This window comes from Hyperoodon ampullatus (assembly GCF_949752795.1).
Source record: "Hyperoodon ampullatus genome assembly, chromosome: 9".
Lineage (NCBI taxonomy): Eukaryota > Metazoa > Chordata > Mammalia > Artiodactyla > Ziphiidae > Hyperoodon > Hyperoodon ampullatus.
This window is the reverse complement of record NC_136922.1, coordinates 33217215-33289303: the sequence shown is the minus strand read 5'-3', so window position 1 is coordinate 33289303 and position 72089 is coordinate 33217215. Positions and strand designations below refer to the sequence as shown.

The window sequence follows — 72089 nt, the reverse complement described above, 5'->3', positions numbered from 1 at the left end:
ACAGTGAGAGGCCCACGTACTGCAAAAAAAAAAAAAAAAAAAAAATTTTTACCTTTAAACATTTTTTCTTTAAAGGAACGAGATAATTTCTAGACCCAGCAGAGAAAAAATGCTTAAATGTTTAGCCTACTTACCAAATAAACATCAGTAGCATGACTTTCCTTCATGTTAAAGAAGATTCTCTTAAAGAAAGAAATAACAATTTTTAAAGGGTGAAAACGTTTTAGGACCTCAGAAGCATTTTCCCCTCATATTTTTTCCTCCTCAGTTTTGGCTCTCTCATGGACCATTTGAGTTCAACAATTTTGGGCTAATTTTTATCTTGGCCTAATTTTTATGTAATTCTATTTTTTCCTCACATTATCCCATCAAGCGGATGGATTGTAAGAGGAGTAGAAATTATGATCTCGTGTGAATAAATAGTGTATATATATCCTTTGTAGTTGCATAAAACATTTCTGGAAGAATATGTAAGAAACTTGCTAACAGTGATTACCTCTGGGAAAAGAATTGGTGTCTGGATTAGGAGAAATACTTTATATACCATTTTGAACTGTTTGAATATCTTACCATGTACATGCATTACTTTGTTTTTTAATTTTAAAAAAATCAGGAAAATTAAGGATTAGGAAGCTTTTTTCAACTATAAACAGCAACATTATTGGAAAGTTTAATGATACTTATGATCAAGCTAGTTTTTCTAGATGCATTTTTGAAAAGCATTTTTTTAATATAAATTTGTTTACTTATTTATATATTTGTTTTTGGCTGTGTTGGGTCTTTGTTGCAGTGCACGGGCTTCTCATTGCCATGGCTTCTCTTGTTGCAGAGCACAGGATCTGGGCGTGCAGGCTTCAGTAGCTGTGGCACAGGGGCTCAGTAGTTGTGGCTTGTGGGCTCTAGAGCTCAGGCGCAGTAGTGGCGCACAGGCTCAGTTGCTCCGCGGCATGCGGGATCCTCCCAGACCAGGGCTTGAAACTGTGTCCCTTGCATTGCCAGGCAGATTCTTAACCACTGCGCCACCAGGGAAGCCCAAAAAGTATTTTTTTAAAACTAACAAATAACTCTTTATTCAAGATGCATCTTCTATAGACTTTTTTTTTAAGTAACAAAGAAGGGACTTTATAACTGGAAAAAAGTTTTTGAACAAATCTAGGCTGCTTTCTTCCACCTCCATTTACATTATTAAGGTATGCTCTTATTCCTTTATGGTATATTTCTTAACACTTTTTTATAAAATATGTTTATTATAATTTTGGAAATTTCCAACAAGGAAATTAAAATTATCAGTAATCTTCTCCCCGCTTCCCCCAAATAGTTTATGTAGAGGGACGAGGATTCACCAGCTGTTTCTAGAGTTTCTATTAGACTTCTCAGACATGTTTGGTTCTCCCTGTGTCCTCAGATTGAGGGAGTAATATCTTGTATATCTTATATATGGTTGATCCAAATACCCAGAGATCTGTCATGAGTTGAAGCATATGTGTCAGAGTTCTATGTTCCTTTCTCAAGCCTCAAAAATTACACAGCTAGCACTGCGAGAACAGTTTCCTAACACAGATCTGGCATTGAAGTCATTTTTTTAAGTGAAAATAAAAACTATTAAAATATATGCACTCCATGTGATTTTAGCATACATGCAAAGGGTTTAATCCTCAGGGGATCCAAATTCTCTGTTACAGTTTTTGAAGAACTGTATGACTCAAACTAACAGTTTTGGAACCCCAGCATTTAGAATAAAATCTACTCAAAGGGGTGTATGTTTGAAACCATCCTTGGTATAGAGGTGATAAATAGACCCTAAGTTCCTGCTTTGGTTGTAAGCTCTAAAGACTTTCCAATGTTTTTTTCAACTTACAGTTGACTCCTAGAGTTGTCCTACCCTGATGGAATGAACGCTGTGCTACCGTTAGGTTGGTTACAGGCTTACCAGGCTCCCTTGGGTCCCAGTTGAACTTCCCAATGTCCTGGAAGCTCTGGGTGCAGATTAAGGGCCCAGTGTTTCTAAATCTGCCTGACTATAAGGATCACCTGGGGTACTGATTAAATAATATATCCATTGGGCTAGGCCTGGGAATGTGTTTTTTTTTTACCAAGTGACCCATGAGATCCTTCAGGCAAGTTTGGGAAACTTGCCTAACCAACTACATTTAGGCTACTTAGTAATATGCAATTTGGGAGTTGTAATTGTTGGAAGTCTATTTTCTGTGCTCTCACACACACACACAAAAATGAGATCCAAAGTTGTCAGATAGTGCACTTGTCAAAAGTACAAATAGGTGCTATGAGTCCCTTAAAAGTGTGAGAAACTAGGGCTTCCCTGGTGGCACAGTGGTTGAGAGTCCGCCTGCCGATGCAGGGGACACGGGTTTGTGCCCCGGTCGGGGAAGATCCCACATGCCGCAGAGCGGCTAGGCCTGTGAGCCATGGCCGCTGAGCCTGCGCGTCCAGAGCCTGTGCTCTGCAACGGGAGAGGCCACAACAGTGAGAGGCCCACGTATCGCGCAAAAAAAAAAAAAAAAAAAAAAGTGTGAGAAACTAAAGCAAAGAAGTCCACGAAGTAGAAGTCAGCAGTATGCATGCATACTGGTATCGGAGTCCAAGGAGGCCAGGAACTCCTAGACAGGCCCTAAGGGGCAGCAGGGCTTCAGAAAATCAGAAACAGGTAACACTGAGGTGGTGGTGGCCAGGCATAAAGGTAGATTGAGTTTCAAGACCCTAAGAGAGAGTGGAAGGGAAAAGGCAACCACAAGGCACAAGAGCAAGTGCCACCATCTGGATTTATTCAGTGAGGCAAGAACCGAGTCTAGCAGAGTTGGTCGAACTGAAAGTACACCCAAAATAAGCACAAACAGCCTTCCTTCACAGCTTCTACAACAGCTGTCCCTTTTACCTAGGACTTAGAGCAAGAGACAGAATTGTATATAAGGTTTTATTACAAGTAAACTGATTTAACTAGGTTGATTATGTGATCACAGATTAGAAGGGGAGAAGTGTAACAGCTGAGAGCTGACTAGAAGGGGAGAGAGAAGCTGATATTAAAACTATTTAAAAGGCCTAACATGATTTAGCTACATAGTATTGTTCATAAGAGTAAAATAATTCAATCCAGTGTCCAACAACAGGAAATTGGTTAATGTGGTAGGTTCCCATATTGGAGTACTAAACAGCCTTTCTAAATGACCTAGAAGAATAGAGAATAAACTTGGAAAGTTTTCACTCTGTAGTCAATGGGCAAAACCTGTTATAAAACAGCATGTACAATGTGGTCCAGTTTGGGGGGAAAGTGTATATTCATGGGAGGAAAAAGCCTAAAATTAATAATAGCTCAGATTTGTTTGGTTTTTTTATTGTGGTTAAAAAAAAACCACATAACATTAAATTTACCATCTTAAACATTTTTAAGTTCAGCGGCATTAAGTTACATTCACATTGTTGTACAACAGGTCTCTGGAACTATTTCATCTTGCCAAACTGAAACTGTATACCCACTAAACATTAATTCTCCCTCCCTCCTTTCTCTAGTGCTTGGCAATCACATTTCTACTTTCTGTTTCTAAGATTTGACTACTTTAGATACCTCATATAAGTAGAATCATACAGTAATTGTCCCTTTATGCTGGCTTATTTCACTTAGCATAACGTCCTTCAGGCTCATCCTTGTAGAATGTGATCGAATTTTCTTCTTTTTTTAAGTTTGCTTAATATTCCATTGTATGTATTGTATGAACCACATTTCAATTATCCATTCAGCTGTTAATGGAATTTGGGTTGCTTCTACCTCTTGGCTACTGTAAATAATGTTTTAATGAACATCTCTTAAAGATCCTGCTTTGAATTCTTTTGGATATATACCCAGAAATGGGTTTGCTGGATCATATGGCAGCTCTGTGTTTAGTTTTTTGAGAAACCGTTACACTGCCCTTCATAGGAGTTACACCATTTTACATTCCCAGCAGCAGGGTTTCAGTTTCTCCACATCCACCCCAACACTTAGTTTCTTGTTTTGATAGTGGACTTCCTAATAGGTGTGAGGTGATATCTCGTGATTTTGATTTGCATTTCTCTTATGATTAGTGCTGTTGAGTATCTTTTCATATGCTTGTTGGCCATTTGTATATCTTCTTTGGAGCACTATCTATCTATTGAACTCCTTTGCCCATTTTTTAATAGGGTTATTTGTTTTCTTGTTGAGTTTTAGAAATTCCCTATGTAGTCTGAATGTTAACCTTTTATCATACATATGATTTGCAAATATTTTCACCCATTCCATAGATTGCCTTTTCACACTGTGGATTGTTTCCTTTGACACACATAAGTTTTGAAGTTTGATATAGTCCCATTTGTCTATTTTTGCTTCTATTGTCTGTGTTTTTGGTATCACATTCAAGAAATCATTGCCAAATCCAATGTCCTGAAGCTTTTCTCCTATGTTTTCCTCTAGTAGTTTTATACTTTTAGGTCTTACATTTAGGTCTTTAACCTATTTTAATTTTGGTCCATGGTATAAGGTAAGTGTCCGACTTCATTCTTTTGCATGTAAATATACAGGTTTCCTAGTACCATTTGTTGAAAAGACTATCTTTCCCTATTTTGTAGTTTTGACATCTTTGCCAAAAATTATTTGGCTATATAGGCAAGGGTTTATTTCTAGGCTCTAGGCTCTGTTTTATTGGTCTGTATATCTGCCTTTATGCCAGTACCAGACTGTCTCAGTTGGTGTTGCACTGTAGCTGGTTTTGGAATAAGGAAATGTGAGGCCTCCAACTTTGATCTTTTTCAAGATTATTTTGGCTATTCAGGGTACCTTGAAATTTCGTATGAGTTTTAGGATTTTTTTTTCTACTCCTGCAAAAAAATGACATTGGGTTTTTGATATGAATTGCATTGAATCTTAACATTGCTTTATGTAGTATGCACATTTTACCAATATTAAGTCTCCCAAACCATAAGCACAGGATGTCTCCATTTATTTGTGTCTTCTTTGATTTCTTTTAGCAATGTTTTATAGTTTTCAGTGTACAAGTCTTTCACCTCCTTGGTTAAGCTTATTCCTATGTATTTTATCCATTTTGATGCCATAGTAAATGTGATTGTTTTCTTAATTTTCTTTTCACATTAGCCATTATTAGTGTATAGAAATACACCTGATTTTTGTGTGTTGATTTTGTATCCTGCTACTTTGCTGAAATTACTTATTAATTGTAACAGGGTTTTTGTGTGTGTGTGTGTGAAGTCTTTAGGGTTTTCTACATATACGATCATGGAATCTGTGAACAGAGATCATTTTACTTCTTCCTTTCCGAATTGGGTGCCTTTTATTTCTTTTTCTTGTCTAATTGCTCTGGCTAGGACACTCGGTACTAAGTTGAATACAAGTGGTGAGAGGGGGCATCTTTGCCTTGTTTCTTTTTTTTTTTAATGGACACTTTTAATCCTAATTGCTTTTTTTTAATTCATTTATTTAATTTTAATTTTTGGCTGCGTTGGGTCTTCATTGCTGCGCACGGGCTTTCTCTAGTTGCAACAAGTGGGGGCTACTCTTCGTTGCAGTGTGCAGGCTTCTCATTGTGGTGGCTTCTCGTTGCGGAGCATGGGCTCTAGGCATGCAGGCTTCAGTAGTTGTGGCACGTCAGCTCAGTAGTTGTGGCTCACAGGCTGTAGAGCACAGGCTCAGTAGTTGTGGCACACGGGCTTAGTTGCTCCATTTTGCCTTGTTTCTGACCTTAAAGGAAAAACTCAGTCTTTCGTGGTTGAATATGATGTTAGGTGTAGCCTTTTCATATATGGCTTTTATCATGTTGAGGTAGTTTCCTTCTTTTCCCAGTTTGTTGATTGTTTTTATCATGAAAAAGTGTTGACTTTGTCAAATGCTTTTTCTGCATCATTTGAGATGATCATATGGATTTTGTCCTTCATTTTGTTAATGTAGTGTATTATATTGACTGATTTTGTGTGTTGAACCGTCCTTACATTCCAGGTACAAATCCCACTCAATCATGTGTATTATCCTTTTAATGTGCCGTTGAATTCAGTTTACTAGTATTTTACTGAGGGTTTATGTATCATTATTCATCAGGAATATTTGTCTGTAGCTTTCTTGTGTCTTTTTCCGGTTTTGGTATCAGAATAATGCTGGCTTTGTACAATGAGTTTGGAAGTGTTCCCTCCTCTTCAGTTCTCTGGAAGGGTGTGAGAAGGATTGGTATTTTAATCATTTAATTGTTTGGTAAAACCCCTCAGTGAAGTTATCTTGTCCTGGTTGGGAGGCGTTTGATTACTGCTTCAATCTCCTTATTAGTTATAAGTCTGTTCAGATTCTTTATGATTTGCTTTTGGTAGGTTGTATGTTTCTAGGAATTAATCCATTTCTTCTAGGTTATCCAGTTTGTTGATATATAATTGTTCACAGTAGTCTTTTTTTTTTTTTTTCAGCTGCGCTGCACAGTTTGAAGGATCTTAGTTCCCCAACCAGAGATCAAACCCATGCCCTCTGCAGTGGAAGCACAGAGCCCTAACCACTGGACTGCCAGGGAATTCCCCACAGTAGTCTTTTATAATGCTTTTTTATTTCTGTGACATTAGTTATACTATCTACTCTTTCAATTCTAATTTTAGTTATTTGAATCTTCTAGCTCTTTTTCTTAGCTAATCTAGATAAGGGTTTGTTGATTTTGATGATCTTTTTAAAAGACCATGTCTTAGTCTGCTTGGGCTGCCAAAATAAAACATCATAGAATGGATGGCTTAAAAAACAGATATTTATTTCTCACAGTTTTGGAGCCTGAAAGTCCATGTCAGGGTGCCAGCATAGTCAGGTTCTGGTGAGAACCCTTTTCCTAGCTTGCAGATAGCTGCCTTCTTCTTGGGTGCGAAGGTGGCCTTTTGTCATGCGTGTGCCTGAAGAAATAGATTTCTCTCTCCCTCTTCTTACGAGGGCACTAGTCCCATCATGAGGTTCCCACCTTCATGACCTAATTTAAACCTAATTATCTCTCAAAGGCCCCACCTCCAAATACCATCACTTTGGTGGTCAGGGCTTCAACATATGAATTTAGGTGAGGGGACACAAACATTCAGTTGGTTTTATTGGTTTTATTGATAATACCAACTCTTGGATTTATTGATTTTTTCTATTGTTTTTCTATTCTTTATTTCATTTACCTCTCCTTTAATCTTTATTGTTTCTTTCCTTCTGCTAAATTTATGTTTAGTTTGTTCTTTTTCTATTTCTTCAAGGTATAAAATTAGATTATTGATTTGAGATCTTTCTTCTTTTTAATGCAAGCGTTTATCTCTATAAAGTTCCCTCTTATCACTGCTTTTGCTGCATCCCATAAGTTTTGGTATGTTGTATTTTTCACTTGTCTCTAAGTGTTTTCTAAATTCACTTGTGATTTATTCTTTGACCCATTTGTTGTTTAAGAGTATGTTGTTTAATTTCCACATACTTGTGTTTTTCCCTTCTGCTGTTGATTTCTAATTTCATTCCATTGTGGTCAGAGATACTTTGTATGATTTCAGTCTTCTTAAATTTGCTAAGACTTGTTTTGTGACCTAACATATGGACTACCTTGGAGAATGTCCATGTGCACTTGAGAAGAATGTGTATTCTGCTATTGTTGGGTGAAGTGTTCTGTATATGTTCGGTTCAATTATTCTATAGTGTTAAGTCCTCTGTTTTCTTATTGATCTTCTGTTTGGCTGTTCTATCCATAACTGAAAGTGGAATATTGAAGTATCCTACTATTATTGTGTTGCTGTCTTTTTCTCCCTTCAGTTCTGTCAATGTTTGCTTCATATATTTGGGAGTTCTAATGTTAAGTGCATGTATATTATAACTGTTATATCTTCCTGGTGAATTGACCCTGTTATCATCATGCAGTGTCCTTCTTTGTCTCATATGATAGTTTTGGTATTAAAGTCTATTTTATATAAGTATGGCCACCTCTGCTCTCTTTAGGTTCCTGTTTGCATGGAATATTTTTTCCATCCTTTCACTTTTAGCCTATGTGTGTCTTTAGATCTATAGCATGTCTCTGTAGACAGCATATTAGTTGGTTCTTGTTTTTTATCCATTCAACCAATCTGTGTCTTTTAATTGGTACATTTAATCCATTTACATATAAATTAATTATAGGCAGGAAAGGACTTATATTGTCATTTTGTTTTCTGTATATCTTATAAATTTTTTGTCCCTCTCTCCATCCTGCTGCCTTATTTTGCGTTTTGCTGATTTTTTGATAGTGACATATTTTGATTCCCTTCTCATTTCCCTTTTTGTATATTCTATAATTTCTCTGTGGTTATCACTGTAATTACATAAAATATTTTAAAGTTATAATAATATGTTTTAAACTGATAACAACTTTAATCACATATAAAAACTCTGCTCCTTTACAGTTCTGCCTCACCCACTTTATGTTATTGAGACATAAATTATCTCTTGTAACACTGCATATTTATTAACATAAATTTATAATTACTTTTCATGCTTGCTTTTGTTTTTTTAAAATCTGTATCAGATTTAAAAGTGATTTATGCACTTACATTACAATACTACATAATTCTAAATTTATCTATATGTTTACCTTTACCAAGGAGTTTTATATTTTTGTATGGTTTTTGTTGCTCTTTATCATCCTTCCGCTTTAACTTGAAGGACTCCCTTCAGTATTTCCTTTTTTTCTTCCTAGCCAGTTTGTTTTCTATTGACACCACAATGCTCAGGTCTCGACCATGTACTTTGATGGTGTTCACAACCATTACTTCCATTGCTGCTGCTTGATCTTCAGGCTCTCCTCACGCTTGTTGAGCTGGCAGTGCATAGTACATATTTTCCTGGGCTGCAGTTCCAGGGGTTTATACTTCTTGCCCTTGCAGAATTTCCTGGGGTTCTCTTTCTGAGTCTGGTTAATGGCAGCGAGAACACAGGCAATAGATTTGCAAACAACTCGAATCATATAGAGCTTGGATGCTGCACTGCCTGTCACTTTGGAGACATGCAGCTGGGACAGCTCCACTTTCAGGTCATCCATCTGTTTCAGCAGCTCCTCCTTCTTCTAGCCTGAAAGTCTCAAGACAATCTTGGCCATGGCTGCACAAGGATGCTTTAAAGTATGAAACAGATGAATGAAGACATCTTCTTTACCCAAAACCTTAGTTTATGTTAAAAATTATTGCAGGGCTTCCCTGGTGGCGCAGTGGTTGAGAGTCCGCCTGGCGATGCAGGGGACGCGGGTTTGTGCCCCGGTCCGGGAAGATCCCACATGCCGCGGAGCAGCTGGGCTCGTGAGCCATGGCCGCTGAGCCTGCACGTCCGGAGACTGCTCCGCAACTGGAGAGGCCACAACAGTGAGAGACCCGCGTACCGCAAAAAAAAGAATTATTGCAGAAGAAGAAACACAAGGGGTCTGACTTCAATAATACTCATCAAAGGTAAATTAATATAACAAAATACCACTTCATGACCATCAAATTGGCAAAAATCAAAGTCTTACAATAACAGTGTTAATGAAGATGTAACATTGTGGAGACTGGTGAGCTGCTGATAGGAGTGTGGATTGGTGCAAGCACTTCAGAGAGCCATTTGGCAATATCTAGTAACTTTGAAGATGATCATCCTCTACAACCTAGAAGTTTTACTCCTCTGCAAGGCCCTTGCTCCTCAAAGCGTGGTCCTAGGACCAACAACATCAACACCATCTGGAAACTATGCAGAATCTCAGGCCCCATCCCAAACCTACCAAAACTGAGTCTGCATTTTAACAAGATTCACCAGATGATTATATGCACATGAATATATGAGAAACTACTGCATGTGGGAAAAGGAGACGTATAAAACTTTAAATTGTATTGTTTGTAGTAGCAAAACATTGGAAACAACCAGAAGTCCATGCCCATGATAACAGATACACTTTGGTATAATGGGATACATCTGTACAACAACTTGAGTTACATGTATAAACAGCCAAAAAAGCACAGGTGCAGAATGATATGTATAATATACCACTGAAAGTACAAAGTACAAAACAATATTATATATTGTTGATGAATTTATAAACATAGTAAAGGAATAACAGCATGAGAATAATAAGCACCAAATTCAGAATAGAGTTTGTTCAGGGCGGGGAAAAAAAAGGATGAGATTTAGGAGGCATACACAGGGGGCTTTTTATCTGTGACTTTTTAAAAATTTAAACTTAATACGACAATAGTAAAATTTTATAGAGTGGGTGACGAGTACATAATTATTCATTATATTTTTTCTGTACTTTTCCATATACTTGAAATAAGTTTACAGATTTTTAAAGGTTTAATTTAGAAAAACAAAAAAAAGAATGCCTTCTTTCCCACCCTAAATTTTGTATTATCGAGTAGCTTTTAGATTTCTGAAGTGATCACTATGAATCAACTAGTTTTTCAAATTGTTTCCAAGTCTTGAATTAAATATTCCACTTTAATATTCCATTCATTCAAGTACTGAAGTACAAGGAGTAAAACTAGTCTAAAGAACAACTGACTGTGGATGTAGACCATGTTATTTTTGCTGCTAATGAAATGTTAAAGGTACACATTCAAATATTTGTGGAGCAAAATGGAAATTACATTTGATTCACTTATTTGGGTAAGAATATATGTTTGTCTCTCTACTTACACCAGACAAGGAAGATAATCTAGAATCAATATGATAACCTTGAGGCTCTTTTCTCAACCATATGTTATCAACCAACTGGAAGTCTAGTCTTGCTTCCTTGGTCATTTATAATGTAAACAGCATTTAGTCCTGTCAGCATTGAAGCTGAGAAATAGAGGAATTCTCTGCCACTGATATTTTTTTATCACAATGGTTGTCAAGCTTTTCCATTTGGAAACCTTCTATTGATTCTATATGATTTACATCTCCCCTACACCAAGAAAAAAAATCAAAAGAGGACATGACTTTACTGGAATTATCTATTAATTTAGAAGCTATTCAACTGAGGGACATTTACATAATTCAGTAGAGAAAACATACAGTACTGTGTAAGAAAAAGATTGCCTGGTTTATAGGAACTGTTGATCATCAATATTAAGGACCCACCAAATGCAAATGTTACACTAAGGATACAGTCCTAAGACTTATTGAGAAAGTTTGGAAACAGACTCTGAAGGATTATGGGAAGTTCTAAACAAAGTGGCAAGTCTATCAAGGAGCTCATCATCAAAGATGAAGATGGAGGAGAATAGAATCATATGCAAATTCAAACGGTAACATATATACAAAAGCACTGCAGTGAGTACATCAAAATGCTACAGAGTAAGGTTAATGGAGTCACGAGGAGCCATGGGCCTGTGGTAACTTCCCAGAGGAAATGAATTTTAATAGTTTTGAGAGGGAAGTGAAATCATAATGGGAAGGAGAAATAGCTCAAAGGGCCAGAAGTGAGCTTCTAAAGCGAGATAAGCTGAGCCTGGGAAGACTATATTCACTTTATGATATAGAGTTTGAAAAGATTATCTCTTTAGATGATCTAAATGTGAGCTTGGGCAGGTTAACTTTTCTAATCCTCTTATCTGTAGAATTGGTAACATTCACCACCCAGAGATTGTGTGATTAATAATGAATGTAACGGGCTTCCCTGGTGGTGCAGTGGTTGAGAGTCCACCTGCCAATGCAGGGGACACGGGTTCGTGCCCCGGTCCGGGAAGATCCCACATGCCGCGGAGCAGCTGGGCCCGTGAGCCATGGCCGCTGAGCCTGCGTGTCTGGAGCCTGTGCTCTGCAATGGGAGAGGCCACAACAGTGAGAGGCCCGCGCATCACACACACAAAAAAAGAATGTAATATGCTTAGGAGAGAAATTATATTCAGTAATTCCATTATTCACTAAAATAATGCTTGTTCACTATAGAGAATTCAGACCACATAGAAATACATAAAATGAAAATTATACTCCACGTTCCCATTAACATTGTCTTTAACATTTTTGTGTGCATTTCTTCAATCTTTATTCCTTTTACATACTAATAGTTATTATCATTATCGATGCTATCATACTATTTTGCATCTTGTCACTGAACAGAATGTCTTGAAGAACCTTCCATGTCAGTACATATAGATTTACCTCACTGTTTTCTGTTTTTTTAGATAAGTAGATCTATTAATATAGGATGCTTATGAAGGATAGAAGCAGGCAAGCAAGAGAGCTCTGCCCCGAGAACTAAGTGGTCTACACTTTTATAGTCAAAGGAAAAGTGGAGAGGGAGAAAAGACCACCTTCTTCCTCTTCCTTTGTAAAGTTATTGCAGGAAACTTGGGCACAAGAGGATGGTCATGTCCCAGGTGAGTCCCTGGGATGGGCCACCAAGTGAGGATCCTTGGCTTCACACAGGAAAGAATTCAAGAGTGAGCCATAATAAACTGAAAGCAGAGATAAACATTCCATGAGCAGAATGCAGTCTGTCCCAAAAGGCGAGAGTGGCCCCAGCAGAAACATGCTCCACATACAGGGTGTGGGCCATCTCAAAAGGCGAGAGCGGCTGACCTCACTGTTTTCAAAGTCCATATAGTATTCCACTGTGTGTCCATTGCTTAATTTACTTAACCAGGCCCCTATTTATGGGCCAACAATCCTTCACTAGGACATTCTAGAACATATATCTTTGCATTGTGGTAGTGTTTTGTAAGAAGCAAAAATGCTAAGTTGAAAGTATGAAAAGTTTTCATTTTAATAGAGTTTGTTAAATTGTTCTTTGAAAAGTCTTTTTGATTTATCCCTCCCCACTTTCCTCCCCACCATGTAGGTGCTGAAAACAGAAGACATAACCTATTCGTATTTCAAAGGATAATAGATGATGAATTTTTTGTCTTTGAAAATATACAGCAATAATAGCCATGAAGACTGGGAGACTGATCAGCAGTGTTTCCGTAAGTCCCTTCCAGTGAAGCCCCTGGACCAGTCTTGCATGGACATTGCCTCAGGTCTTATGTGCTTTTTTTCATCAAAACCAGAGATCCGGACTGATTCACTTTGTTATAAAGCAGAAACTAAAAAAAAAAACAAAAAAAAAAAAACAAAAAAAAAAACAGAGATCCGTATATATATAATACATCCATATGCATACATAATCAGATACATTGTTGCTATTATTATTTTGAACAGACTGATATTTGTTAGATCAATTAGCAGTAAGAAAAATAAAACTTTTATTTTACCTTCAAAAAAACAAAAAGGGCTTCCCTGGTGGCGCAGTGGTTGAGGGTCCGCCTGCCGATGCAGGGGACACGGGTTCGTGCCCCGGTCTGGGAAGATCCCACATGCCGCGGAGCATTCAGGCCCGTGAGCCATGGCCGCTGAGCCTGTGCATCCGGAGCCTGTGCTCCGCAGCGGGAGTGGCCACAACAGTGAGAGGCCCGCGTACCGCAAAAAAAAAAAAAAAAAAAAAAAAAAAAAAAAAAGAACAATCCAGAGACCCAGAGTGACAGGATTCCCAACTGCTCTGAAGATGCCATCTGCCCTGCAGACCAGTTTTTGTGCTTGACCAAACAGCAGAATCTCATCAAAACAGAAGGGAAAAAAAAAAATTCTTGGCAGAAAATACCACCTTAGGCAGCTCACTGGTGAGGGCAGAATTGGACAGGGATGGCTTTAAGAAACCCTAGCCTTCTAACTGGCCAAGCAGCTTCTCACAATCTGCTAAAGGAAGAGGAAAATGAAACTCTAGGGGAGAGAGAACTATCCCCAAGTGACTGAGGCACCTCCTGACCTCACATGCTTCCTTATCTAGCTTAGACCCCATGGCCCATCAGTCAATCACTCTTAAAGATACGTAACTGCAACTCTTCTGCACGCCCTTCCTCCAGGTACTTGCCTGGCCAACCTGAAACCCAGGGAGGCTGTCTCCTGTGACCAACACACCTGCAGGGCAGAGTGCTGCTACAGACAGCTGCGTTGTAAGTCATGATCTACGATCTCGGTGACACTGCCCAGAAATCCACACAGTTCCTCCAGGGGGTTCGGCACCTGTTCCCAACTAAGCCGTTCTCCACTGTCGCCTAATCTATCTTCTCTCTGAAAGAATGACCCCTCCTCATACTTCACAGAGAATTCAAAGCCATCCAAGAAGACATTGGTCATTCTCTTCTGCACTCCAAGTCCAGCCCTCACACATGTTATATGACACCACCAGTTATCCACTCCCCCTTCACCGGGTCTCCCATAAGTGTCACACATGCTGTAGCATCTCCCTGCTTGGGGGGTGGAGACACAAATGCAAAATGCTCTCCATCTCATCTTCTCGCCACCACTCCAGCTCTCTACTCCCTGTAAAAGCCATGTGTCTTTAAATGTTAGCTTCACTTGATGGCTCCCCTCCTCTGCCCAGTCTCTTCTCACTCTTCAACCCATTTTTCTCCCACCTGCCATTCATCTGAAACTGTCCTTGGTAAGGGCTCACTACCAGTTAGGCTTCTTTTCAGGCTCCCTTTTCATCTGACAACATTCCTGCCACAGCTCCAGACTCTACATCTTCTCTGAAAGTCAGTGAAGAAAAAAAGATTCCAAGCAAAATTCTCACAGCCTCTCTGGCTCTGCTCAGGGCTATGTGCCCATCCTGGATCAGTCATGGGATACACAGAGGCTCTTCTGATGTCCTGACCAAACTCTGATACAAAGGTCTCCTTTTTAATGGCTGCATAGTATTCCATTGCATGAATGTATCATTATTTATTTAACCTCTCCTTTGCTAATGGACATTTGGGTCTTTCTAGCAATTTACTAACATAAATAATACCAGGATGCACTTTCTTGGACCTTGCCCACCAACATACACACTCATACTCACACAGTTCTTTCTTCACCAAACTCATAGAGCTCATGACTGCCGAATTGTGCTTTTTGTGTTTTTGAGGATCTTTCCATCACACCACCAACATGTCACATTGTATGTTCCTGTGACCACTATGAGGAAGAGAAGGGGGGAGGGGACACTGGAGGCTGCAATGTCTAGACTTTGTCTTCATTGTCTTCAGTTCACTAAATGTAGTCCAACTGTCAAGAAAGGAGCTCTATGAAGTTTAACCTAAAATTAGAAGAAAAGAAAGCTTCAAATTTCTATGGAAGTCTCATTTGCCTTCTAATTTCTCTTGGTGACCTGGGGGTGCAGGGGGAGGCAACTTTCTCCTCATCTGTTCTGCCTTGTAGCCTCTGTTTCCACCATTCCAACAGTTCACAGGAACTGTTATAAACCTTGAAATTTCCCATTTCCCTTCTTTTGCTATTGTCTAAGAGCTGCTATGACCCAAGTTGCAGAGAGAGCCTCTACCACATTCTTCCAACCTCCATCCTCAAAGAAGTGACAGCAACCCCAGAACAATGCCTGACTTCTTAGCCCTTGTCTTGGTCCCCTGGTTTGTGGTACTGGCCTTGCCTGTCCCACAATGCCCTTATCCTGCCAACCCATCACTCTGAAGCTATAAATCAGCACTTCTGGTTAACTAAATGCAGCATCTCTCAGAATGTCATGTGTTCTTTTTGCTTCTGATGCCTGATTTTTAAAAAAATAATGTCTTTACTACCCTCTCTGGGCTAGCTTCAGTTTAGAAGTCCTAGAACTCAGCTCTAACACTATCCAGATCTGAAGTTAATACTTGATTACACTTCCTGTCTTTTTTTTTTTTTTTTTTTTTTTTTTTTGCAGTACGCGGGCCTCTCACTGTTGTGGCCTCTCCCATTGCAGAGCACAGGCTCTGGACGCGCAGGCTCAGCGGCCATGGCTCACGGACCCAGCCGCTCTGCAGCATGTGGGATCTTCCCGGACCGGGGCACGAGCCTGCGTCCACTGCATCGGCAGGCGGACTCTCAACCACTGTGCCACCAGGGAAGACCCTTCCTGTCCTTTTATTGTTGATAAATAAGCTTTCTCTTCCTTGACTTGCGGAAAATTTTTTTTGCATTTTTTTCTCTTGTGCCTTCACATGCTCAGTGCCATGACCAAACACCACCAACCCCATTCTCCCGTCCTCACAACAAAAGTCCTCTTCGCCCTCCTTCTCTCCCCATGCCCAGCAGGGAGTGAAAACACAGACTGAAAATATTCTCTCTCCTACCCCTTTCTGATGGGATCCCTGCCCCTCTCCATCAGCATCCACAACTCCACAGGGGTTCCCAGTGAAAATCCCAGCCCCCTTTGGAATACAGTCTTCCCTCAGGTCACATTTGCTGATATTTTATAAACAAAACTTTCTTTTACTGGCACTTAGTAAACTGAATGAACAAGTATCAGTACTACTCATAGGGACTTCGCTCGTGGTCCAGTGGCTAAGACTCCGTGCTCCCAATGCAGGGGGCCCAGGTTCAATCCCTGGTCAGGGAACTAGATCCCATATGGTGCAACCAAGAGTTCACATGCCACAACTAGAGACCCAGCACAACCAAATAAATAAATAAATATATATTTTAAAGTACTACTCATAAAATATAGAGAGAACTTACAACTGCCAGCGTTGTTTCTAAAGGGTGTTACAAACGCTGCACTACTGACATTAGTTAACACATTTGTTTTAAAGACTCAGTTTTATCAGAAGCTTCAAAACAGAATCAGGAATGGTGTACAAGATATAGTCCCTAATTGTGATTATTTTGGTTTTCCAAAGCCTAATTTTTTTTCTAGATCTGCATACATGAGTGACTCTTTATCCTGTGAAAGTAGCACTTTATCACTGTATAGCTCCCTAATTCCCATTTACTCACAAGATTTAGAAGAGAGGAGCTCAAAAGGAAAGTTATTCAACTTGAAACAAAATTTCTACTAAGAAAATAACTAAGCAGGCTTCCCTGGTGGTGCAGTGGTTAAGAATCCGCCTGCCAATGCAGGGGACATGGGTTCAAGCCGTGGATCAGGAAGATACCACGTGCTGCGGAGCAACTAAGCCCGTGCACCACAACTCCTGAGCCTGCGCTCTAGAGCCCGCGAGCCACAACTACTGAGCCCTCGTGCCACAATTACTGAAGCCCGCACGCCTAGATCCCGTGCTCTGAAACAAGAGAAGCCAGCGCAATGAGAAGCCTACGTACCGCAACAAAGAGTAACCCCTGCTCGTTGCAACTAGAGAAAGCCCATGTGCAGCAATGAAGACCCAACGCAGCCAAAACTAAATTAAAAAAGAAAGAAAGAAAATAAGAAAATAACTAAGGCTTGAAGCAGAAGAAGCCCCAGATGGCCTATTTCCATTACCTAATTAAGACGGTAAATCAAGGGACTGCCGTGGTGGTCCAGTGGTTAAGACTCCACACTTCTAATGTAGGGGACACAGGTTTGATCTCTGGTCGGGGAACTAAGTCCTACATGCTATGCAGCGTGGCCAAACAAAAAAGAAGGTGAATCAATATACGAATGTTTGCTGATTTGATTAATTTGGGGGGTGGTGAATTACATTTATGGTATTCAGTGTCTCAGTCTATAATAATGCACATATGTACATATGACTCTTTTTTTAATTTCCTTCCTTTTTAAAAATTTCTTTCTTTCTTTCTTATTTATTTATTTATTTTGGCTGCATCGGGTCTTACTTGTGGCACACGGGCTCTTTGTTGCGGTGCATGGGCTTCTCTCTAGTTGTGGCGTGGGATCCAGAGCACGTGAGCTCTATAGTTGAGGAACACGGGCTTAGTTGCCCCGAGGCATGTGGGATCTTGTTCCCGTACCAGGGATCAAACCCACGTCCTCTGCATTGGAAAGGGGATTCCTAACCACGGGACCACCAGGGAAGTCCCACATATGACTCTTTTTTTTTTTTTTTTTTTTTTTTTTTTCCTTTTTTTTTATAGTGTTTATTTTTTACTTGTTGACAGTTTGCTTTATCTATTTATTTATTTTTGGCTGTGTTGGGTCTTCGTTTCTGTGCGAGGGCTTTCTCTAGTTGTGGAGAGCGGGGGCCACTCTTCATCGCGGTGCGCGGGCCTCTCACTATCGCGGCCTCTCCTGTTGCGGAGCACAGGCTCCAGACGCGCAGGCTCAGCAATTTTGGCTCACGGGCCCAGTTGCTCCGCGGCATGCGGGATCTTCCCAGACCGGGGCACGAACCCGTGTCCCCTGCATCGGCAGGCAGACTCTCAACCGCTGCGCCACCAGGGAAGCCCCACATATGACTCTTTTAAAGGACAGATTCTCTGATCCCCCAGGTCCCACTGGAGCCAACACTTTTCTGCAGTCCTATGAGATCCAGGATTGTTTTCCTCTGGTTTGTCCCAGAGTGTGGCACGTCTACCTCTGGAGGTAACTGAGATGACTTTTGGAGGTATGTGAACACATTTTTAAATTTCAACCGGTTTCCAATATTTATTTTACAATAGATTACTTTTCTATAGCTACAGTAGATTATTTTTCTACAGATAGAAAAAACATAGCTAGTGTATCAAACTCCTGAATTCATGAGTACTATTGCTTAGGGTGAGATTAAAGTATCACTAGTAGATCCAAAGATAAATATTAAGTAAAAACTACAATAAAAAGTACACAGATATGACAAAAATCAGGAAGGTGGTACAAGGGTGACTGAGGTTGAGAAGACCCTGCTCTCTCTCTCATGCTGCCTGAAACATTATGGTGCTTCATCAGAATTCAATAATGTGATACCTGACCCTCATCCATCCGTTTTCCTGCAATATTTCAAATAGTCTGCCACAAGCAAGGTGAGTTAACTTAGTGGCTGGCTTTCTGTGCTTCCTGTTTCCTGCATAGCTGGTGCAGCAAAGCAGAATCCACCTGCTGAACTAACTGTGTTGAATTTGGGCATCAGAGAAGATGCCGGTCATTTATCTGCTCAGTGGCTAGTGAGTTCTTTTGGATTTGTTTTACTTTTGAGAAAGAAGAAGAGGAAGGTAATGATCTCCTCTCCAGGAGCCCTGGGCAGCTGACTCGGGGTCACAGGACTTGCTGACCTGGAGGCATTTCAACACCGGGCTCGGGCCCTTGCAGAGCAAATCCCATGACTCCAAGGGACTGCCCGCACTCACTGTTGTGCCAGAATGCCCCTGTGAATGATACTGCTCAAGTGAGTAGGTCCTGGAAAAATCTTCTTATGTTATAAGAATTTTATGGGAAGAAGGTGCTTGATCTTGTAGGATTTAATTTATTTTAACAATTGTTATTTATTTATTCAGGTATAACCTTATTCTAGAAAGGATATGAGATGACTTACAGAAATACTCACAGTAAGATAAAACTTTAAACAAGTAGATGAGGAAACTGGGGCAAAAGGAAAGTGAGAGCAGGAAAGATAAAATGGAGCCAAGAATGCGGACTGTCACCAACACGCATGCAGTGCGGGCTCCGCACTTTCTAGCGGTGGTGGCACAGGGGCCTCTAGGCTTCCTCACGGCGTGAAGGCAACAATGAGTGATGAACCCATAGTGACCCTGACTTTTTTCCTAAAAAGAGAACACAAACAGGGCTTCCCTGGCGGCGCAGTGGTTGAGAGTCTGCCTGCCAATGCAGGGGACACGGGTTCGTGCCCCGGTCCGGGAAGATCCCACATGCCGCGGAGCGGCTGGGCCCATGAGCCATGGCCGCCGAGGCTGCGCGTCCGGAGTCTGTGCTCCACAACGGGAGAGGCCACAACAGTGAGAGGCCCGCATACTGCAAAAAAAAAAAAAGAACACAAACAAACAGCTGCTCAGGACAAGGCTAACCATTCCCTGTGCTGAGATCAGAGGAGTTTCTAGTGTCCATGTGATGCCTTCAATAACATCCTCAGTAATGTCCCTAGGATGCACCATGGTGGCTTCACAGGGCTGTTAATACCAGGTCCTTAAGCAGAGGTGGACAACTGATTTTTGACAAATATCTGAAGGCAATTCAGTGGAGAAAGGGTAGTCGTTCAACAAACAGTGATGGAACAATTGGATATTCACATGCAAAGGATGAACTTTGAGCCATACCTCACATCATACATAAAAATTAATTCAAATGGACCATATTTTCATTTTAATATTTAATTTAATAGCTGTATTGAGGCAAAATAAATAGTATATTGCTCATATTTAACGTGCACAGTTAAATAACTTTGACACACATACATATCCAGGAAGAATGGAATTGCTGCTGAGGGAAGGCAGACTACATCATCAGTCAAGGTTCAGCTGCAGAGAACAGAATCCACTCTAGCAGAAAATTCCACTCTAGTTGAAGCAGAAAAAGACATTTCAGAGTATAAAATGATGTAGGGGATCATTACAAGGGCAAACAATAGAGGCTCTACCCTGAGCTTCTAGGAACAACTCTCAGTCTCATGACCAAGCCAGAGTCAGCAAGCTGCTTCTGCTAAACTAGGAAGCCACCCTGACTTCTGCAGGCCTCAGAGCTCTACCACTTCTGCTGCACTCCTCATTAGTAAAGAGATGCATGTGCCCTGCCTCTCCTCATAAAATCAGTTCCAAATTCAGGTCTTGCAACTGATTGTCGAAACCTAACTGACATCTGGAACTCTTGCTTCAAGAAAGTCTGGGCAATGTAGTTTTTAGCTTTCCAACCTCTGCAGTATTGGAAGGCGCTTTATTTATTTATTTATTTATTTATTTCATTTTTGGCTGCGTTGGGTCTTCGTTGCTGTGCGCGGGCTTCTCACTGCAGTGGCTTCTCTTGTTACATAGCACGGGCTCAGTAGTTGTGGCACGTGAGCTCTAGAGAGCAGGCTCAGTAGTTGTGGCGCACGGGCTTAGTTGCTCCGTGGCATGTGGGATCTTCCTGGAGCAGGGACGAACCCATGTCCCCTGCATTGGCAGGAAGATTCTTAACCACTGCGCCACCAGGGAAGCCCTGGAAGGTACTTTAGAAGGAGCTTGGGGTAGATGTGGGGCAAGCAAATTCACAATACCCATCACGCTGTGGAAGGAGTTGGTTTGGGGGACAAAATCAGGAGTTCAGTTTTGAGCACGGTAACTTTAAGGTATCTTTTAGATATAATAGTAGAGGTGTATAGTAGGCAGGGGAATAAAATGCTGCAGCATAATATAGTGGTACAAGCACAGATTCTGGGTCTTGGGTTGGGTTTGGGTCTGGGTCTTGAACCCAGTCTGCTGGTGTTCATATCATACCTATATTATTTATTAGCTGTGTGACATTGGAAAAGTTACTTAACATCTCTGTGCCTCAAATTTTATCACCTATAAAATGGGAATAGTAATAGCATTTGCCTAAGTAAGGTTGCTATGAAGACTTAAATGAGTTAAGTTTTGTAAAGTGTTTAAAACAGTACCTGTCACAAAAGAAGTGTGTTTGCTCTAGTAATAATTACTATTGTCTTAATTAATAATTATTGTTTAATTAATAATGCAGGTGGTCCTCCATATCATGGGTTCTGGGAAATAATGAATTTGTGCTATTTTAAGCCACTAAATGTGTTTTGTTACATAGCAACAGATAACAAATGCAGTGGCCTAAGTATGAAGTGATATTAAGGAATTATTAAGTTAGAACTGTTACAATTTGGAGTTACAAAACATGTTCTTTTTACCCTGGGGTGCTGCCTGCCTGCCTCTCCCAGAGAGCCTCAACCCCTGTGTTGGGCCCAGTGACGCTGCCTGGACAGTATGTGCTGACCAAGGCAGCCCAGCCCGATGCCACCCGCTCCTGTTCCATCCAGCCCCAGGCCCTGGTGGCTTCCACCCCTGCCTCTACCCTCTGACTGGGCTTTGCATGTTCCACTGACCCAGGGAGGTGGTGGGTGGAGGCGCCAGGCTTCAGCTGCCTTCTGGGGTAGAACACTAACCTGACCACGGCGGGCCTGCGGTGCTCACCCCAGTGAAAGCAATTCCAACTTTAAAAAAAAAAAGGTGATTTTTTTTAGTGATACATATGGAAATATGCAGGAAGTGTCTGGGACTTATTTTAAAATAATGGTAAAGAAATAAATAGATTAAAATATATGAAGAAAACACAGTAAAATGTTAGTAATTACTAGATCCAGGTGATGGATATACATGGGATCATTGTGCTATTCTGCTTTTAGATATGTCTGAAATTTTTCATATTAAAATGTAAATATACATACATATAGATGGGTGTGTATAGAGAGAGAATTCTGTCTTAAAGCCCCTTTCTCCTCTTTCTCCTTTATGTTGATGTTTCCTAATTGTCCCTTCCATTTGTCTCACGAGGGTATCCCCTTTGGGTGGACTGTATTTCTAAAAAGATGTCCCTATTAAAGCATACTTTTATAATCTTCTCCTCTTAAAAGTTGTATTAAGCCTGCAAACTCCAGCTCTGTGTGTCCTGCAGTCCAGTGTGAGCCCCCCCAGGGGGACAGCCACCTCCTCTCAGCAGGTCTGGTTGAGACCCTGGGGGCTGGAACGTCCTTGAACAATGGCCCTTATTTGCTGCCTTTCAGGGGGCCTGGCGTTCTCTCCTGGTGCCAACCCCAGCTGTCTTTTTCACCATTCTGAGCTCTCCTCCTCCGGCACCTCGGCCGAGCCTTAATTCTTTCTCAGAAGCCCGATTCCTTCGGCAGAAGCCATGTGTCCGCTCAGGCCCCATCTGACAGCTGTGGCCCCTGGCCTGGCCCTACAGACATTCAGTGTTCCCTTTCACAGGCCGTGGCGTGTTCCTGCCAGAAAAGTCCACTTCCTTTACGAGTCTCTTTTTCATGGTGTCGCTCTTTGTGGCCTTGAGTGTCATGCCAATTCCTTGCACACTTGATGAAAGGATTTGGGGGCAGAAAACTTGAATGAATGGGGTCTTTTTATTTTTGAACATCAGTAAACAGCACAAATCAGTTCAATGAGTTCAGACTCAGTTATTTCCATGCTTGGTGCAGTCTCTACCCAGCATTAAATCCCACTGAAAATGCCTCTTATTATCTCCAACTAATGAAGAATGTTGCTCTTTTTTCGTGGTTTGAACACACTCCAAAACACTGGCCTGAAAGATCAGTTGAACACTGGACGGCACTGAATACGAAAATCTTTAACTTTCCCTTTTCTACAGCTCACTGACATTCTAATCGTTTTCTTTCCTCTTCATTTATTCTGCTCACTGACAGTATTTTTATCTGTTTGGTAGTGTAAAATGCAACCATTTGTTTTTGAGACTAATGAAGACATGCCAGGATCCTTTCCATTGATTCAGTTACGAATAATATAATCAGAGATTAAGAGGTCCAGTTAACCTGTTAATTTGTCATAGTTGTACCTCCATCAAAACGGCCCCTTCTCACCTGTGTCATTCTCAATATCCAAACCCAGGAAGAACACTTCACAGTATATTGTGGCACCAGCAAAGAATATGACCCTCAATATTTTTTACTTAAAAATAATTGGTGGGGGCTTCTCTGGTGGCGCAGTGGTTGAGGGTCCGCCTGCCGACACAGGGGACACGGGCTCGTGCCCCGGTCCGGGAGGATCCCACATGCCGCGGAGCGGCTGGGCCCGTGAGCCATGGCCGCTGAGCGGGCGCGTCCGGAGCCTGTGCTCCGCAGCGGGAGAGGCCACAACAGTGAGAGGCCCGCGTACCACAAAAAAAAAAAAAAAAAAAAAAAAAAATGGTGGTATATGAATTTATTGAGAAATAAAACCACAGAACAAATATTCCTGAAAGAAGATTTTAAGGCAAAAAAATCTATATATTGTCCCCTGTAATACTGAATGCCCCCATATTTTTAAAAGGTTAAAGCTTTTATAGTTAAACCACTAATACCACGAGCATAAGTTAAGTGGTACCAGTGATATAGCTTCATCAGGTACTGATAACACCTAGTGAAACCCTCAGCCCAGCAAGAGGGTTCAGTGGCAGATTCCAGAACCAGACTGCAGGGGTTCAAGTCTCAGTTCTAGTACTTACTAACCGTGTGGCCTTGGGCAAATTACTTCACCTCTCAGTGCCTTAGTCCCCTCATGTGAAAAATCAGAACAATTAGAGTACCTATTGTCTCCCCTCCTCACCTTGGTGGGTTGTTGTGAGGATGTAAAACACTTAAATTACTGTCCAACATACGGAAAATAATCATTGTCATTGCCATTGTTGTTATCCTGGGTGCATGACCATTAACTCTCTCTGCTCTAGCCTCACAGCCCTACCAGAATGTTCTTCCTGCAGCGCTGCTGCCATCTTTTCTCACACTAGCCCACACTTGACAAAACCTCTGGCATTATTTCACTCATCAAGTGATCTGCCACTCCCCCTTGGGGGAAGTTTCATTTCTATGGCAGGATAAATCACCAGGCTTTCACTCAGAAGGCAGGAATGATCAGGAAACCCCAGGTCACAACATGAAACAGATCTGGTTTTTCAAGATCCTCATTAACTTAAAAAACTTAAAAAAAATGTTAACCTAGATGGAAAGTTGAGTTAATTTTACTCCTCTGTTTGAAGCACATTCTCATTAGTCTCCACATAAGTCTGTTCCCTTGTTTTATATTTTACTTATTCACTTTCCTCACTCCCATCTTCCCCCACCCCAGCATTCTATGTTTAAGGTGACTCTCTGTTTCGGGCTTTGTGAAAAGGCGGTGTGGCAGTGGTGAATGCATGTGTCTTTAAGTCACACATGTGTTATGTGTGATGTTCCCTCTACAGTCTTAAGGTCCACGCAGCTGTGAGGACTTCTAGGCTTCTCTTCTCCCTGATGCCCGGTACCCCAGAGCACCAATCCTTACATCTGACTCTCCTGGTCCCCAGGTGACAGACACCCAAGTTGCTCCTAAACATCCTCTACAACAAGCCAGGGAAAAGAGGGGTTCTCGGAAGATGGTCTTGGGAAATCTTGCTACTACGTGGATGAAAATAAAATTGGATCCCCACCTACCACTATGTATGAAGTGAACTCTAGATCAATTAAAGACCAATGTCCGAAAACTGAAACAATGGGCTTAATAGAAGTAGGTGTGGGTGACTATCTAAGTGACCTGGGGGAGTAGAGAACACCTTAAACTAAACCTCAAAAGCATGAAAGTCCTTGAACATTTCTTCCATTCACCTTGGTTTTCCAGTCCTCCCTCACCTCTTGGTCAGCCCTTCTCAATTGCCGAGAGGTTATCTTTTGTTTAAAAACAAAAGTGGAACAACAGAACTTTCAATTCGCCCTTCCTGTAAATCAGAGAGATGGTCTTTTTTCTAGGGTTTTCCTTCGTCCAGCTCAGGAGTCAGTAATCTATGGCCCATGAGCCAAGTCTAGCCTACCTCACAGTTTGGTACAGTGTGCTCAAAAAGGTTTTTACATTTTCAGATGGTTGAGGAAAAAACAGAAGAAGAATATTTTGTGACACTTGAACAACCTATGAAATGTCAGTGTCCATAAATAAAGTTCTGTTGGAACGCAGCCAAAATCACTTATTTCCATCTTGTCTACACCTGCTTTCTCACCACATCTGCAGGGCTGAGTAGTTGTGACAGAGACTGTACAACTCACAGAGTCTGAATTTTTTTTTTTTTTTTTCGCGGTAAGCAGGCCTCTCACTGCTGTGGCCTCTCCCGTTGCGGAGCACAGGCTCCGGACGCACAGGCTCAGCAGCCATGGCTCATGGGCCCAGCCGCTCCACGGCATGTGGGATCCTCCCGGACTGGGGCACGAACCCGTGTCCCCTGCATCGGCAGGCGGACTCTCAACCACTGCGCCACCAGGGAAGCCCACAGAGCCTGAATATTGACTCTCTGGCCCTTGACTGGAAAATGTCTGACAACTGGATTGCATGCCCCTTGAGGATGGGAGTCGTATCCAATAGGTCTTTTATTTCCGTGATGTCTTAGCACAGAGCCTTGCAGGTAACCAGTGCTATTTATAACACATAGGACTACTTTTGGCTTCAAGTAACAGTATACCCTACCGATAGGGTTTTTAATTCTAACGTAACAAGGAATCCAGAGATAGGGCTGGCACTGATTCAACAGCTCAAGGTCTCTTCCCCTGTCCCCTCAGGGTTGCAAGAGAATAGAGACAGCTCCTCAGAGAGTTTCTTCAAGTGACCATGTTCAAAGGCAGAAAACTGGCAGCAACAAGGGCAAAGAAATGACCTGGTATACCCTTCTCTTATAAGAGAAGAAAATATTCCCTGAGACACCCCCATCCCAGCAGACTTCCCCCCTTGGTATTAGCCAGAAGTGGATCATGTGCTCACTCAGGCCAGGGGCTGGATCCCCCTTCCTTGAGAGCTAGAGATCTCCACCCAAAACTCAAACGGCATCAGAGAATGAGGAATAAGGCATGGCTTTGGAGTAGGCAAAGAATAGCGTCTGCCTAAGTATTAACTAATGATGAGGCTGATTTTTGAACTTGGAAAGGCAACCCAAAAATTTGAACTATTTTTTTTCTGAGTGGAACCAAGCAATAGCTTGATTCCAACCTTCCCTATGATTGATAATTCATTTTAAAAGAGAATAAACTTTTCAAATAGTTTCAGATGGTTTTCAAACTGTAGAAGCACCAAAATTGACTGAGTAGCTTTTACAAGTTCTGCATGGTCTTTTCTAATGAAATTTAACGGTCCACAGTCAGGCCCCTCAGCTGCACAGAGTCACATGGTGGGAGACCATAAATTGAATAGCATCCCACAGCCTGCCCTCTTACAGTCAAAACTCTTATATGCATAATGGCTGGTCCATCAGGATCACGGGAGTGATCTTTCACAATGGTTAAACAAGCAATCAAACAGAACGATAGTAATGGCTTCCAACCAAAGCATGCTGCTGCGTGTAGGAAAGAAAGGCCAGGATGTGAACACACAGGTTCCAGAGAGATGTGAAGCCAATGCCCAGCATGTGATCTGGGCCCCTGTGATTCAGAGCCGCCGGCTCTGGCAGCCTGCCCCAACAGGTGGCCCCTTTGATTCTCCCGACTCACGTGTTTCACATTCTGTTTTTGAACCTCTGCACACTCAGTTCAGCAGATGAGCAAATGAAGACACAATCAAACAAGGACAAGTAATAGCAAGAAAAATAATATATCTTTTTTTTTTTTTTTGCGGTATGCGGGCCTCTCACTGTTGTGGCCTCTCCCGTTGCGGAGCACAGGCTCTGGATGTACAGGCTCAGCGACCATGGCTCACGGGCCCAGCCGCTCCGTGGCATGTGGGATCTTCCCGGACCGGGGCACGAACCCGTGTCCCCTGCATCGGCAGGCGGACTCTCAACCACTGCGCCACCAGGAAAGCCCCTACTATAACTTTTAAACCTAGAAATCTCGAAATGCCAGCTCTGTAAAGAGAGTGTTATGATGTGGTGGGTTTTATATACTTTTAGAAGATTTGGCTGCTCTTCTTCCTCAATATCAGTGTTTCCCAAATCTTTTTCAGTCTATGACTTTGTGGGATCTGTCCCCACACTCTTGTCCTATTCTGACAGTCCCACCTGCCTTTAAGACCCAGGCGTGAACATAATCCACACAGTCCTGCCCCACAAAAACTTGGGGGAAATAGGTGCAGGGGTAGAAATTACAAATTTATATGTAGCGAATGAAACACTTTGTTTCACAAAGGCAACTTCCTTGACCACTTCAGTGCATAGCCTTAACTTTGTAGATCAATGTTTCCTAATGCCAGAAGAAGGTAAGGAAGTGGTCAAAAGAACAACAACAAAACATATTTAAAAATTTAAACTTTAAAGCATTGACTCCTGCCATGAACCATAGTCTACCCAAACTTCTCCCAGAAATTCAAATACAGCTATGGAGTTGCTCTCTCTGCTTCAGTCAGACATTACACTTTTTATGACCTGTTGTCAATATTATCGGCACCCCCAATACACACACACACACACACACACACACACACACACACTCAAAAATTGTAATAGAATTTGCATTCTGTGGCGAATGGGTGAAAAGAAAGGGATCCGTGAGAATTGGTGTCAGCTTCCAACTCTATCCCCTTCTCCTGGGTCCCTGGGAGAAGCAGGGGGTGAGGCCTGTGATGCTGGGCCCTAAACCTGACCCCACTCACAGGTCTCGGCTCTGGAACAGAGCATGCAGCTGGGCACACTCTTCACTGAACTGGAGTTCTTTTGCATTTCCGTATTTAGTTCCAAGTATTGAGAAAACCCCTGTTTCATTTTCAGTCATTTCGTGTAAAGGATTAGTGAATAGATACCATTTAGCTCTAAAACTACATAAGCTTTAGAATTCACATGATTCATAAAAGAAAGATAAATAAATGTGCAAGAAAGTTTTTGTCCAAACCCACCAAATTAAGGAAATGCTGAAGATAGAGAGCAAGATGGAATGTAGCCTCTTTATAAAAACTGATCTGCTCTAACGAGAGAGATTGTGTTATTATGTGTGTGAGCTGAGGTTTGTTTCATTATAGTTATGTATGTCTTCAATGAAATCACATTCTAAACATTTTCAGAATTTTCCCATATATACTTAAATCAGAAGCTTGCTGCTTTTTATGTGAAGGAAACTTCAATTTGTTTTATAAATTTCATGTGAGAATTGCAATAGCCCTCTCTTATTGGCATAAGGCTTCCAAACCTCAATCAATAAGAATGGTCCAGAGCCTACTCTATGCCTTGCCCTGTGCTAAGTGTTTGTATATACTTACTTTTAAGTAATAGTCTCTTCAATTTAGTGACTAGAAAAGTGTTCAAAATTTATTAGAAGATGTGATGCAATAAAAAGGAAGTAGTATTACTTATGCAGTACTCAAAATGCAGAACCTGAATGTGAGCATGAGGAAGCATGAGACAACCCTAAAATGAGGGGCATTCTGTAAAACACTGGCCAACACTCTTCAAAAATATTAATGTCTTGAAAGATAAAGTAGGCTGAGGGAATGTTCCAGATTGAAGAAGACTAAAGACGGCTTCCTTGGTGGCGCAGTGGTTAAGAATCCGCCTGCCAATGCAGGGGACACGGGTTCGAGCCCTGGTCCGGGAAGATCCCACATGCCGCGGAGCAACTAAGCCTGTGTACCACAACTACCAAGCCTGCGCTCTAGAGCCCACGAGCCACAACTACTGAGCCCACGTGCCTAGAGCCCGTGCTCCGCAACAAGAGAAGCCACCGCAATGAGAAGTGCGTGCACCGCAACGAAGACCCAAGACAGCCAATAAATAAATAAATTTTCCTTTGGAAAAAAAAAAGAAAAGAATGCTGGAGACAGACAGTTGGGTGTAGGGAGTGGGCATTAAATCAATTATGTGTAATGGGAACTCGACCTCTCTGTTTCCTCTTCTTTATCTCCACTCCTGGGAAATAGGTCAGAGAAAACAGTACCAGATGTGCATTAAAACATCGTCCCTATTACACTCACTTTCCGTAGAAATCAGGCTTGACCCTCTGCCCTGGCTGTAGGGTGAGCATGTCACCCTCATAGCTCCCCTCCAGCTGTAGCCCCCAACCCCTGACTTGGTTGCCTGGAGCAACACGAACTCCAGGCCACTGCTCAACCCATGGGGAAGCTCTTCCTGTCCTTCTGGAGCTGCTCTGTGTGACACACCAGCCACTGGCACATGTGGCCAGTGAGCACTTGCAACGTGCTGGTCTAAATTGACACATGCTGTAAGTCTAAAATACACACTGGACTTCAAAGACTTTGCATGAAAAAAATATAAAATATCTGGGCTTCCCTGGTGGCACAGTGGTTGGGAGTCCCCCTGCCAATGCAGGGGACACGGGTTCATGCCCCAGTCCGAGAGGATCCCAAATGCCGCGGAGCGGCTGGGCCCGTGAGCCATGGCCGCTGAGCCTGCGCGTCCAGAGCCTGTGCTCTGCAATGGGAGAGGCCACAACACTGAGAGGCCCGCATACCGCAAAAAAATAAATAAATAAAATAAAATATCTCATTAATAATTTTACACATTGATTACATGCTGAAATGATGTTTTAGAGATATCGAGTTAAATGGAACATAGTCTTAAAAGAATTTCAACTGTTTCTCTTTAGTTTTTTAAAATGTGGCTGCCAGGAAATTTAAAGTTACACACATGGCTCACATTATGTTTGTACTGGACAGTGCTATCCAGCTGGGACTGAGCAGCCCCTTTCTTCGTGCTCTCAGTGTGCACCCTGACATGTTTCTACCGTAGCACCTGCACATGCTTCTTCACCTGGCTGCTAACTCCAACTGGACTGCCAGCGCCATAATGCTCGGTGCCTTTTTATCCTCAGTTTCTAGCATCGTGCCTGGCACACCTAACAAAGGGTGTCATGGAGTTAATCATTACTGTTCTTTTTTTTTTTTTTTGTAATCAGAGTGAAATTCACATAACATAATATGAACCATTTTTTATAGTAAATATTTTATACTTTATTTATTTATTTATTTAACATTTTTACTGGAGTATAATTGCTTTACAATGTTGTGTTAGTTTCTGCTTTATAACAAAGTGAATCAGCTGTACGTATACATATATCCCCATATCTCCTTCCTCTTGTGTCTCCCTCCCTCCCTTCCTATCCCACCCCTCTAGGTGGTCACAAAGCACCGAGCTGATCTCCCTGTGCTATGCGGCTGCTTCCCACTAGCTATCTATTTTACATTTGGTAGTGCATATATGTCCATGCCACTCATATGAACCATTTTAAAGTGAACAATTCAGTGGCATCTAGTACATTCACAATGTTTTCCAACCACCACCTCTATTTAGGTCCCAAACTTTTTCACCATGCCAAAATAAAACCCATACTCACCTCCCTATAGCCCCTGGCAATCACCAATCTGTTTTCTTTCTATGGATTTGCCTATTCTGGATATTTCATATAATAGAATCATACACCATGTGACTTTTTTGTCTGGTTTCTTTCACTTAGCAGATTGTTTTCCAGGTTCATCCACGTTGTAGCATGCATCTGTGCTTCACTCCTTTTTTTAAAAAGTGTTCCTTCTTCTATTCCTACCTGAATGCACTCTCCCCGTGCCTCCTCTGTGCTTATCCAGCTTAACTCATCACTCAAGAACTAAGTCATACTTTCCCCATAAAGATTCCTCTACATCCTCCATCTTCTCTGAACTCCTTTAGCTCTATCTACATTACTTAATTTAAATGCCACACACCAGTGATGTGTAGGATTGGTTTTTAAATAATCCAGCAGATAATGGTGTGGGGAGGGGGAGGAATAAGATAAGATTGGCCATATATTGATGATCATTGGAGCCAGTGATGCGTACATGGAAGTTGATTATGTCATTCTCTCTATATTGTGTATGTTTGAAAGTCTCCAGAATAAGAATTTCAAAAGGTGTTTCATACTATTACCTGTTCTATGAGTCTCATTCTCCCCATGAGATCCTATGCTCCTCTGAGGTCAGAGATTGTCATTCATGCCTTGGTTGATGATGGCTAGTATAGAAAGGCAGACCTCCACTGGTGAATTAAATTCTATCTGAGGTGTTAAAAATTTCATTGAGGGCTTCCCTGGTGGCGCAGTGGTTGAGAGTCCGCCTGCCGATGCAGGGGACGCGGGTTCGTGCCCCGGTCCGGGAAGATCCCACATACCGCAGAGCGGCTGGGCCCTTGAGCCATGGCCGCTGAGCCTGCGCATCCGGAGCCTGTGCTCTGCAGCGGGAGAGGCCGCAACAGTGAGAGGCCCGCGTACTGAAAAAAAAAAAAAAAAAATTTCATTGAGAAAAAGCTGAATTTAGACATGAGAATAAAGATCCAAGAGGGTATTCCAGCTTCAGTTTCCTGACCTTTCTTCTACAGTCAAAATCCCTTTTGATTTTTGCTCTAACTTCTTTCTTGGGCTTACAGTTGATCTCCCATGAATGAGCTCAATGCACTGGCTCCTGTGTTCTGAGACATGTCTGGATAATCCATAATTATCAAAAATCTGGAAGCCAGGTTTCCATTCAGATTTCTATTTTTGCCCCTCCCTTCTTTCTCTCTGCTTAGATCCTATTCTAGTTCTCTCTTGTGTCCCACTGATCTACGGGCACCAAAAGTAGAAAAGAAAGGCATCATTGCTTCCACATCCACTCATTAAACTTCCATGTCTTATTCTCCTTCTACACTAATAATTCAGAGAAAGTACTTTAATAACAAAACTAGGACTTAGTATGATAACCCACACTTTTCTACACCTACTGCTCTTTCTAATTTCAAATGGGCAACTCCTTAAGAAGAGTCTTGTCAAAAAACGTTTGCAGGACTTCCCTGGTGGCGCAGTGGTTGAGAGTCCGCCTCCCGATGCAGGGGATGTGGGTTCGTGCCCTGGTCTGGGAGGATCCCACATGCCACGGAGCGGCTGGGCCCGTGAGCTGTGGCCGCTGAGCCTGCGCGTCCAGAGCCTGTGCTCCGCAACGGGAGAGGCCACAACAGTGAGAGACGTTTGCAGCCAGCACCCCAAGAAGAAAACTCCTTTACCAGAGTCTAGTGTCCGATTCCTTCAGGTAGAAAATCAGGCTAAAAATACAACAGCTGTTGCCACTTTGTGATAGCAGAGGTGACCAGAAAATGATGCACTGACCTTTTCTCCTCTTTCCCTGAAAAACGAGGGAAAATATTTTCGTGGAAGAGTAATTTCAAAGCTTAGCAAACCTAGAAACCAGGGGGTTTAATTACTTATTCATGTGGGGAGCACCCAGACAGGAGAGGCTGAGGAACTGGACCCAAAACAGAAGTCTCTGCGTCATTTGTTAATGCTTAAATCTGAAAACTGTGACTCCGATTATAACACGTTAAAAAGCCCACATTAGGACAAAGCAGTCACATGGGCTCTCTCTCTCTCTGAACTGATTCCTTTATCTTCAGTTTATTCTTGCCTTCTGCTCTGCCAAATATCAAAAGCTTTGTTTCAACAAGTCATGTAACCTCTGAGAGTCACTTCCCATCACTGCTCTTATCACACACTCTTCTTATAAACAGAATTTTTTTGCTAAATCACCTGCTGTATAACTGTGATAGGCAGAATAATGGTGCCCCCAAAGATGTCCACATCCTAATCCCCGGAACCTGTGAAGGTGTCCTGTGGCAAGAGGGAATTAAAGGCTGCATATGGCATTAACGTTGCTAATCAACGGACTTTAAGGCAAGGAAATTAACCTGGATTATCCAGGTGAGCCCAATGCAATCACAAGGTCTTATAAGTGAGAGAGGGAGAAAGGAGAATCAGTGTCAGAGAGATTGTGCGTGAGAAAGACGTTCCCGGCCACGGCTGGCTTTGAAGATGGAAGCGGGCCCGAGCCAGGAGGAAATGCAGGGAGACCTCTAGAAGCTACAAAAGGTAAAAGAAACAGATGCTTCACTGGAGCTTCCCTGCTGCTGCTTTGATTTTAGCCCGCTGAGACCCATACCAGAAAGCAAGGTATTAGATTGGTGTAGTTTCAAGCCTCCAGGTTTCTGCAAATTCTGCTAACAGTGGCGATAGGGAATTTATCCAACAGCTATTTATGAGTTGGAGAGGAAAGGGCCTTCATTTTTATTATCTTGCTTAAAAACATCAGTTTGAACTAAAAAATTCCTAAAACTAGAGGGAACTCCCCCACTGCCTGCCATGACACCTGGGTGTGGCTGCCACCTGTCCCCCCACGAGCCTTCCTTGAGGTGGCTGCTACCTTTCTCCCAGCTCAGGGGCTACTCCTCAGGTTGGGACTGTGTCCGCACGAGGGGTGCCAGAACCCAGGCCGCTGAGAGGCCATTTAGGACGTTCTCAGAAGTTGACTATTTGCTCAACAGCATTTCCACCAGGATAATCCTGTGGATAATACCAGGTAATTGCGATGGTTCCCTTCTTTGAAGGAACTATTTCAAACCTTTTTCACAGTATAATTTTATTTTACAAGGAAAAAAAACAAGCTTGAAGATATTTCTTATCCAGAATAGCCCAGTATCTTGAAACCTACAAAGTACTTTATATGTTGTCAGCTGTTGGTTATCAAGGCACTGATTAGCCAATTTGAAGTGCTTTGAAATTAAGAATTTCTGGTGCCTTTGCCTCCATCCAGCTGCCTACGTTTTGCCTGTTGCCTTAGTTCATTGCTATCCCCTGTTGATGGGAGAGGGAAGGAGAGAAGACAAAAGTGAAGACTTGATCCTTGTGTCTGTCACCCTAAAAAAGATCTCGTTACATAAGAGTCTGCCACTTCCAGTTTTCTTAGAGACAGAAAGAGCTAATCTGGCCAAAAATAGAAGCCAGAACTAATCGTAAGCAACAGAGGGAAATCATACTTTGCAAAAATCAATAGTAAGTTTCCCCTACACTGAAGAGTTTTTAATTATAAAAGTTATTCATGTTTGTTGTAAAAAGAAAACAGAACTATATAGATTATTCACATTACATAAAACCAACAACTACTTCCATTATTCACTTACTCATCTGTATTTGAAAACAGTTTTGTTTCAGTTGTGCATATGTTCCCTTCCCTGTTTTTCGCTTCATATTTGCTTCAAAGGCTGTAAAAGCAGCTCTAAAGAGCTGTGTGTGGCCTTAGGGTAGGGAGTTTCACAGACTATTTTTCTTCTATTCCTCATTAGCACAACTGAAACATAAATCACTACCACAGATTTTCCCCTCACCCGACCAGGGCTTCTATATGTACCGAAAACGGTTATGTGGGTGTGACTTAGAGAACGATCACATTCGGTAAAGTCATGTTGCCACATTTTCTGCACATTCTGTAACCAGAAACGATTTGATAAGATGTATGTTCTAGGCAAGCTTGTTTTTACATTTAATGCTTGCTTTCTGTAACATGAAATAAATATGCTGTATGTTGAATGGTCCTGAGTGATACAACACAAATAAATGCTTTGAGAGCAGTTATCAAAAATGATGCAGGTGGTTCCAAAAGTTATATGGAATTGCACAGATATCCTAAATGCACTTTTGAGTAAATTTCTCAGCTACCGGAGATGGTGCAGCTGTTTCAGTCCCCTTTCGGCACAGCGTATGTTTTTATCCATGTATGTCATCCACCATTTCAAGTGATGGAAGAGATCGCTCCCCATCTTAGTTTCCTCTTGGGGGAAGGGGATGTACAAGCACTAGCCAGCACTGGGAAGAGCTGGTCATCTAAATTATGGCAAAAGCATAATTGTGACATTTCAACATGAGCTGGGTGAGTGAATCAGCAAAGGAGTCACAGCAAATTAATAATCAGTGAGGTTGGAGAAAAATGGTACAGATGAACCGGTTTGCAGGGCAGAACTTGAGACACAGATGTAGAGAACAAACGTGTGGACACCAAGGGGGGAAAGCAGCGGCAGGTGGGGATGATGGTGTGATGAACTGGGCGATTGGGACTGACATGTATACACTGATGTGTATAAAATTGATGACTGGGCTTCCCTGGTGGCTCAGTGGTTGAGAATCTGACTGCTAATGCAGGGGACATGGGTTCGAGCCCTGGTCTGGGAAGATCCCACATGACGCAGAGCAACTAGGCCCGTGAGCCACAACTACGGAGCCTGCGCGTCTGGAGCCTGTGCTCCACAACAACAGAGGCTTCGATAGTGAGAGGCCCGCGCACCGCAATGAAGAGTGGCCCCCGCTTGCCACAACTAGAGAAAGCCCTCGCACAGAAACGAAGACCCAACACAGCCAAAAATAAGTAAATTAAAAAAAAAATTGATGACTAATAAGAACCTGCTGTATAAAAAATAAAATTCAAAAGTTCAAAAAAAGAAACGAACAGAATGAATGAACAGAATCTAATTCAAAATATAAGGTAATAAAACATATTTCAAAAAATTTTAAAAATCAGTGAGGTTGGAGATAGAAATTTTATTTGGGGAAGGCTATCAAAACAGGGCCCATAGGAAAGTAAGTCCCTTTAAGTAGAAATATGGAATAACAACACTGAAATGGTGTGCGTCTGAAAAGTGAATAAATAGATACTAAGAGCAAGTGAGTCAGAAGCACATGAGTGGTTGAACTCCAGAGACCAGATCAAGCAGTGCTGCTTAATACCATCACATGATCTGCCCCGAGGCCCATATTTAATTAAAATAAGGAGTGGAGCACAGCAAAAACCAGAAGAACACCGTTGTTCTTAGCGGATGGAGCCAGAGGAGTTACAAGTTAAACCTTGATTGCCTGGATCTGTGAGAATTCAGCATGGAATGTCTCTACTGTTTCCTGGGATTTCTGCTTCTGGCTGCAAGACTGCCACTTGATGCTGCGAAACGTGAGTAACTGTCAATTTCTGTATTTTTAATCCATTCTCTGGCTGTTGTCTGAAGTGATGGGTTTGTCTGAAGTAACTTTGCTTGAGCCCAAAGTTGGACTTCAGGAAGCATTCACGCTCACTTGTTTTCTTCTTCTGAAAACCATTGGGGATGTTGAAAGTACGGCAGAATGCGTTCAGTCCCCATTCTTTGCTCCAGGCTCCTGAAGTGAAAGACATGCAGCCCCTCTGCTGTGGAGCTTTTTTCTATCAAAATTGCCACCCACTCTCTTAGAGACATTGGGAGAGAGTGGGGGGTGGTGGTGAAAGGCACAGTCTCTGGCTTGAGACCACAGCAACGCTACCCACTAAATTTTGTTTCGTTGCCATCTAACAGGAAAGAGCCTCAGATGAAATGGGGCCCAAAATCTGGAATCAGACTTTCTAATAATCCCAACCCAGAAGCTATTGTCAATCCTGCTGAGGGAATTCCCTGGTGATCCAGTGGTTTGGACTCTATGCTTTCACTGCAGAAGGGCCCAGCTTTGATTCCTGGTCAGGGAACTAAGATCCCACAAGCCGCTTGACCAAAAAAAAAAAAAAAAAATCCTGCTGATAGGTTTTCACAGACCTGCAGCAGTTTGCTGCCACTGTAGTGAGGATACTGAGAAAAGAGCTAAAGCCCTGGGTCTCTTTTCTAGTTAGAGTAGAGGCTGGGGACTTTTTAACAATGCTGATGCCCAGATCAGTGAGATCAGAATCTTTGGAGGTGGGGTTGGAGCATCCTTGTTTCAAAATCTCTTGTGATTGGAACGGAAGCCAGAGCTGCAAGCCACTGAGCTCACCGGCGGCCCACTTGTCCAGTCCAGGGGATGGGCGGTCATGGCAGCCCCTATCCTCCAGTGGAGTGGAAGAAGGGAGTGAATTAGACATCTCCCCGGAAGGTCCACTCCACCTCACTCCAGTAGAGTGACAACGTTCCCTGGAGGAAAAGTCCTGATTTTGCCAGACGACTCCAGGGGAGGGAGGTAGGCGCTGAGAAGGGACCCACCATGTGTGTTCACTGTGCTGGCCGCCTCACTTAAATCAGTCAGCTAGTCCTCACAGCCCCCTTTGTGGAGCAGATGGTCCTCCCACTCTTCAACGGGTGAGCACACGAGGAGCCCAGGTCCGGCTTTTCACCTGCTGGGCCCAGATCGAAGAGAGGAGGATCCTGGACACACGTGCACGCGTTCCTCTCACTCCTCCCAGCGGGAGAGAAAAGCCCTACAGCGAAGAGGTCCTTGCAGAGTGCGATGCCCGGCGGCGGCTGGGTGGAGTAGAAAGAGAGGGGGCCGCTGCAGGCTCGGGGTGGGGTGGGGTGGGGAGGAGGCGCTGAGGAGCGGGCGCTGGGCGCGCCGGGAGCCCGCGGTGCTGGGGTTCCGGGATGGGGACCTGGGCTGGGGGGAGGGGAGGAGAGTGTCGGGAGGCCAGTTGTGCCGCCAGCGCTGAGGCCGGTGACGGGGCAGGAAGAGGAGCCGCGACTTTGACCCGGGAGCCCAGACGCAGGGGCTGTGCCGGCGGGGGGCCGGGCCGGAGAGCGGCGGCCCGGGGTTTGTCACTCGTCTGGGCCGCACAGGGCCTCGCAACAGCCCGGGGAGGCCGGGCAGGCTGGCGCTGTTCCCCTGTCCCGGACAAGGGGGAGGGGCCACACGGCGGATACGAGGACGAGGAAGGCTTTCGTGGCAGCCGCTGTCCTCCCTGCCAGCCGTGGTGCTGGACCACGAGTGACTTAGCGCCCCTGAGCTTTCGCTTCTTTGTTTGCAAAACTGGGTAAGAGGGTTCTTGTGACACCAGCTACCAAGGGCCTGGAGTAGCAGTCGTACGTGGTGGCAACTGTCTTGTCTCCAAGTCCCCCCCACCCCCAGGCCAGACTCCCACAGAGGTCCGGGGGATGGAGGGACAGAGAGCTGACAGGTCAGTGGGAGGCCCCTGCACCTAATTCTAGCCTCCCATCCACCAGCACCCCCTTGCTCTGCTCAGCTAAGGCAGGTTAGCCTGAGGCTGGCTGGTAGTTTGAGAGGAGGCCCAACCTATTACCACATAACAAAACCTGCTGTGCCTGGCTTCACCTTGCCTTAAGGCGAAATATCCTGGCCGCAAAAAATAAGGATGGGTAGAATTTAGCAGTATATAAGACACCAAGGGATTCCTTGCCATTTTCCAGTCATAGCCGTGGTAAAAAGAGGAAGGGGAGGCTATTGACGGAGTAGCTCACAAGTGGCCAAGCCGCCATGTCTCTGCTAGTAGAGCAGGACGTCCGAAGGGTAGAGGGAACAGCCACAGGGGTGATGGGTGTGACTCCATTTACCTTCACATCTATTCCCCTCCCCACTTTCTTTTTTAAAGTCTTACTGTTGGGGGTTTTTGATTGTTTATTCTATTTTTTAATTCAACTTTTTATTTTGAGGTTATTGTAGATTCACATGCACTTTTAAGAAATAATACAAAGAGGTCCCCGCTATGTACCCTTTACACGGTTTCTCCCAATGGTAACATCTTGCAAAGTTGTAGTACAATGTGGCAACCAAGATACTGACATTGACATGGTCAAAATACAGAACAGTCACATCACCACAAAGATCCAAAGCCACTTCCCTTTCCCACTCCACCCAACCCCCAGCCCCTGGCAACCACTAATCCATTCTTTAGTTTTATAATTTTGTAACTTCAAGAATGTTAGAGAAATGGAATCATACAGTATGTAAGTTAGGGGAACTGGCTCTTTTTTACTCAACATAATTTATTGAGGTTGTTGTGTATATCAATAGCTAGTTCTTTATCACTGAGTGGTATACCGTACTACATGGATGTACCACAGTTTATCCATTCGCCCAATGAAAGATTTCTGGGTTGTTGCAGCTTGGGCTATTATGAGTAAAGCTGCTCTGAACATTAATGTACAGGTTTTTATGTGAACATAAGTTTCCATTTTTCTGGGACAAATGCCCATGAGTACAACTGCTTGGTTGCATAGTAATTGCATGTTTAGTTTTTACAAGAAACTGCCAAACTGTTTTCCAGAATGACAGTACCATTTCCACCAGCAGTGTATGAGTGATTCAGTTTCTCTACATCTTCACCTACATCTGACGTCATTTTTTAAAATAAATTTATTTATTCTACTTTTGGCTGCATCGGGTCTTCGTTAATGCGTGTGGGCTTTCTCTAGTTGGGGCGAGCAGGGGCTACTCTTCGTTGTGGTGGTCAGGCTTCTCATTGCGGTGGCTTCTCTTGCTGCAGAGCACAGGCTCTAGGCACGTGAGCTTCAGCAGTTGTGGTGCAGGGGCTCAGTAGCTGTGGCTCGTGGGCTTAGTTGCTCTGTGGCATATGGGATCTTCCAGGACCAGGGCTTGAACCCATGGCCCCTGCATTGGCAGGCGGATTCCTAACCACTGAGCCACCAGGGAAGCCCCTGATGTCAGTATTTTTAATTTTAGTCTTTCTGATAGGTATGCAGTGATATCTCATTGTGGTTTTAATGTGCATTTACTCACTGGCTAATGATATTGAACATCTTTTCATGTGTTACTTTGTCTTCTGTACATCCTCATCTGTGAAATGTCTGGTCAGGTCTTTTACCTGGATTATTTGATTTTTTAACACTGAGTTTTGAAAATCCTTTATATGTTCTAGATATTATTCCTTTTTTGGAAATGTGGTTTGCAAATATTTTTCTCCCTGTAATGTGCCTTTTTACCCTCTTCACATGGTATTTCACAGAGCAAAATTTTTTAATTTTAATGAGGTCCAGTTTATCAATTTCTCCCGTTATAGATTATGGTTTTGGTGTTAAGTCTAAGAATTCTTACCTACCTAGAACCTGAAGATTTTTCCTATGTTTTTTACTTTTTTACAGTGCCATGTGTTGAAAGGCTATCTTTTCTCCATTGGATTATATTTGCAAAAATCAGTAGGGCATATCTGTGAGTCTATTTCTGGGTTCTATAGTCTGTTCTATGGGCCTATGCATCTATTCCTTGTCACTCACCTTTTAAGTTTGTATTTTTCCTTGATTTTTGACATTTATTTTTTTTAATTTATTTTTATTTGTTTATTTATTTATTGGCTGTGCTGGGTCTTCGTTGCTGTGCACGGGCTTTCTCTAGTTGCGGCGAGAGGGGACTACTCTTCGTTGCAGTGCCCAGGCTTCTCATTGTGGTGGCTTCTCTTGTTGCGGAGCACGGGCTCTAGAACACGGGGGCTTCAGTAGATGCAGCACACGGGCTCTAGAGCACAGGCTCAGTAGTTGTGGCGCACGGGCTTAGCTGCTCTGCAGCATGTGATATCTTCCTGGACCAGGGCTCAAACCCGTGTCCCCTGCATTGGCAGGTGGATTCTTAACCACTGAGCCACCAGGGAAGCCCAGACTTTTAACATTTAAAATCAAAGGAGAAATCTGTGTTTGGATTATGTTTCTGGAAACACCGACATTCACTCAGGATCTGAGGAAGAGGAAGATGTCGGAAGAGTAGAAAAAACTGATCCTGGGACTCAAAGATGCCAGTCTTCATTTCTACTTGATTACAGATAACTCTGAGTGAATCGTATCACTTCTCTAGGCCTGAATTTCTTCGTCTATAAATGAAAGGATTTGAACGAACTACTCTTAGTTCTTTCTATATAGAACATTCTACCATTCCATGATTCAACATTCAACTGAATTTCCAATTATAATAAACATTTATTGATAAACATAGATTTCCTGCCCTCACTTTGTTCCTCTTTAGAAACAGATACTATCTCACAGTATCACAGGACATGTGTTTTTTTGCCTGATGTGAAGGCCCAGAGAAGAAACATGGCCTGAAATCCCACAGCCTGTTTCGTAGTGGGTTCTGTAACTTCCAGCTCAATGTTCTTTCCCACTCCATCTGCCTCCATTATAAGAAGGGAATTACATGCTTCCCCTTCCTCCTACCAACAAAGAGGAATAGAAGGCAGAGGCTAGTGGCATCCATTCAGTATGGCTTCTCTGAGTACCTTCTAAATACCACCCCTCATAGGAGGCCTCTTTCAGAATGCAAGAGAAAAGGCAGTGTTCCTGGCTCTGAGTCCATAGCCAGACCAAAATGCAAGACCATATGACTAGATGAGACAACAGTTTATAACAGTGTATGATTAGGGGCTGGCAAGGGTTATAGACAGTGGAGCTTTTGCCTGTGAGTAACAGATACTCAAATAGGTTGAGTAAGACATTTATTGTCTCAATCCACGCAAAGGTAGACAAGGCTGGAGGAAGAGCTCAACAACATCGTCAAGGCCTCTTTCTTTTCATGCATCTATTCTGACACCCTTGGTGTGCTGGCCCGCTTCCTCAGATTTTTTCCCCTCGTGGTTAAATATGGCTGTCACAGCCCAGGCATCACATCATTATACTACTGTCTCCAAAATCAATTCTCAGGAGGAAAAAATGGAGAATTTTTCCACTTTATTATTATTTTTTTTAATGATGGAGAAAAATGTTTCCCAGAAGCCTCCAGCAGATTTACACTCAGCTCCCGTCGGCCAGGACCTAATCATCAGTTCCTGCCCAAACTGTAAGGAAAGCTAGGAAAGTGATCCTCTAGAATTTTGAATCATTATGGTAAAAACTCTGCAACAAGAGAAAGAGGACAGGTGCAGGCAGGAACTGTCTGCTACAGTCCTCAAAGAAAGGACAGACAATGTGACCACCAGACTTATCAGGAAAGGCAAAAAGACAGACATCAAGATTGGAAAGAAGTTTAAAAACCCTGGAGCAACCACTAAAACAAAGGTATAGCTAATAAGCCAATAATGCAGATAAAATGGAATCCAAAAATAATCCCAATAAGTATAAGAAAAGAAGAAAAAAGGAACAAAGGGGCTTCCCTGGTGGCGCAGTGGTTGAGAGTCCGCCTGCCAATGCAGGGGACGCGGGTTCGTGCCCCGGTCCGGGAAGATCCCACATGCCGTGGAGCGTCTGGGCCCGTGAGCCATGGCCGCTGAGCCTGCACGTCCGGAGCCTGTGCTCCGCAACGGGAGAGGCCACAACAGTGAGAGGCCCGCGTACTGCAAAAAAAAAAAAAAAGGAATAAAGAACAGAATGGATAAATAGAAAACATAGACAAATCCCACAATATTGATAATTACATTAAATGTAAATTACCTAAACACTCCAAATAAAGAGTAAAAATTATTAGACTAGGTTTTTTTAAAAAACAACAATATGCTGTCTACAAGAAACCCACTTCAAATATAAAAATATTTATAGGTTAAAAGTAAAAGGATGGGGACTTTCCTGGTGGCACAGTGGTTAAGAACCCTCCTGCCAATGGAGGGTACATGGATTTGATCCCTGGTCTGGCAAGATTCCACATGCCACAGAGCAACTAAGCCGGTGCACCACAACTGCTGAGCCTGTGCTCTAGAGCTCGTGAGCCACAACTACTGAGCCCATGTGCCACAACTACTGAAGCCCACGCACCTAGGGCCTGTGCTTCGCAGCAAGAGAAGCCACCACAATGAGAAGCCTGCGCACCACAATGAAGAGTAGTCTCCACTCGCCACAAGTAGAGAAAGCCCGTGTGCAGCAATGAAGACCCAAGACAACCAAAAATAAATATTAATTAATTAATTTTTTAAAATTTTCTAATATGCAAAAAAAAATAAAAGGATGGAAAAAGATGTACCAGTTAAACACTAAGCACTAATATCAAAGTATTCTTCAGAACAAGGAATATTACCAAAGGAAAAAAAGTGAATTCCTAATGTTAAAAGGGTCAATTCATCAAGAAGACTTAACAATTTAAAATAGAGCTTCAAAATACATAAAGCAAATAATGCCAACTGAAAGACAAAGTTGGCAAATTGGCACATCCATAATTATAGTTGAAGATTTCAACATTCCTCTTTCAGTAATGAAATAACAAGCACACAGAAAATCAACAGGAACAGAGAAGTTGCCAAAGACAATATCAACCAGCTTGACATAAGTGACATTAAAAAAACACAATACCCCACAAGCTACACAACTGTATATGGAACGTTCACCAAGACAGACCATGTGCTGGGCCATAAAAACATTTGTTCAGCAATGGGCCCTCCAGTACTGGTACACGTCTCCTGGAACCTTGGAGGCATTCCTCAGCCTGGCACTCCTTGAGCCAAGTAAACCATTCAGAATGGAAAAAGATGAAAAACTGCTCTGAAGATCATTGGCATCAGTGTCTTTCCTAATGATAGTGTATCAAATCCAAATATTCAGAAGACATGTTCTGAGAAACCAAATGATGTCAAAGAAATACTGACATTCAAAATTTTTCCTTGATTCACTTAAAGTACGTAAAGAGAAAGGGTCTGAGTACTTGTAGTCAAGGTATTTCCAGTACGCATTTTTTTAAAAAGCACTTTCTATCTGCTTCACATATTGGAAATATTATGTATGTGCTTTCCAATCTTATGAAGTGAAAAGTTGCTCTAACCATTGTTAGATAATGCTAAATGAGAGATGAGGTAGAAAACATAATTTTTTTTTCAAATATTGTTATAGGCGTTCATGATGTGCTGATCAATGAAAGACCTTCTGGTTATATGCGGGAGCACAGGCAGTTAAATGGCTGGTCATCAGATGAAAATGACTGGAATGAAAAACTCTATCCAGTGTGGAAGAGGGGAGATTCGAGGTGGAAAAACTCTTGGAAAGGTAAATCAAAAGACTCAACCAAAACAACTGTAATTTCTTTTGTTTTTTTTAACTTAAAGTGTACAACATAGTGATTCAATTTTTTTAACTGAAGTATAGTTAATTTACAATGTTGTGTTAATTTCTGCTTGCAGCCAAGTGATTCTGATATATATATATGTATATGTTCATATGTATATATATGAAGACACACATTCTTTTTTCTAATATTCTTTTCCATTATGGTTTATCTCAGGATATTGAATATAGTTCTATAGTTCCCTGTGCTATACAGTAGGACCTTGTTGTTTATCCATTCTATATGTAACAGTTTGCATCTGCCGACCCCAAACTCCCAGTCCATTCCTCCCCACCTCTCCTCCCCCTTGGCAATAACAAGTCCGTTCTATATGTCTGTGAGTCTCTTTCTGTTTCGTAGATATGTTCGTGTCATATTTTAAATTCCACACATAAGAGCTATCATATGGTATTTGTCTTTCTCCTTCTGACTTACTTCACTTAGTATGATAATCTGTAGGTCCATCCATGTTACTGCAAATGGCATTATTTCATTCTTTTTTATGGCTGAGTAGTATAGTCTATTGTATATATGTACTACATCTTCTTTATCTATGCATCTGTTGATGGACATTTAGGTTGTTCCATGTGTTGGCTACTGTGAACAGTGCTACTGTGAACATAGGGGTTCATGTATCTTTTTGAATTATAATTTTGTCTGGCTATAGTCCCAGGAGTGGGATTGCTGGGTCATGTGGTAATTCTATTTTTAGTTTTTTGAGGAACTCCCATACTGTTTTCCATAGTAACTGTACCAATTTACATTCCCACTAACAGTGTAAGAGGGTTCCCTTTCCTCCACACCCTCTCCAGCATTTATTATTTCTGGACTTTTTGTTGATGTCCATTCTGACTAGTGTGAGTTGATACCTCATGGTAGTTTTGATTTGCATTTCTCTAATAATTAGCAATATTGAGCATCTTTTCATGTTCCTATTGGCCATCTGTATGTCATCTTTGGAGAAATGTCTATTTAGGTCTGCCCATTTTCCGATTGGGTTGTTTGATTTTTGTTGTTGAGTTGTATGAGCTGTTTGTATATTCTGGAAATTAATCCCTTATCAGTCACATTGTTTGCAAATATTTTCTCCCATTCCGCAGGCTGTCTTCTAATTTTGTTTATGGTTTCCTTTGCTGTGCAAAAGCTTGTAAGTTTGATTAGGTCCCATCTGCCAAACAGCTGTAATTTCTTATTTCAATTAGCCTTGTAGATTGCAGACTCTGAGATCACAGGGCTCATGGTGCTTCCATGAATGACAGTACACTAGTTACCAAGTGGGAGGCACCTGGATTTGGCAATCTTTCCTTTATCGCAACAATATCACTTTCTAAACTCCTCTCCCCCACCACACACACAGTAAAACCACCTTAGAAATTTACAATTGGTGCCTCTTGGAAGATTTTGAAGAGCAAGCAGTTTTGGCCTCAAACTTAAGTAACTGATGTGGGAATGGTCATCTTCAGAAGTTCTGAGACTCCAGGGCACTTTGACCATCTCGAAAGTGTGGTTTGTCAGAAAGTTAATATCTTTCTGTTCACATCAAAAGCCAATGAATCCTTCAGTCATTGGTTTTGAAATTGAAAGTTGCAAACCTTTAATACCTGTCTCCTCAATCCAATTAAATAGATTTTTAATTATTTTAAGGAAATGTTCTTTCTGTGGTTAGAGAATTCTTCAGTTGGTCTGACTTTTTAAGTTTGTCTTCTGGAATATTGTACTCTGACAGCAAAAGTGAAGAATCCTGCAACTAGTTTGTAAAGAGGCATAAGGATCCTCTGGTCCTTATTTGTAGATTTAACTTTACTTTTTTTGTTTATCAGTGAAAGGGAAAAGAGGTGTTTGATTGAGCTCCACTTTTCTATGCCCTAGGAGACCGTGTGCAGGCACTTCTGACCAGTGATGGACCAGCCCTGGTGGGCTCAACTATAACATTCGCAGTGAACCTGGTATTCCCTAGATGCCAACAGGAAGATGCCAGTGGCAACATAGTCTATGAGAAGAACTGCAGAAATGGTAAGGAATGTTAGTCACATTACAGGAACATGCTAGTTCTCCTAACTACTGGAGACCCTCCTCATAAACCTTAATGCTCACAGGTACTTCTATAAATGCAAGATGCTGCAGTTGTCCCTTGTCACCCCCTCCTCAAGTTGGATGACAAGGAATGTGAATATGTCCCTCCATCAACATCAGCCAAATCCATTTCGTCCAACTGGTGTCTCTCCGCTACTTGGAACTCTCCTCAGATCTACACTGTCAGGCTTGGCCTTTTTTTTTTTTTTGGCAGCCTTTTGCTGCATGTGGGATCTTAGTTCCCTGACCAGACATCGAACCCATGCCCCCCTGCATTGGGAGCTCGGAGTCTTAACCACTGGACCACCAGGGAAGTCCCTAGGCTTCGCCTTTTCTTAGTGCCCAGTTGATTGGACAGAGAATACCTTGTTGATTCTCAGATTTTGGTTTTGTTACTTGGACTTCTTCTGGCTACTCAAAGAATAGTCAATTTGTCAGATCTTTGTTAATCAGATAGGTTTCTGCTCACAAGAATTCCTTAAATTGTGTGCCTAGCACAAATGCTAAGATGTGTCTGTTTTGGTTTTGCTTTGCTCTTAGTTAAAGCAGATAAGCTCTTTGCCCATGTTAAAGAGCACAAATGATTACAAATCCATCAAGGGGGATTATCGTGTTAGAACTGTACAGCCTTAAAAACTCAGGTAATTACTGAGATTCCTCAGTCAGTAACAAGGCTAATAAGTGCAGTTATGATCTGATTTTATTACTTAGAACTTCTGTGAAGCAGTTGATGTGTTTATTTCTTATTAATTCATCATCTTCCTATGAAGAAAACAATGAATTCTGTGTAGAAAGAGTTTGATAATTAAAAAGTGTTGTTTATAATCGTCTGTAGCATTTTTTCTTTCCTTCTGAAAAAGTTAATTCTTATGAATGTTTCAAATGACAATCTAACCCTCTGAGCCCTTTTATATGAAAGAGTCCTTGTGACTTATGAAAAGTTATATAAAATATATATCACCACTAGAAGAAACTAGAATTTTTGAAGAAATGACTAATTCCAGGTGTAGGACAGGGAAAGTACCACGTGAACCAGGGACATCTTGTTGTCCCAGAAAACAAGGGTGTAATGGGGACATGTCACAGGGACACAGAAGGCAGCTTGGGGGGCTCCTACTGGCCATGTTTGGGACAATTTAAGAATAAAAAAAATAATGGCTATAGTAGATTGATAAATAAAAAGGCTCTTCATCAATGTCAGTGACATAAAAAAAACAAGAGGGTGAGGGGATTGTTCTAGATGAAAAAATATTGATCATGACTTGTTTACAATGGAAAACTGATGTTTTCCAAAACATACAGAAAAGTAGAAAGCAGGTACTTCGAGATTCAACAAATTTAACATTTTTTTCCTGTTTCCATCTATCTATCTATCTACCTATCTATGTATCTATCATCTATCTATCTATATTTCTAGGTATATTTCTTTTTTTTTGCTGAATCACTTGAAGAAACAAAATAGCCAAATGTATGATGTGACCCTTGACTAGACTGTGGTAGGCGTGGCGATGACGTGGTTACATAGGAGAATGTCCTTATTCTTTGGAGATGTGTGCTGAAATCTTTAGGAGAGGAGAGTCATGATGTCAAATGAATCAGGGGAAAAAAGCTACAGATAGAGTGTATCAAAGTAAAAAGCTACAGCATCGCTCAGTTTGGTTTGAATATGCTTGTGATTTGGAGACCCAATATGAAGATAAACATGTTAAGTGATAGCTCTAAATTTCCTGAAAAATTGCTTTATATAAAACTCATTGAAATATAACATGTAGGCAGAAAAATGCACAGGTCGTAAAGATACCATTAGATGAACTCTGAATATTAGGGTTTTAGTTGTCCAACCATATTTAAATGAGTTATGAAAAATATGAAAATGTGTTTAATTCAATGAAGAGCATTGAGTATTCTGAGTCAATCATGGCGTGTTCCTTTCTCTCTTTAGATACTGGTCCATCTCCTGACCCATATGTTTACAACTGGACAGCATGGACAGAAGACAGTGACTGGGGAAATGGCACTAGACAAGGCCATCACGGGAAGCCTTTCCCTCACCCCGCAAAATGGAATTTCGTCTATGTGTTCCACACACTTGGTTGGACTTTTACAAACCCCCTTAGCTTCTTCTTTACCTTTCCTTCAAATTTTAAATTTTTTCTCTTTCCATATTCTATAATTGAGAATTACAACACTGGGAGTTTAACAACAGTTACTCTTTTAACTTTCCTTGAATGGAAGGTGAGGGATAAAAGTTAAATCTTGGTTAGCCTTGCCATATCTCCAGGACACAGGTTCAGCTTTCATTTTTTAAGACAAAGCTACTCAATTTTTTTCCATCTAAAACAGTAATAAGAAAAATAATATTTATTTATTTGCATCGCACACGGATGTGCATTTGTTGATTTATTATTTAATTTTTTTATGTTTTTAAAATAATTTTAAGAATTTAACTTATGCTCTTTGTAGGAAATTTGGAAAATGCAGAAAAACGCAAATGAAAACTCAGTCATCATAATTCATACCAGATATTATCATTGTTAACATGATGGTGTTTTCTCTACTAGTATTTCTTTCTTTCTTTTTTCTTAGTATTTCTTGATTAAGATCATAAAATATATACATTTTGATCAATATCATGAGCATTGACTAAAATTCTTGCACGGCTTGTGGGATCTTAGTTCCTTGACCAGGTATCAAACCCAGGCCCCAGCAGTGAAAGCACCGAGTCCTAACCACTGGACCGCATGGGAGTTCTCTAAACTTTTTTATATACATTATTTTAATGACTGCATCTATTCTATTGAGTAAAAGTAAAATAATCTAACTACTCTTCTTCTTTGACATAGCCTACCCTCTTTTTTTTTAACCCCAAATGGTATCCACTTTGCTTTACTATTAGTGAAGTGATTTTTTTTTTAAGGAGGACTAAATTTAGGTTATTATTAGCAAAGCTGCTAAATTCTTAGTTAAAAATCTTACCAGGTGCCACCTGGCTCTGAGTATTGCAAATCTGCTACCAATCATGCAGACTCCAAATTTCTAAATGTTTGGTCTGTCTTCATGAATTACAGACAGCTTCTCTTTCTTCAGCTAACTTATTTATAAATCAAAATAACATATTAATAATACATGGTCCAGTTGAACCGAGTACAAAATATATAACAAATACTATGCTCGTCTATTTAAATCAGCTGATTTAAAGCTGACTTTTTTCAGTCCCTTCATGGCCCTGTCAGTTAATTCCCCAAGTGTCATGATTTCTTTGACCTGACAGTTTGCATGGAGTCACTTAGGCTCACTAACACTCCAGATTCTGTGTAGCCTAGTTAACATCCATTAACTTAACTAGTTAAGATGTCTTTGGGCTTCCCTGGTGGTGCAGTGGTTGAGGGTCCGCCTGCCGACGCAGGGGACACGGGTTCGTGCTCCGGTCTGGGAAAATCCCACATGCCGCGGAGCGGCTGGGCCCGTGAGCCATGTTCGCTGAGCCTGCGCGTCCGGAGACTGTGCTCCGCAGTGGGAGAGGCCACAACAGTGAGAGGCCCGCGTACCACCAAAAAAAATGTCTTTATTTAACATCAGTTTCCAGCCCAGAAACTGCTGTTTTCCTAACAAGACGGTTTTGAATTTCCATCTTCTGCTGAGGTCTCAGAGTTAACTAATATTTTTCCTCAGCTAAGTGCTGCCTCTGTGGTCGGTGCCAGAACTAACATTTCCTCACGTATCACTAATTCCAAGAGACACCTCTTCCCCCTATAACCTCTAACAGAACTGCCTCTTCATTTCAAGGTAAAGGGGGATCGCAAGCCTTTCCTGACACTTTATTTTTTATTTTTTGGGCTGCAACTCGCGGCGTGTGGGATCTTAGTTCCCTGACCAGGGATCGAACCCGTGGCCCCTGCAGTGGAAGCACAGAGTCTTAACCACTGGACCGACAGAGAAGTCCTCCCTTTCCTGACACCTTTGACCATGTGATGAACATGGTCTTTAAACATCTCCATCTCACAAGCATCCATCTTACAATACTTGTTTCAATGACACATCTGTGCCAGGTGCCTCAAAAGGATTAGAAAAATCCTTGAGCCCTGAAGGAGAGGAATTACTTTCACTAGCTAGCCAGTGGCAGTTAGATTTAGGTTAGAGCTGGAAAAAGAAAAAGAAGGACTCAAGGGCCCTAGAAATGTTAATGGAAGTACCCCGTTCCTTTTTATACCCACAATACCCTGTTTCTTTTTCATCACTTACTGCATTTTTATAAACAAATACTACTAGAAGGTGGAGGATTCTAGTTCTCTAAAAGAAAAAAAAAGTTACTTAACAATATAGCTGAACTACTAATATTGTTACAAAAATAAGGTAGATTTTTGGATATATTTTTAACTCCCTTGGACACCTACATTAAATGTATTTTCTGTGGGAAACATGTATTTCAAGTGCCAGATCACTTCCTTATAAAAATTATTTATTTGTAAACTAAGGACTAATGGCATTATCCCACTAAACAGCTCTTTTCATTTTAACCAACTATATACAATTACACTTATGTTTGTGAGATTGTTTTATAAGATTTTATATAAAAATGAGCACCACCTTCTTTTCTGAAGGAGCCAGGACTGCATACCCATCCTGTTTTTCCTTTCCCAGAACTATCTCTAAATGGCAGTTGTTATGCTTTAAGAAACATCAACTTTCTATAATGATCATATAATGTAGCCAATAACTAAACATTTCCATCCTCTCAAAGGTCAATATTTCCAGAAATCGGGACAGTGTTCAGTGAGAGTTTCTATAAACACAGCCAGTGTGACTCTTGGCCCTCAAATCATGGAAGTAACTGTCTATAGAAGACACCGACGGACATACGTTCCCATAGCAAAAGTGAAAGATGTGTATGTGGTAACAGGTGAGTGGAATGAACTCTAAATTAACTGAGCATGAGGCACTTAGTTTTGGTGATGTTAGTGGGTTAGAAAGAATTAGAGCCAAGTATTCTGGGTTAGGTTAAATGTCATCTGGACTCCTTCTCAACCTTATATATTTAATAATGTATTCCATCTATGTTTTCCAGAATAGCCTGGGAAAACTCTAGAAAACTTGTATAAGAAAAGGGAAAATGATGCTGAATTAACCCTAATTTTAATTTCTAAATTAAAAACATTAAAGTCATCCACTTAAAGTCAAGCAATGGTGACTTCCTTTCTTTCTTTTCTTTCTTTCTTTTTTTTTTTTTTTTTTTGGATATATCTTTTAGATCAGATTCCTGTATTTGTGACTATGTCCCAGAAGAACAATCGAAATTCATCTGATGAAACCTTCCTCAAGGACCTCCCCATTATGTTCGATGTCCTGATTCATGATCCCAGCCACTTCCTCAATGAATCTGCCATTTCCTACAAGTGGAACTTTGGGGATAATACTGGTCTGTTTGTTTCCAACAATCACACTTTGAACCACACCTATGTTCTCAATGGAACCTTCAGTCTCAACCTCACTGTGCAAGCTACAGTGCCTGGACCTTGTCCTTCACCTTCACCCAGACCTCCAAAAACCACCCCTTCTTCGGGTAAGTGTTTTCCAGGTCATTTTTGTTGTCAGGGTTCCTTAACACCTAGAAAAAAAATTCATCTGTGTTGTATAATTGGATCCTTAGTTAAAGAGACTGTGTAAAGACTCTGCAATGATTCCATTTTCTACCTGTTGATTTCCTTTAGCTACTTTATCACCATTTTTAGTTGTTAGAGTTTGGAAGAAAGGAGAATGTGTTTAAAGTCACTTGGTGACCTGTATACAGCTCCTTGACCTTCCTAATTCTCACTGGCCCTTGTTATGCGTACGGATGCTTTCCCCCTTCTAGCCTGTCACATTTCTGTTTGCCTCCCTTTTTTTTTAGTTAAGAAACACTGACCCCTTGTAAACATTCAGGCCATCCCACTGTCCTTCCTCCCCCTCCCACATTTCCTTCCCACTTCCATTCTCCTCCCCACCGTGCCCACATCCACCCCATGTCCCATGAAAACTCAGCCACCCTTAAATGTAGCTTACAGATAGGCTCGAAAAAGAATGCACCTTGAGAATATTTCTTGGTTGGCAGGCTGGAAAGATTCCAGACACTAAAATTATTCTAGATATAAGGCATAATTACTTAAATCCCACCTTCTAATAATAGTATATGAGGTCATTCAAGAAGTTCTTCAGAGTTTACTTTGTGAAGCATTAGCTTCCATCTGATTCTACACCCTACCCCACACCATTACTATCCTTCCCCACTCAGCCATGAGTACATCTTACCACCCTGGCATCCCGGGGATGGTAATAGACTGACATCCTCTCACTGGACACTAGAGGGCACCATCACCAAGTCCGGACAGAACACTCGATGATGATGTCCAGACTTGTTGCAATTGGTTTTTTTTTTTTTTTTTTTTTTTTGTGGTACGCGGGCCTCTCACTGTTGTGGCCTCTCCCATTGCGGAGCACAGGCTCCGGACGCGCAGGCTCAGCGGCCATGGCTCACGGGCCCAGCCGCTCCGCGGCATGTGGGATCTTCCCAGACCGGGGCACGAACCCGCTTCCCCTGCATCGGCAGGCGGACTCCCAACCACTGCGCCACCAGGGAAGCCCCTGCAATTGGTTTTTTTACCCACACCTGTTAGATATAAATAATAAACTGTTATTAATAAGAATATCTTGCTAAGTCAAGCATATCTAAAACAAGACACTATAAGTTATTACCTATTTTGATTAATTCTTTCTTGGAATGTTTTAAATTATAAAATTAATGCATGTCCCTTAAAAAAAATTCAAATAAAGAAATTTCAAATAAAAGTGAAAGTTCCTCTTCATGCTCTCCTCTTGAGAGTTAAACCCTGTTAAGGGTTGGTAGTGTTTCTTTCCGGATCTTTTTCTGTGTATTTACAAACATATTCTATAAATACATATAGGATTTGTGGTTTTGATTTTTAGGTAGATGGGTTCATGAAATATGTATGCTACAGTTTGCCTTTTTTCATTTAACAAACATCATAGACATCTTCCCATTATCAGTACATTTAAGTCTAACTCACTTTATTCAGTGGCTTATTTATTTAACCATTCTCTTACTGGTGGATAATTCAGTTAATCCTAATTCCAATTGTAAATATAACTGCATTGAACAACTCGAAACATATAGCTTTGTTCTGGTATTTCTATAGGAGAGTCAATTTATTTATCTACAGGAATTGGTCTTCCTGGGCTTCCCTGGTGGCACAGTGGTTGAGAGTCTGCCTGCCGATGCAGGGGACACGGGTTCGTGCCCCGGTCCAGGAAGATCCCACATGCCGTGGAGCGGCTGGGCCCGTGAGCCATGGCTGCTGAGCCTGCGCGTCCGGAGCCTGTGCTCCACAACAGGAGAGGCCACAACAGTGGGAGGCCCGCATACCGCAAAAAAAAAAAAAAAAAAGAATTGGTCTTCCTTACAAATAAGCAGACCAGGTGTAAAATTCAAAATAAATTACAGGTGCTTGTTACATCTGTCTAGAAATTCCTGAATGGTAAAAGTCTTAATGTTAGGTTATTTAATGTTAGTCTATCTTGAATTGCATTTTTATAAAGCTAGCTTATTTTTCTTAGAACATATTTGTATCATAACATGCAAAAAATATATATTTTAAGTCAATGAAAGAGTATTTTTAATTTGTTATTATTTTCTATAGATGAGACCATAAGCTATAAGGTAGCAATTTGTTAAATTTGTTGAATTAGTTAAATTTCATAGTGAAAGGAAGCTGCCTGGCTTTATCTAAAGGTGTTAGATCAACCATAATCAACCCCAAAATGCCTTAAAGCAACCGTGAGACTTAGGGAATGGAGGGATGGGAATACGTAATGGGCCCAAGGTGATGATAGGAGTCAGCCCATGACTTGAGAAAGGGGCTGGGGTACTTGTCCTCTGGAAGAAAGAACATTTTTCAGCTATGCAGAGCATATTAACAGGCTTGGATTATTGAGCACTGGATTATTATTTGACCAAAAATTATGTTGTCTCTGCTATAGTAAGTGGCTTCAAAATAAGTACAGCTATTAAATAGAAACCAAATGCAACCAAAGGAGTGAGACCGAAGCAGAGCTGAAGTGGTGATTCAGGAAGATAATTACATTATAGAGCAGACAGGTATGCACTAGTTTTAAGCCACAGAATTCTCCTCCCTTAGCTAACCCTGCCATTGATCATTTCTGTGTACAAATCTAAAAAGAAAAACCTTTGTAAGACTGATGCTCATCAGTGTAATATCATATATAATATGTATATATCATATATATATCATATCATGTAGAACTTTTCAACTTTCCCAAAGAATCAAAGGATCTCACACCATTCTCTGAGTAACAGGGACATAAATAGTGAATTAAGTAGGACGCTTACCTTCTTCCCCATCTGTCTGTTAAGTTGTTAGTTTTTCTCCATTAGCCCTTTAATCATACCTTGACTTTATATGTATAGATATAGATTTGACATTGTACATACCTCTGCAAAACTCCACATGCATTTTTATAAGCATTCTACCAAAGATAAAATCATGGACATTTATTAGTCATTTTTTATGAGAAGTTTTATTTTAAAAGATGGCAGGGTCATCATTCCATGCTCTAACTTGACAGCTAAATTTCACCTGTCAAGACCTTCAAAAGGAGTTTTCTAGGCAAGAGCCAGCCATCTTTAATACCCTTCACAAACATATCTTTTGCTTCGGAGCCCATCAGTTAAATCTCAGAATAGGAAGAATGATTGCCCTGTAACTTCCACAGGACCACCGTGAAACTCAGGGGACACAGCCAACCCTGCCATAGCCAAGCCTGCTGATAAACCACGGCATCTGAATCTGGCATGGCATCAGAACCTTTCTGGGTTTTACCCAAACAACATTTCCCAAAGTGTGTGCCATGGAGCACTCGTTTCTAGAGATGCTCTGAGAACTGCTCTGCGAAGGTCCCTCTGAGCAAAGGACCATCACAGGCACATTCATTCACCCACTAGAGACTCTGAGGAGCCCTGGAGGAGTCTCCCAATTGGCTTCATACTTACATATCCCTATGTTAGAGATGCAGCTCTTATGAAGCTTTGATTCCCCCCAAACTGGGTCCATTTTCATGTCTTTGGAAATTTGAGACAGTAATGCTTTATTTTCAGTATTATATTTTCTTTCCAGTCTTTTTATCTTGTTAATGGAACACCAACACCTTAATTAGAGGTTTTTAAATTGTAAGTAATAGGCTTCCCTGGTGGTGCAGTGGTTGAGAGTCCGCCTGCCGATGCAGGGGATATGGGTTTGTGCCCCGGTCCGGGAAGATCCCACATGCTGCAGAGTGGCTGGGCCCGTGAGCCATGGATGCTAAGCCTGCACGTCCGGAGCCTGTGCTCCGCAACAGGAGAGGCCACAACAGTGAGAGGCCTGCAAAAAAAAAAAAAAAAATTGTAACTAATAGAGCATTAAATTCTTTGCTCTAATCACACTCAAAGGGTTATTTTTCAACAACATCTTGTATTCACTCCTTTCCTTCCCCACACCTCTGCTCATCGTAGTGACTGTATGACTTCTAGAATGTCAACTTAGGAGCTATGAAACATTCAAACAGGGAAAGAATTGCATTTTTCCATGTTGTTTCCTTCTTATCATTTAAAATTATCCACCTTAACATTTAAAATTACATATCTTATTACATATCTATGTTATAGCACATCTGTATCTACATAGATGTATAGAAGTACATATTGGGATAAGGAAATGGATATTTATTAAGTACTTCCTATGTGGCAGACATGAGAAGCAAGTTTTATATACCTTATTTAAGTTTTATAGTTCAACTCTAGTAGGTCAGTAAGTATTGTCCCTATTTTACAGATGAGCAAATTGAGGAAAGAGAGGTTAAATGACATGCCCATGGTCTCAAACAGCTAAAAACAAGGGGCCTAGAATTTGAGCCCAGAATACCTTCCTCCAAAATTACAATATAATTTTATCTGTTGTAGCCTGCTTTATTTCATCATGATTGTTGTATTACACATTTTAATATGGCTTCCACCTTTCATATGCTATTTGTGCTTGAACAAGATACAGGATTATGTTTACTTACATAATTTAACAATTTTATAATGCCTTATAGCTCTCACATCTATATGAATTGTTACACATTTAGTTCAAATTTCTGCAGCAATTTAATAGTATAGAATTCTTGATATTTTTCTAAAGAGCAAGTAGACAAATGTTTAGATCTTTGGTAATATCATGTACATCTTTTACATTCTCAGCAAGTACCCTAAAATCTTGTTTTTCAGACTCTCCAGTACCTGCTGGTGACAATGCCCTGAAGCTGAGGGAGATTCCTGATAAAAACTGCCATATTAACAGATATGGCTACTTTAAAGCCACCATCACAATTGTAGGTAAGACCATGGAGGAAAGCTGTAAGAATCCACCTTGGGTCACCCACTCCCTTACCTGACTCTGGAGGGGTGAGGATGGGGAGCAAGGGCACCCACTCTCTGTCCAAGGTGGTACCACATGTGCACAAGCAAAGATTCCACTAGTTTCTAGATTTCCACCTGCCTTTCCAGCCTTCCTTAGACATCCTGGTGGAAATGAGCCCTCTGTGAGGCCCACAGAGCAATGAGCCTGCCAGGGGGCCTGGACCTCCGACCCTGTGCAGCTCAGAAACCTGAATGAATGTGGCCTGAAGGAAGGCCAGTTGCAAATTCTCACAGCTCCCACTTTCTTCCCCTGGGTGATTTCACAAAGTCACACCTCCTGTGTGTAAGAAAGAGGGTTGAACAGGGCCACCACACCGGGCTGTGCGCTTGGGGCGCTGCTCACAGGTGCCCAACAGAGGAGACGGCTTGGGCTAAAACCCACCTGGTGGTCCAGGGGCTACAACTCCGCCTTCTGATGCAGGGGGTGTGGGTTCGATCCCTGGTCGGGGAGCTAAGATCCCACATGTCTCACGGCCAAAAAGCCAAAACATAAAATGAGCAATATTGTAACAAATTCAATGAAGACTTTAAAAATGGTCCACATTAAAAACAAACAAACAAATCAAAATAAATAAATAAACCCCAAGCTGTGCCTACTGGGGCTGAGCCACTTGGGCAGGAGAGACAGCAGCCGAGGCCTGAGCCTGGGCCTGCCCGCCTTCAAGGTCATCTCTCCCGGAAACACCTCCTCAAGTGGGTGCCGCCTCCTGACACACACAGGCTCCAGGACTAAAGATCAAGGTTGGGCTGAAGAGCTGTTCAGTTTTTTTTTTTTTTTTTTTTTTTGAGCTGTTCAGTTTGACTTTGAAAATGCTGCCTGGACATGTACCCAAAGCTCTGGGGCAGATTCCCGGGTCTGGGGTGGTGAGAAGCTGAGTGCATTTTGTTTGGCCTTCTGATTTGTTAAGAAGTGGTTTGGTTTGGTTTGTGTTGTATTTTGATGTGTTTTTCTGCGGGGCATTGTTCCATTAGAGGGAATTCTGGAGGTTAACATCATCCAGGTGACAGATGTCCTGATGCCCATGCCACAGCCTGACAACCCCCTGGTGGATTTCGTCGTGACCTGCCAAGGGAGGTGAGTACATTATCTCCAAGAAAGGGGCCAAGTGAGGATCCCAGGCTGAACAAAGGCCTTCATACCCCTCTCCCCTTTAAAGTTGATTTGGATTCTAGTTCCTCAGCAAGCCAGGATGAGGAAGGACCCTCCCAGGTGCTCTCAAGCATGCACTTGCTTTGCTAGAGTTGAGCAATGCTCATCACCTTTAACTGTTGAAGAAGAATTCCTGATTGAACACTTACTGTGTCCTTAACATTTTACTTCTGTTTTCATGTTAAATCCTCACACAGTCTTATGAGCCTCCTCATTTACACCAGTGATAACAGTACCTCCCTAGGTGGCGGGTACCTGGCAGAGCAAAGTTCCTGGGTTGAGGTCTGGCTCAGAGCCTCTTAAGCTTCCTGAGGCTCCTCCAGAGTCAGGGGAGGCAATGTGGAAGCGCTGTGTCCTTGTGCTAAATAGTAGCAATGCCTGATCATCCTGTCTCGCTTTAAAACTTACAAAGCTCTTTCTAATGCATTATATAGTTTGATTTCCTAATGTTTGGTTATAACTATAGACAATAGACTGAATATAAACTAATTAATATATAAATACTGTATCAATTAAGCCATTAAATATGTGAATGACTTACTAATTTACATATAAGTCAATCAAGTAATTAAAATGTATGTGTATGTGATATATAAATTAATCAAGAGAATGAGCTGGTATAAAAATGAGGCCTTATTTGATCAAAAAGGATAGCTCCAGGGAATCCCTGGTCAGGGAACTAAGATCCTGCAAGCCACGGGGTGCACCCCCCAAAAAAGGGGGGGATAGCTCCAAAGCTCTCTGGATTGGGGAGAGAATGGGATGAGGATGACAGAAATAGAGAAAACCCTGACTGAGGAGGTGAAGCTGCTTCAAGAGGCCAGGGGCCAGGTGAGAAGAGAACATGAACTCATCTAATTTCCCATGCCCTCATCAGGCCCAGCTTCAGAGCCTGGTCTCTCCATCCAGGAAGTCTACTCAGAAGTGAGACAGTGGCTAACACAGTAACGCATGGTAGCTGAGTGGTTACAGGGACAGCTGTCAAACCTCTTTTATTCAAGTCCCAACTCCACCTCTAACTGCTTTTTTAACCTGGGACCAGCGATCTCCCCTCCCAGAGCTGGTTTGTCACCTGATGCATTAGGATAATATGACTTTCCTCATCAGGTCATTGAGAGGAATAGACAAGACTATATCACTTATCAGAAATTCAGTGCCTTGCACATAGTAGATGCTGCATAAACAGCTCTGGTTGCTGCTGCTGTTGTTGTCATATCTCTGCAGGAACCCACGCAGGGCCGACTGACATTTAATACTACCTTTGCCTAACACCTAAGCCGTCTGCATCTTTGGGCATCTAGGGAGCCAAAAAGGAGAGGGAAGCTCCCAGCAGTCCCTTGCCTTGGGGGACATAATTTCTTCCTCCTCCAGCACGAGGGGCTCATCTTCCTGAGGATACAAAGGAAACAATGACTCACACCCAGGCTTGTTTAAGAGTAAATTAAGATCCCACATGCTGCGGAGCAACTAAGCCCGTATGCCACAACTCCTGAGCCTGCGCTCTAGAGCCCGTGAACCACAACGCCTGAGCCTGCGTGCCACAACTACTGAAGCCCATGTGCCTAGAGCCCGTGCTCCACAACAAGAGAAGCCACCGCAATGAGAAGCCTGCGCACCACAACGAAGAGTAGCCCCCACTCACCACAATGAGAGAAAGCCCGCACAGAGCAACAAAGACCCAACGCAGCCAAAAATAAATAATTAATTAATTTAAAAAAAAAACTTTTTAAACATCCTTGCTTCTTTTTTAAAAAAATTTTATTTATTTATTTATTTATTGGCTGTGTTGGGTCTTCATTTCTGTGTGTGGGCTTTCTCTAGTTGCGGCGAGCAGGGGCCACTCCTCATCGCGGTGCGGGGGCCTCTCACTGTCGTGGCCTCTCTCGTTGTGGAGCACAAGCTCCAGATGCGCAGCCTCAGTAGTTGTGGCTCACGGGCCTAGTTGCTCCGCAGCATGTGGGACCTTCCCAGACCAGGGCTCGAACCCGTGTCCCCTGCATTGGCAGGCAGATTCTCAACCACTGCACCACCAGGGAAGCCCTAAAAAAATTTTTTAAGAGTAAATTATATGTGACAATTTCATGTCATATGGTTTGAATAAGAATAAGTAGGATTCCATTTTATAGAAATGTAGTGATTTTTCTTTCTACACTGATGTCATATTCCTCTCTCTGTCTCTCTCCGTGTCATTCGTGCCCTCAGCATCCCCACAGAGGTCTGTACTGTCATCTCCGACCCCACCTGCCAGGTCACTCAGAACACAGTCTGCGACCCTGTGGACATGGACCTGGGCGACATGTGCTTGCTGACAGTGAGAAGAGCCTTTGGTGGGTCTGGGACATACTGTATGAACGTCACTCTGGGTGATGATGCAAGCCTGGCCCTCACGAGCACCCTCGTCTCTATCCCTGGAAGAGGTAAGTTTTGTTTTATGGTTGTATGAACATTTCATGTTGGAGATAAAGTGTGTATCCAATACCAAAGGTACTCAAGGCTTCACTCTCAATATTTAGTTTTATTTCCATGTAAAATTCATTGAACTGTTGTTAACGTGGATTTGAGAAATGGCATTAAAAGCCAACAGCAAATCTACTTAGGGAAGGGATGAGAGAGAGAAACCCAATGAAGTAATGGCCAGAGAAAAGCCTTTTGATGAAAAAAAATCAGCTGTGATCATGGACCAGTAATAATGGGATGTGGTCACTGCATGCTCAGATAGATTTGTAATTCAAGAGGAAAGTGCAAAGCCCAACATCAAAAAATAACAATGTTCTCCAATTAAGCTACAACAAAGGGGAGGCCGGTATCATGCTGTCATTGGAATCCACCTGGGCAAAGATATGAAGCCATGAAGAGAAATGAGAAACCAGGTGGACTCCTGGTTCCCTTCTAACTTGCCGTGGGCCCTCTCTTTCCCTTCCCAAATTCTACCAAGCATTACACTGAGACAGAAACAAACCAATTTACCTAGTCCTTAAATGTTCACCAGAAAAACTACTCCTTGTCCCCTTTATGCTCGGAGAGGTAAGATATTAGCAAAATGGTTGAAGGAATTTCATTGAGAAATTCCCATTTACTGGTGGCTGCTAATCTTCCCCAACCCATAAGGACTCTACCTGGTGACCCTAACTGAATTTCACTTATAACTGACTATGTTGTAAGATACTGCTTTACCTCTTAGAGGAAGTGCTACATGGTGGGACGGAAGGCACAGATTAAATTGTGCACACGTTACAGTACGTGTTTTGCTCCTTAATTTGAGTATTGTTGGATACAACCTAACAACTAACTCACAAATAACTCTTTCGGTCGTAGAGTCTATCTTATAAGGTGAAATGTACTTAAACATATATTTACTCATTAACTATATAAAAGGCAGCTTTAACCTCATTGAAAGAAAAGCGTAAGTAATCATGCATATAATTATTTGCATGAGGGTTTATTGTTGGTGAGATCCAAGGTGTACGTTAAAAGAAAAGAAAAGAATGCAAAGGTACGCTGCTTCCTCCCAGGGAGGGTGCATGGGGTCTGGGGTGCAGAAGTGGGGAGCCAGGCAGAAAGAGGCAGCCGCAGCCTCTGTATTCGAGTGAGTGTGGATCTTCTACACCATCACCTCCAGGAGCTACTGGGGTTGTTTTTCTTGTGCTGTTGCAGTTACTTTTAGAATTGCCTTTTAGAGTCCCAACCTATTCTGTGAAGCTTTCTCAGTTCTGGCAAACCACGGTTCTCTTACCTGGATTAGACGCTTGGATATTTGCTTCCCTTTAATCCTTCTTGTAGTGAGTGATAACTTTAGGTGTGACCTGAGCCATTTTTAAAATCCAAAAAAGGAAGCTCAGAAAGAGAGCTTTTAACCCAATGGGAATTGTAACTTGATGACTTGGGTTTCAAAGTCAGAATCTCAAAAGTCCATCATTGTTCAAAGGCAAACCCATTGACTTTTAGCTGAAATGACTTTTAATCATTGATTCAAGGAACATTCATGAAGCACCTGCAATGCTTTCAACAAATATTCATTGGGCGTCCACTCCATGTCCATCACAGCTCCAGGCACCAGGTAGCCACTTCTAGATAGAGTGGGAACAAGGTGAGGAAGGTCCCAGCTTTTGTGAGCAGAAAGAGGCAATAAACAAATAAGATGATATTGTGAAGACAAGGAAACAAGGCATGGAGAGTGACAAACATGGGAGAGAGGGCACAGAGGTTGGCTCTCTAGATTGGGAGGTTGGGAAAGTCCTGCCAATGCAGTGGCACCCTCTTGGTGAAGTGCCTTCTCTGAATGAGGAGAAGGGGCTCCTCCTCCTCCTCTGAGACCTGCATTTCAAGAATGAGCAGCCAGGCTTCTCTGGTGGGGCAGTGGTTGAGAGTCCGCCTGCCGATGCAGGGGATACGGGTTCGTGCCCCGGTCTGGGAGGATCCCACATGACTCGGAGCAACTGGGCCCGTGAGCCATGGCCACTGAGCCTGCGCGTCCGGAGCCTGTGCTCCGCAACGGGGGAGGTCACAGCAGTGAGAGGCCCGCGTACCGTAAAAAAAAAAAAAAAAGAATGAGCAGCCCATCTAGATCCTTATGCACCACAGGTAGGGTTTGGGTTTTATTCTGTGCGTAAGGGGAACCACTGGCAGGGTTGAAGCATGATCTAATCAATACTTTTAGATGATCGTTCAGACTGCTGAGTGAAGTAAGTTCTTGGAAAGTAGCCGTGGAAGCAGGTAGACAATGAAGAGGTCCTCTCAGGGAAGAGGGCTGGTGGCCGGGACTGTGATGGCGGCAGAGAAGGTGGAGAGAAAATAGACCAACTCCAGTTATACTTTCGTGGCAGAGACAAGACTAGTTGATTTGCTGGGTTCTGGGAGTACAAAGAAGACATACTCCTTGCTTTATGGCTCTTACAGTCTAGCAAGAGAGAAATTTGTGTAAAGAAGTAATTGCGAGCTTCCCTGGTGACGCAGTGGTTAAGAATCCACCTGCCAATGCAGGGGACACGGGTTCGAGCCCTGGTCCAGGAAGATCCCACACGCCGTGGAGCAACTAAGCCCATGCGCCACAACTACTGTGCCCGAGCTCTAGAGCCCGAGAACCACAACTACTGAAGTCCGTGCACTTAGAACCCATGCTCCACAGCAAGAGAAGCCACCACAATGAGCCCTCGCGCCGCAACGAAGAGTAGCCCCTGCTCACCGCAACTAGAGAAAGCCCACGTGCAGCAATGAAGACCCAACGCAGCCAAAAATAAATAAATAAAATAAATAATTTTTTTAAAAAAAGTAATTGCAACACAGTGTGATGGAGGCAGAGAAAGAGAGACAAGGAGAGAAGTGACAAAGGAAGGCATGACATGCTGCCCGCATGCATGCATGTCTGGAAGGTGTCCCAAAGGGGCAGACGCTGGAGATGAGTTGGATGTTCCCGGCAGAGGGCATGGAGATTTGAAAGAGCACGGGGAGGATGGATTTTTAGCACAGCTGGAAAGAAGGCAGTGGAAGATGAGCCCAGAGGGGTGTGCAGGAGGATCATGAAGACCTTCACCACGTGTGTGCAGCTGGGTCAGCTCAGACCCCATCAGGTATCTCCGGGACGTGACATCTGTCTCCTGAGCCCGTAACACAGTGTTCCAGACACGCTAACTCATTCTCTAAATGGAAGATAAGCTGCCCCCAAAGACTATGTATTATGTAATGGGAAAGATTACTGAAAGCGCAGAGAGAGCCATATATCTTCTGTTAGCTCTCTTCCTCATTGATTTAATTGCATTACAAGCAGCATGTCCTCGAGGTGGAAGTTGTCACTAATACGGTCTTGCTTTTGTTTTAAGACCCAGACTCCCTTTTAAGAATGGCAAGTGGTACCCTGGTCTTCGTTGGCTGCATGGCCATATTTGTCACTGTGATCGCCCTTTTGGTGTACAAGTAAGTTGCTGGTTCTAACACTTTAAATCACTAGAGTATATTGTCAAAAATAAATAGCATATTTCTGCACAAGTGGGCTGTTTTCCCTTTTTTGCTTTTAAACATTTTGTATGTGGGAGGAAAATCTTCCACTGAATGACGAATACCAAACTAGCCTATTAATTTTGCTGTGTTTTTTTTAATCCCTAAAAATGCTACCAAATGTCAGTAACTTTACCAAATTGTGTCAGCTTAATGTTTAACATATAATCTCAAGTTATAGTAAGCAGACACATTTCTTGCATGAAGAAGAGAAAATAAATATATTTTCATAAGACATCAGTGTCTTAAAAGCCATAAATTAAATAGAATTAACCATTCTGCGCTTGGCATGTAAAAGACTGTAGAAAGCAACCTTTTCCAGCTGGAGATCTTTTTTTAATCTGTCCAACACATTGCTTTCAGAAAACACAAGGAATACAAACCAATAGAAAACAGCACTGGGATCGTGGTCAGAGGCAAAGGCCTGAATGTTTTCCTCAATTTTGCAAAGATGCTCTTCCCCGGAAACCAGGAAAAAGATCCACTGCTCAAGAACCAACCGGGAATTCTTTAAATCTTCTGCCTTACTTATGACCAATGGCTCACTCTTCAGCGCCATTTATGTCAGCTATGCTAGAGTGGATGACGATTAACTTTTTTAAAAGATTATCGTAAAATATATATTGTGGTTTAGGGAGGTCCAATTTTTATTATAGGTTAAATGACATTTTAGAGAGGTGGAGGGGAATTAAACTACGCACAGCCTCATCCATGTTATATTAACTGATAGAACCAGTTAGCAATTAAACTACACACAGCCTCACCCGTGTTATATTAACTGATAAAAACCAGTTAGCAGCACTTTCTTTCGTGATGGTTTGTTTCACTTATAATGTCTTAGGTGATTAGTAGGATAGATACACTGTATCCAGAGTAGCAGAAGAAGGTACTTTCGTTAGAGTCTGACCTAGGTTAACTGGAAGGAGAGGCTGGACGTGTTCTAGCTTTCCATATAACCATATGCATAAAACCAGTGTATTCCTGTTCTGAAGGTCATGTTCCAAGCTACCTGAATCCTATGTCAATGAACATGCATGAGCTCCCAACAGAACACTAACAGATAAGTCTTTAGTAGGCTTTTCATACTTGTTATATTAAAAAAAAATACTAATCTAATAAATGATTGTGAATATGTTTGTGACCACCTGCCGAGGCCAAATGTGTAAAGGAACGGTACTCATTCATTCATTTTTCCCATGGACATTTATGTAGCACTTTCTGTATACCAGGCATGTTGCTAAGTACATGGCCCTGCACTCAGAGTGTTGACATTCTTGTGGATATATCTGAATTTCTGTACACTCTGGCGCCATAGTTGAAAGTTACAGTTGAAATTATATATTATGATTTTCCAAAAAAGGAGGCCCCTGGTTTTCCTACTGGTTTCTCTATTCAAATGATACAGAAACTTAATCACCAAGGATTTTACTTTCATTTGTAACTGAAGCTACTATATGTCAGTCATGACATTTTTCTTCTCCTTCCTGGAAAATAAAGTATGAAAATAAAAAAAATAAAATAAAGCTCTTGGAATTATTTTTCTAATTTGTTGTTTGCCGTTCAATTTCATTTAGAGTTTTAACACATAAAAAGTTGTTTAGGACTCCCCTGGTGGCGCAGTGGTTAAGAATCCGCCTGCCAATGCAGGGGACACGGGTTTGTGCCCCGGTCTGGGAAGATCCCACATGCCATGGAGCGGCTAGGCCCATGAGCCACAACTACTGAGCCTGCGCGTCTGGAGCCTGTGCTTCACAACGAGAGAGGCCGCGACAGTTAGAGGCCCGTGCACCGCGATGAAGAGTGGCCCCTGCTTGCCGCAGCTGCAGAAAGCCCTTGCACAGAAACGAAGACCCAACACAGCCAAAAATAAATATAAAATAAATAAATAAATTTCTAAAAAAAAAAAATCAACCAACTGTCAAAATGCATTAAAAAAAAAAAAGCTGTTTAATTCTGCCCCATGGAGCACTGATAGTTTCATAAGTATTTGGGGTTTTTTTGGTTTTATTTTGTTTTTTTTTGCGGTACGCGGGCCTCTCACCGTTGTGGCCTCTCCCGTTACGGAGCACAGGCTCCAGACGCGCAGGCTCAGCAGCCATGGCTTCACGGGCCCAGCCGCTCCGCGGCATGTGGGATCCTCCCAGACAGGGGCACGAACCCACATCCTCTGCATTGGCAGGCGGACTCTCAACCACTGCGCCACCAGGGAAGCCCAGCATTTTGTATTTTTAAGTATATGTATACAGTATGTGAAATTGCAGTAAATTATACATATATATATATACACACACACACACACATATACATATGTATATGTATATATATATGTATGTATGTATATAATCAGGCCAGTCTAAAAGAAGAGATCTTCTACAGGCAGTTCTGGACTCTTTGAACAGTCAGGATTATATTAAAAATAAAGGTTAGAGGATGGTTCTAGGTCACAGATTGGCAGTCTTTTTCTGTAAAGCGTCAGGCAGTTAGTATTTTAGGTTCCATGGGCCATACGGTGTCTGTTGCAACTACTCAACTCCAATATTGTAGCACAAAAGCCATCATATACATAAATGAAAGCACATGGCTGTGTTCCAGCACAAGCATATTGACAAAAGCAGGTGGTGGGCCAGATCTGGCCTGCAGGCCATAGCTTGTGGACCCATATTCTAGACTAAAAGAGACTAGAGAGACACAGCAACCAAGAGCAACTGAGGAATCTAGATTGCATCCTATTATTAAAGAACAGCTATGAAAAATATTCTTGGGACACCTGAGGGAAAACTGAATACACACTGGATACCAAATGATATAACAGAATTAGTGTTAATTTTCTTAAGGAGTTAGTCTAGTTCATTCACTTCATAGATGGCCAAGGCCAAAAATAAGCTCTTTATTCTGGAATCATCCCAAAGAGTACAAAATTTGCAGAACAAGAAATGTGGAATTTATCTGCATTTATGAGTTGGCTGAAGGTCAGTGGTTCTCAACCACAGGTTACTTTGCCCCTCGGGGGGCCCTGGCAATATTAGGAGACATTTTTGATTGTCACAACTAGGATGGGGTGCTACTGGCATCTAATGAGTAGAGGCCAGGAGTGCTGCTAAACATCCTACAATACCCAGGATGGCCCCCACAGCAAAGCACCCCATCTTACCTGACCCCAAATGTCAGCAGCCCTATTGTGGAGTAACTGAAGAATCTCTGGACATGGATGTAAAGAGAGAAGACTTAGGGGCTTCCCTGGTGGCGCAGTGGTTGAGAGTCCGCCTGCCGATGCAGGGGACGCGGGTTCGTGCCCTGGTCCGGGAGGATCCCACGTGCCGCGGAGCGGCTGGGCCCGTGAGCCATGGCTGCTTAGCCTGCGCATCCGGAGCCTGTGCTCCGCAATGGGAGAGGCCACAACAGGGAGAGACCCACATACCGCCAAAAAAAAAAAAAAAAAAGAGAGAAGACTTAGATTTGAATCCAGCCCTGCCACTTAAAGCTGAGTGACCCTGGGCAAGTTATTTGAACTTTCTTGAGCCTCAGTCTCCTCATCTGTAAAATGGATATGCAGTCCCTCCTTAACTTACTTCATAGGGCTACTGCAAGCCCCTCTGAAAGAATGAATGGATGTGAAAGCACTTTGTATAGGGCACAATGGTATATATATTACATGTGAGAAGCAGTGTGAAGGGGCTTGCCATTTTTATGATGATTAGGAGGCCAGGACATTCATACCAAAAGCAGAAAAGTAATATCAAGTTGCAGCAGAATCTTTTGTAGGTTTGTTAACCACAGGCTTCTGAGCCCAGCCCCCCCAAAATTATGGGTTGAGGCCCCATAATTTCTGTGTCTCACTAGTTCCCATGTGATGTTGATACGGCTGCTCCCAGACCTAACTCTGAGAAATACTGGTCCTGAGATCTACTCTTACCTTATATCAACAGGGGGTAGCAGAGAGCAGCAAATATACAGTCAGTCACCAGGGAAGTGAGTTGAAATCCTCATGAAACCTCCCTCGGTTTCAATCTAACAAATGGCAGGAGAGAGGGATGAAATCATGAATCATTTGGATTTATATTCTCCTTGTGACCTTGGCAACAAGTCATTTAACTTCTGCTGAATTGCTATCTGTAAAATGGGGGAAGTAACCTAAAAGGTAGTGGGATGACTTGATTAATGTTTGCTGAGAATTAGAACTTCCAAACAAAATTGAAATGTGCAGGTAGTAAATTATTCTGGGAATTTCTTATTCTTTGGACCCTTCATAAATGTCTACATTTTAAACACTTCTGACTCATCTATAAACATTGGTTGCCTTCGATGAATTTTCAGTTGTTTAACAGTTTAGAGGCAATACTTTGTACGCATTCATTATATCCGGAATGTGTAATAACTCCAAGCCTAAGAGACAGGCTAAGGGCAGATGAGAAGAAAGTGATCCAGGAGGTGAAGGTGACCACCTTTTGATGGGGCCCCTGGTGGGTGGGAAATCCTTTAAGGTTTTTTCAGAGTGGTCCCAAAGCCACTGGAATAGGTGCTCTAAAAATTCAGAGGCCAGTTCCCAGGAATCACCTCTCACAGGCTGATTTTGATCCTTCGACCATCATTTACTGTGCACCAGTATGTCCCAGGCTCTGGTCTGGAGGCAACACAGCCATGAACAAGAGACAAAGACTCTGCTTTCTTGGAGTTTGGGTCCCAGAGGTTTACTGCAGTGAGAGTCCTAACCTCTGGCCTGGAGTCCCCCATCCTGGCCACCCCATTGGCCTCAGTCTAATCTGCAGAGGTGATTTCTCTGCTACTTACCATAGAATTGTCGTTCCTTTTGCCATAGAAATTCTGGAATAAATTTTGCTTTGGAGATCGTCATAGGCTTTTTGGAATTTAGGTGACTTATTTAACCAATTTTAATTCTCTGTGTAATTTTCCCACACATATCATCATGTCACCTCCCCAGTGAAAATTTCTCTCAAATTTACAATGCAGTTGTCACTGTTAATTGCATTGCACAGATTTTAATAATACAAATTAAATATCAAGATTTGAGCTTACTGAATCCTTAGTTTTAAGGTGTTTGTTAGAATAAATTCCTTTAGAGTGAAAAAGAAAAGATGAATTACTTATGAGAAGTGGCAGGAGGATTTTGTGCCTATGGGTGGAATTTTAAATTTTGCTTTTTGGAATTGAGTGGAGGGACGGAGGTAGGCCTTAAATCAAGACCCCCGAACTCCAGCCTGGCACTGTCACTCACGAGCTACGCAGCCTGAAGTCAGGCATTTTCTCTCTCTGCACCAAAACCTCCTCCTCTGTAAAACGAGGGAAGGAGGAGGAGAGGGAAACTAACCTGGATGAATGCTGACGTCTCCTTGGGTTCTCGTGCTCCACTGTGCAAAGTGGGAGAGGGATATTAGCCAGTTGCCTTACAGTGATGTCAGGAGAATGTGTTCTAAAGCCGTAGGAGCTGGCACACTACTGTTTATGGGCCAGATCTGCCTCCCTGCCTGTTTTTCCATGGCTCTCAAGCTAAATTTGGTTTTTATATCTTTTAATGTTTGGGGGAAAAAAGAATATGATTTTGTGCCACATAAAAGTTCTATGAAGTTGGAAGTTCGGCCTCTGTAAATGAAGTTTTATTGGAGCATAGCCACGCTCATCCGTTTATGTATTGTCGGCAATGCTTTTGTACTCCAACAATAGCGATGAGTAGTCGGGACAGAGACAGTACGGTCTACACAGCCTAAAATATGTACTATTTAGTCCTTGATTGAAAAAGTTTGCTCATCTGTGTTTTGACACTTTGTTGAACTCCATTCCGAACTGAATGGAGAAAACAAGAATTCTTCAGAGAATTTCAGTTCCACAAAATGCAATTTTCTTAATTGAGCACGTTGAGCTCTTACCCGCAATCTCGTGTCACGTTATTCTGTAATGACAACAAACGCTGTATTATCGGACATAGTGAGTTAAGTGTACATTGCCTACAAACTGCTATGGGGAAATGTCAGAAAAGACCTTTCTGAAGAAAAAAAAAATCTAATAATCCTCGCAGGAGAAATTACAAATAGAATCACAACATGAAGAACCAAGTGATGAAGGATTTCATAAATCCCCAAAAGCATCAACCATAAAGAAAATGATTGATATATCAAATTATGTCACAATTTTAAAGTTCTGTATGAAAAAGATGCCACAGACTTCTTGTCTAATGACCCACAGAATTCTCATACTCTGCTAGTGAAAGTGCAAGATGGGAAACAATTCAGCAGTTTGGGAAACAATTTGGCAGTTTCTCATAAAAACAAATACACATATATCACATGGCCCTTCTACTCTTAGGTATTTACTCAAGAGAAATTAAGACATGTTCACACAATGACTTCTATGTAAATGTTCATGATAATGTTATTCGTAATAGCCACAAACTAGGAACAGCCTTAATTTCCATCAACTGGTGAATGGATGAATAAATGTGGTGTGTTCATGTAATGAAATACTACTTGACAATAAAAAGGAATAAACTGCCGATAGATGGAAGAACATGGATGAATTTCAAAAGCATTTTGTTAAATGAAATAAGCCAGTTATACTGAATGAGTATGTTTATATGATATTCTGAAAAAAAGCAAAACTAGTGACTGAGAGCAGATCTGTGCTTGCCTGACACTAGAGGTAGGGGGAGGAGAGAGACTGGGGGCACAAGGGAATTTGGGGGGCAAGGGAAACATTTTATGGCATGACTGTAGTGGTTAAAGAACTGTATCCATTTGTCAGATATCAAATTGTAGGCTTAAAATGGTTAGGTTTATTTTGTAGAAATATACCTCAATAAAGTTGATTGAAAATGGAAAGATACAGACTGGAAGAAAATATTTGCAATACATGTAACTGATAAAAGATTAGGTTATGTAAAGAACTGTTAGGGAAATGCAAATCATCACACAACTAGACATTGTTTTATACCTACCAGATTGTCAATGAAAAAAATCTGACAAAATCAAGTGTTGGTGAAAGTGAGAACACCGGAACACTTATACTTTGCTGTTGGGAGTCTAAACTGGAACAGTTCTTTTGGGGGACAATCTGGCATTATCTGGTGAAGTTGAAGATGCACACACCTATGATCCAGCGGTCTCACTCCTTGGTGTAGAATGCCCCAGAGAAACCCTTGCACACGTGTTCAGGCGACACGGACAAGAACATTCAGAGCAATGTGAACGTCCCTCCACAGTGGAATGGCTAAATCAGTTGTAACATACAATGGAATACTAATTATCAGTGAAAATGAATGAACCTACAGCTATAAACACCCAGAGGAAAGACTTGCCAATGTAATATTGACAGAAAAAAAGAAAACTGCAAAAGAGTACATGCAATATGATACCATTTACATAAAGTTTTCAAAAGCATGGAAAACTAAACAATATGGGAATGTATGAAAAAATGTAATAAGCCTATGGAAAAGAAGGCAAAAGAATTGTTATATGAAGCTCAGTACAGTGGTTGCCTCTGGGGAGGAGGAACGGGGGTTGGGGGGAGTAGCAGTCAGGCAGCTTCCATAGTGCCAGCCATGTTTTATTGCTTAAATTGACTGATAGGTTTGTTTTATTATTATTCTTTATGTTCTATCTACATGCTAATGTATTCTTCAGGAGTTTTCAAATATTACTTTAAATTTTATTTTATATTGGAGTATAGTCGATTTACAATGTTGTATTAGTTTCAGGTGTACAGCAAAGTGACTCAGTTATACATATACATGTATCTATTCTTTTTCAGATTATTTTCCCATATAAGTACTTAGAGAATATTGAGTAGAGTACCCTGTGCTATACAGTAGGTCCTTGTTGATTATCTATTTTATATATAGTAGTGTGTATAATTTAATTCCATATTCCTAATTTATCTCTCCCCCCAACTTTACCCTTTGGCAACCAGAAGTTTGCTTTCTAGGTCTGTGAGTCTGTTTCTGTTTGGTAAATAAGTTCATTTGTATCATTTTTTTGGTTCCACATATAAATGATATCATGTGATATGTCTTTCTCTGTCTGACTTACTTCACTTAGTGTGATAATCCCTAGGTCTATCCATGTTGGCACAAATGGCATTATTTCATTCTTTTCTATGAAATATTACGTGGTTTTTTTTGTTTGTTTGTTTGTTTTGTGGTACGCGGGCCTTTCACTGTTGTGGTCTCTCCCGTTGCGGAGCACAGGCTCCGGACGCGCAGGCTCAGCGGCCATAGCTCACGGGCCTAGCCGCTCCGCGGCATGTGGGATCTTCCCGGACCGGGGCACGAACCCACGTCCCCTGCATCAGCAGGCAGACTCTCAACCACTGCACCACCCCAGAAGCCCATTACTTATTTTTTAAGTGGAGTAAAATAACTTCTAAAAAGAATTTTAAAATAAAGACAACTCAGTAGAAAAAATTGGCAAAGGCTTGTGAACAGACAATCTACCGGAAATCCAAATGCCAATACACAGATGAAAAGATGTTCAACCACACTAGTAACTGGGGAAGTGCAAAAGAGGAGAACAAAGATATGTGAAACATAAGCCATTGGTACAGTATGATAATATTTAGGTAAAATTGTAAAACATTTAAAACAATACTATA

General features: G+C 41.9%; 1 protein-coding gene and 1 long non-coding RNA gene across 3 annotated transcripts; both read left to right on the top strand.

The window, feature by feature from the left end:
* Window positions 1–9363: 9363 nt before the first annotated feature.
* Window positions 9364–13922, top strand: LOC307058513. The gene is made up of 3 exons (XR_013811097.1): window positions 9364–9438; window positions 12786–12909; window positions 13846–13922. It is a non-coding gene; the product is annotated as an uncharacterized lncRNA (long non-coding RNA).
* Window positions 13923–35961: 22039 nt separating this feature from the next.
* On the top strand, window positions 35962–65036 carry GPNMB (glycoprotein nmb; the record flags this gene model as incomplete). 2 transcript variants are annotated; one of them, XM_079711168.1, is made up of 11 exons in its annotated part: window positions 35962–36031; window positions 43563–43715; window positions 45643–45786; window positions 47789–47938; window positions 50588–50746; window positions 51095–51406; window positions 56168–56266; window positions 57323–57425; window positions 59703–59917; window positions 63317–63410; window positions 63855–65036. In XM_079711168.1, the coding sequence occupies 11 exons, from the start codon at window positions 35962–35964 to the stop codon at window positions 64003–64005; spliced, it is 1650 nt and encodes a 549-aa protein (XP_079567294.1). In that variant the 3' UTR covers window positions 64006–65036. The 2 variants fall into 2 exon arrangements, with proteins under 2 accessions (XP_079567294.1, XP_079567293.1); XM_079711167.1 differs by having other exon boundaries at window positions 56132–56266.
* Window positions 65037–72089: the final 7053 nt, after the last annotated feature.